This window comes from Geotrypetes seraphini, chromosome 2, assembly GCF_902459505.1.
Source record: "Geotrypetes seraphini chromosome 2, aGeoSer1.1, whole genome shotgun sequence".
Taxonomy (NCBI): domain Eukaryota; kingdom Metazoa; phylum Chordata; class Amphibia; order Gymnophiona; family Dermophiidae; genus Geotrypetes; species Geotrypetes seraphini.
In genome coordinates this window covers 484,465,011-484,537,099 of record NC_047085.1, presented here as the reverse complement: position 1 = coordinate 484,537,099, position 72,089 = coordinate 484,465,011, and the positions used below count along the sequence as shown (strand labels likewise).

Below are 72,089 nucleotides of genomic sequence, written 5' to 3'. Positions count from 1 at the left end.
GCGTCAGAGGGAACATGCTACCGAGTTGGAGAGCGGCCTGCGAGGTTCGTTACAGCGGCCGCGAACCTCAGCAGGCCACTTTGAACAGGAGCGGTTGCGGGAGGGGGGGGGAGTTTTAACAGGAGGAGTCGCCGAAAAAAAACCTTCAGCCGCAGCAGGCCAGCACACGGGAAGGGAAGGGGGAGGGGCCGAACGGAGCAGGGCAGCTCAAGGTAAGAAGGGAATGGGGGGTGGGGGAAAATGTTTCTACTACTCAGCAGGGACCTGGAGGGGAAGGGAAAACCGCTGCTGCTTCTGCAAAGGAAAGTGGTGGTAGGGGAGAGAAGGGAATGGGGGGTGGGTGGGGGAAAATGCTGCTACTACTTCTCAGAGATCTGGAGGGGAAGGGAAATATCACAGCTGCTTCTGCAAAATAAAGTGGGGGGGGGAGAGAAGGGAATGGGGGGTGGGGAGACACAGAAAGAAATACAGACAGACAAAGGAGGCTAGGGAGAGAGACAGACAGAAATAAAGACAGACAGGGGACCAGAGAGACACAGAAATAAAGACAGACAGGCAAAGGGTGCCAGGGAGAGAGAGAAAAAAATTGCAGGAGGGAGAAAGACAGAAAGAAAGAAAGACAGACAGCCATATATTCTAGCACCCGTTAATGTAACGGGCTTAAACACTAGTTTAGAATAAACTACTTATTATTAATTTCATAAAAGCGGTTAATAAATCTCAATAAATAAATAATTTTGGCTAAACAATGATTTATATGTTTAAATTTATCTGTTCAAGTGGCCCAAATAAAAGCAAATAAAAATAAAAAAAGAAGAGGACTTATTGCAGTCAGTACTGCCCCTTCCCACGTAAATGCGTTTTAACTATTGTGAGATTTGTGTCCATGGGGAAAGTGCTTTGTACTTCTGGGCCAAAATGCATGCCAGGATGGCGCAAGCCTCTCTTCTCTTGGCAATTCCATGACTTATGTTCTGGTTTTGAAGCAATCTCTTTCCTGACAAGCAAAAGGGCACCTTGTACACAGTTTTTAACTATTCGGCTGATTTAGTCATTAAAGAAGAATGACTATGTAGCTGAATATTATTTACAACTACATTGGTTACCTGTTCTCTTAGGCAGGATTAACCAATAGGCCAAGTAGGCACGTGCCTAGGGTCCAAAATGTTACTACGTTTCCAATAAACAGGGACAATGTAGGGTCCAAAATGGTCAGGGGGGGCCCGATGAAGGAGGGCATCAACATTGTTTTTTTTCAAACGACGATGGGCCCCTCCAGCATCGATTGGCAATGCCGGCCCCCCCCCCCCAATCGTCAACGCAGCCCCCCTCCCCCCATCGACGGAAAGTAAGACAAGCAAGCAACGCGGGTATGAAATGCAACGGGAACTGTAATTGTGCAAGCGGTGCTGCTTGCCCAAAGCTTTCCCTCTGACGCAGCTTCCTGTTTCCGCCTGGGCGCATGGTGAGGTGGGGCGGAGCAGGGGGCCCAGTGTACTTGTGTGCCTAGGGGCCCTCGACGAATTAATCCTGTCCTGGTCGTTTCTACTTACCCCAGATGTGGCGCAACCTGGACAACAGCTCTATTTGAGCTAGAGTACTGTTTAAATTTGCTTGTGTGCTCTTGAAGGTTTTTCATGGGTTAGCCCCATCTTATTTGGTTGAGCGATTTATACTAGTGTATCATTAATGGGTTACTCTTAACACTGATCACTTTTGTTTTTCCGTCTATTTGTGGCTGACCAAATGACCGATATATTGAGAAGCTGTTGGCATTTCAAGTTGGGCAGTTTTGGAGGGAAATATTGGATCACTGTTTCTGTGCTGAACCTTATTTATCTTTTAGGCATCAGGTAAAAATATATTTGTATAAAAAATGGTAATTATAGTTAGCGTTGATATAAATATTTCTTTTTAATGTTATTTGAGAATGTATATTCCCGATGGTATATTGGTGTGCTCTTATTGTAAACAGCTCTGAACTTATTGTTTGCTGCAGTATATAAGAATTGCCATACTGAAGGTTTATCAAGCCCAATCTATCCTGAGAGCTGCTGAATTATACATCTGAGAAGTCACCACCTAAACATCTGGACCTAGGTATGTGCATTGTTTGCCTCGCCTTAATCCTGCCCTGCCGCTACCGCATCCATCATCAGCTTGCTTTAAGCAAACATATTGAGGAAGTGCTGTGAAGTGCTGCCTCTCTTACCTTCCTTCATGTTAAGCATCGGGTGCGATTTTTTATTATAACAGTTACTTTAAAAAAAAAAAAAAAACAACCCAAAAATCTATCTCACTAAATTCTATATTTTCAGCACTTCTGGAAAAAAAAAAGGAGGCTGAAAGGAAGAATGAGACAGGAGCACAGGAAGCAGACACAGGAAGCAGCTGGGCCTCTACATCCTACCTGCCCTACTGCTACTGATCATGAGGCTGGCAAAGATACCAGCCTGGACCGCAGTGAGAATTGTTTGCCTCCACTACACATGCATATATATACTTATAGCAGAAAGCAGGCAGAGGACACTTTAGGACCCTGCTTACTAAGGGCTCCTTTTACTAAGTTTTTATCATGCGCTAAGGATTAGCGTTCGCTAGCCATGCGCTAAACAAAAAATACTAACGCAAGCTCTGTGGAGGCATTAGCGTTTAGCGCGTGCGGTATTGTAGCGGGCGCTAAGTGGGCGCTAAAACTGTTAGCGGACCTTTGTAAAAGGAGCCCTAAGTTTTTATTATCCATTACGCTGCACCACGCATGTGCATGCCTTCTTGCCCACTAGAGGGCGCATCCCCACCTCTTGGTCCTCAGTTCCATAACCAGCAAAGAAGCCATCCCCGGGGAGGAGGGCGGGTTGTGAGAATATATGCCTGCTGTCCCTGGATAACACCTGTTACGGTAAGTAACTGTGCTTTATCCCAGGACAAGCAGGCATGATATTCTCACATGTGGGTGACCTCCAAGCCAACCAAAAAAGGGCAGGTGGGAGGATGGCAATTTAGGAAAACAGGTTACGTAACACCGACTGGCCAAACCGGCCGTCGCTTCTGGACAACGTGTCCAGACAGTAGTGGGAGGTGAACGTATGAACCGAAGACCAAGTGGCAGCTTTACAAATGTTCTCCACAGGAGTAGACCGGAGGAAAGCAACAGAAGCTGCCATAGCCCGGACCTTATGCCCCGTGACTCGACCATGGAGCGTGAGACCAGCCTGAGCGTAGCAAAAAGAAATACAAGCAGCTAGCCAGTTGGACAAGGTGCGCTTGGAAACAGGATGTCCCAACCGATTAGGATCAAAGGACAAAAACAATTGAGGAACCTTCCGATGAGACTTGGTACGTTGAAGATAAAAGGCCAACGCCCTCTTACAGTCAAGCGTGTGAAGCGCCGCCTCACCAGGATGAGAGTGGGGCTTCGGGAAGAACACCGGAAGAACAATAGACTGATTGAGGTGGAAATCAGACACAACCTTAGGCAAAAATTTAGGATGGGTGCGAAGAACCAACTTGTCATGATGAAACACAGTAAAAGGTGGATCCGCAACCAAAGCCTGCAGCTCACTAATCCGACGAGCGGACGTGAGCGCAAGCAAAAAGACCACCTTCCAAGTGAGAAACTTAAGGTGAGATTTGTCGACAGGCTCAAAGGGAGGCTTCATGAGTTGAGCTAAGACCACATTAAGATCCCAAACTACAGGAGGAGGTTTCAGAGGAGGGTGAACATTCACGAGACCCCTCATGAAACGAGTCACCAGAGGATGAAGAGAGAGAGATCGACCCTCGAGATGCCGATGGAATGCCGCAATGGCACTGAGATACACCCGAATGGAAGTCGTCTTCAGTCCAGACTTAGACAGATGCAGCAAATATTCCAACACCGAAGACACTGGAACTGAACTCGGGTCCAGATGGTTAGAGGAACACCAGGATGAAAATCTGGTCCACTTCTGGGAATAACAAAGCCTAGTCGAGACTTTGCGCGAGGCTTCCAAAATCTCCCTCACCGACTGAGAAACAGGAATCGAAGTCAAGGGGAAAGGAACCAAGCGGTCAGATGCAAAGACTGCAGATTGGGATGCAACAGCGAACCCCGACTCTGAGACAGCAGAGAGGGAAAAACAGGCAGAAGCAGAGGATCCCTGACACTGAGTTGAAGGAGCAAGGAGAACCAGTGCTGTCTGGGCCAACGAGGCGCAATGAGAATCATAGTGGCTCTGGTCGATTTGAGATGCACCAACGTTCTCAAGATTAGAGGAAAAGGAGGGAACGCATAAAGGAACTTCCCTCCCCAGTCGAGAAGAAAGGCGTCGGCCTCGAGGCGATCAGGGGAGTACATCCGAGAACAAAAGAGGGGCAGTTTGCGAGTCTCCGGGGAGGCAAACAGATCCACCTGAGGAGTCCCCCAGCGGTCGAAGACTTCGCGCAGAACCCGGGAGTTCAACGACCACTGCGGCTGGAGAAGACGACTGAGTTTGTCTGCCAGACAGTTCCTCTCTCCCTGAATATAAACCGCCCGTAGGAAGATGTTCTGGGAGACCGCCCATTCCCAAAGGCACAGGGCTTCCTGGCACAGGGCCCAAGAACCCGTTCCTCCTTGCTTGTTCACATAATACATTGCCACCTGGTTGTCCGTCCGCACGAGGACGACCCACCCGCTGTCGAAGAGCCCGAGGATGGCTTCTTCGTCGATCCTGGGGCTGTCCCGAGGCCGAGGTCAAGGCCGGGGCCGAAGCCTAGGCCGACGTTGAGGCCTTCCCCGCTGCGGAGTCGACCGCGAAAAGCTCCGCCATCCTGGCACGGCGTCGGCGGAGCGCTCTGGCCTGGAAGGTCGAGCACCTCTCACAAGAGTCTGTCGGATGCTCGGGCCCTAAACAGAGCAAGCACCACCGGTGAGGATCGGTAATAGAAAGCAACCGATCACACCGGGTGCACTTCTTAAAACCCGTCAAGGGCCGGGACATGAAAGCCGAAAAGGCCGGAAACCAACAACGGCCCGCGGCCGCGGCTCACGGGGGCCCCCGGAGCCGAACCGAAGAAATAAAAGTTTTTTGTTTTTTTTTTGAAACAAAAACTGACTGACGAAAGTAAATAAAGCACAGCGACCGAGCGATATCACCCAGACGCGGTGACAGAAGGCAAAGCTATCAGAGCTCAATTTCCACAGGGCTTCTGGCTCCGCGGAAAAAAATGAACTGAGGACCACGAGGTGGGGATGCACCCTCTAGTGGGCAAGAAGGCATGCACATGCGTGGTGCAGTGTAGGAAACTTGAAATTTCAATCAAGTTTGCTTGAAAAGCTGTCCGCGCTGGGGCTCCGTAGTTGACGTCACACACATGTGAGAATATATGTCTGCTGTCTCTGGATAACACCTGTTACGGTAAGTAACTGTGCTTTAATGGATAATGATATTCATTAATTGTCAATAAAATAGCTTAATGCAGGAAGGGAAACAGGGAAAATGCTAGAAGGATAGGGACAGAGTGAAGGGAGAGGCAGGATGCAAGGAAGAAGAGAAAAGCGAACCGTTTTGCAATCTTATTACAGTTTGATCTATCAGCAGCTTTTGATGTAGTACATTTTTTTAGAAACAGTCAAATATTTAGAAAAAAGATAGGTCTTCAATTGTTTTCTAAAATGGCCATAGGAATGGGTAGTAAGCAACAATATTCGGAATTCGTTGTCAAGAAGAGCTGCCTGAGATGCCAAAGTATGATTCAGAAATTTCTTACTCCTGCAACCCTGGACAGATGGAAAATTAAACAAAGGATGAGTTCTTCTACTATGTCTATAAGATGCTAAAGAAAATCTATTGACTAAGTAAAAAGGAGCTGTACTATATTCCTGTTCAATTAGTGTCTCAATTTGGTTTAGAGGAAAAAGTCTTCAATGGGTTTAAAGGATTTTTGTCACTGCGATTATACATGGTAAATTTTAATGGTGCAACATCTACTGTGTGGTTTCCAGTCTGTGGCGTTTCTCAGGGTTCACCATTGTCCCCTATTCTTTTTAATATCTATATGACCGCATTAAACTTTTTTTTCCATTAAAGTTCTATTGAAACTCTATTTACTTGTGCTGATGATATTTTTATTCTGCGGGAAGTGGATCTGAATTTGAGCAAGTTCTCTGCTAATATAAATTCTTGTATTTCTAGATTACACCATTGGTCACTTCAGGTTCAAATGAAACTAAATATGAAAAAAACCCCAATTGCTTTGGTTTGGTCCTGAACTTGCAGACATTTCAGCCCCGATTCTGCAAAGCGCGTCTAAAGTTAGGCGCGGTTTGGACATCCAAGATAGGTGTCCTTTGTAGAATCATGCTTAGCGACACTCAGCACTGTTTAGACATACAAATTTTGAGATGTCCTTTAGAGAATCGGGTTTTAGGCTAGAGTTAGACATCCAAACAATGTCCTTAATGCTATAATTTTTTATTATTATGACATTGTTAGAATGGCGATTTTATGGTGTTTTTCATTATAATTGTGATACTGGGAGTTGGATCTGTTTAATGCTTTTACTTATTTCTCTTCCATCAGAGAGAGTGACTGGGATTCGAACCAGCAACATTAGGGTAGAAGGCTGTAGGTTTAACCAGTGTGCTATACAATGAGCTAGCAAGTTGCATAGCAATTGTAAAATTAGGTCCTATAGGCATTGTAAAGGAGATCTACTTTTGAGCATAGTTTGGACTTCAGATAGAAGTGAGTTCTATGGACAGTTTGGATGTCCTTAATGTGATCTGCTAAATAGTTTTCTGGGTTTTTATTTTTGCTTTATTAAGCTCAAAATACCTTTAATAAGGCACCACATAAACAGTGCACATCAAAACAGGTATATTGCATGCAAAACCTTCTATTTTTGTGGACAAACAGCAATGTTATTTGCTAATTAGAGAAAATCATCCATTAACTGAAGCAAAGCATATGAAAAAAACACAGCTTTAGGTTTCTTGCTAAAAAGCTACCCTTTTTTCCTGACTAAATAGTGCTCCAATCAGCTGATTACTGCAAGCAAGGAAAGCACATGAAAAAAATATATAGATTGCATACATAACTTCATTTGCAAAAGCTTAAAAACTGGGAAAAAAACCCCAGATACAGACTCTACCATGACTTCTAATTCATTGCAAATGGAGGTGTGCAGCTGCACAATGCCGACCTCATTGTGAGATCAACAAGGTGCACCTGCAAAGTAGAATGCCACAATTAAAATATGTGCTGGGATTTGAACCCATGACCTCAGGAAGATGAGCACAGGGCTTTTTACCCATTGAGCCACATTAGTTTCCACTAATGTCTTTCTTCCTCACATCTGATACGAGAGCTTAGGGATCTGCTAAGCTATGATTTTCTCAGGTATTTTCACCTTTGCATGGCTAGGATCATTTTATTTTTCTATTCACTTTGGTCCCAGTATCTTTTCTTTTCTTTTCTGTTTTTTCATATTTTGCAGAGTCTCCTGATTGATATTTTTCCTCTCTCCATATCTACCATCCATCTTCTATCTGCATCCCTATCCATCTTCTAAAGCATGTTCCCTCTGTGTCCCTTTCCCTATCCTCCTTGCCCTGCATTTCCCCCCCCCACTGTGTCCTTATCCCTCCCCCTGTGATTAGCATTGCTCCTCTGTGTCCCCATCCCTCCCCTCCAGGTACAGCATTGCCTTGCCACCATCCAGCATGGCCCCCATGTATCCCTGTCCCCATCTCCATGCTCCCTCTCTACCCAATATGTCTCCTTGTCCCTCCCTCCCACATTTGCCCAGTGCTGCTCCTTGAGACCCTGGGCAAATCACTTAACACTCCATTGCCCCATTGCTCCATTGCCATTAGTCAGAATGTGAGCCCACCAGGACAGACAGGGGAAAATACTTGAGTACCTGAATGTAAAATGCTTAGGCCATAAGTGGTGTATAAATATTAAATTAAATGAAATACATATCTCTCCCTTTATCTTCCAACCCGGCCTAACAATTTAATATCTCTCCCACCCCCTTCCCATTTCTCAGATCAGTTTCTCTTTCCTTTTCCTCCCCCACTGATACAGCATTTGTCCCTCTTCCTTCCCCTCCAAAGTCCAGCACCTCTTACTGTCTATGCCTCCCTCCCCCTCCCATCCAGCAGAGGAGTATTTCTCATTCCTGGGTCCAACATACTTCTTTTTTTTTTTCTCCCTCCTTCCCTGTTCCAGCAAAGGAAAATTCTCATTCCCTGGGTCTAGCACCCTCCTCTTTCCCACAGGTATAGGCTTTCACCTTCTCCCTCCCTAAGGTCCTTCAACCTTAGGCCTTGCCTTGATCGCATAATGCCAGAGCGATTACACCAGAGCTGACTCGGGGTCTCAGTCTTCCCTGGGACATATCCCGCCCTCACGGAAACAGAAAATGAAATCAGAGGAGGGCATGTCCCAGAGAAGAATGAAGCCCTGAGTCAGCTCTGGTGTAATCACTCCATGTCACACGATCAAGGCAAGGAGGGAGGAGAGATTTCTGCAGTATGGGAAAAATATTGGGGATGCTCAAGCACCTACATCACCCACAGAGCTGGCACCTATGGTCCCATGTGATTGCTCTGTGAATCCTCATTTACTGAGAAAAGCAATATGAGACCAAGAAAAAGTGACAGAAAATATATAAATATTGCCTATTGTTTTGGATGACACATTTATTTAATTCAATTTCTATCTCAGTAGCTCAAAATGGGTTACAAGCAAACATTCACAGTGGAATACATTTGGACAGTACAAAGACTATACAGCAACTTAAATACAGGTCAGGAATGGCGGGGAGGGTACAGAAAGGAGGGGGGAATATAAGGGGTTCAAGGGATGATTGCAGTTGGAATTTCAGTTGAAGAGGAGGGTCTTTACCGCTTTTCAGAAGGTCATCAAGGAGTTCTGTAGTCTGATTTGCGGGGGGAGTTGGTTCCAGAGATGGGGGGATGAAATGGCTATAGGAGTGCTTGGGGGCGGTTTCTGACAGGAGGGACCTTGATTAAAACAGGTGGCCTATGTTTTATCTCATGAACTCTAGAGGGAAGCTCTATTCGGCATTACGCAAGTATTAGTTGAGTGTTGGTAGCAGTTATGAGAGACTAAGATCATACTCCACATACCTTGGCTTAAGAGTGAATTTCATTACTGTCATGGTATGTGCAAAACTAACCTATATGGAGACACTGCCCCTGAAAGACGACTCACAGCTTGAGTAATAGGAGAAGCTGGTAGAAAAAAGAACTAGCTTTGATGCTGAAATTAGCCTTGTTTCGCTACAAGGCATAAGGCAGGGACCATCTGTGAGACTAGAGGCTACATATTGATTTCATTCTAGAAGGTTAACCCTTTCAGGACCATAAGGATCGTAGGCCAATTTTTGTGGTTTTGACGACATTTTTATGGTAAAAAGGGCTTGCAGATGCCAAAAAATTGATTTTTTTTGTGAAATATCATTATTTTTTTTTAAAAAAAATCAAACTTCTGGCTTATGGACAGTGTGGCAAGTGAATCTTCTTGTCAATCTGGCAACGACGCTAATGAATGAATGTCGGAACCAGTTTGTTTACATAAAGGCAGTATCATATGGAATCCGTACATATCAAATTTAGAACTGTAGACTATCCCAATCAAAATTTATAGGATTTTAAAGTTATGGGACAAATATGTCCCTTGGTCCTGAAAGCCCTCACTCTTTCTAATTAATTAGGCCTATCTCCCTCCTTCCCTTCCTCTCCAAAATCTTCAAATGTGCTAATCCATAGTCATTTCTCTGTATTTTATGAACAAAAGAATTGCCACTGCAGGGTCAGACCAGTGGTCCATCGTGCCCAGCAGTCCGCTCCCGCGGCTGCACCTAGGTCAAAGATCAGTGTCCTAACTGAAATCAGCCCTACCTGCATTCCATTTGTTAGATCACCTGCACACCGCCAAGCTCCCTTCCTAATCCTAACTGATCACCCAAATGCCATTCCCTATACCAGTGTACTTCAACCACCGGTCCATGGACCAGTGCCGGTCCACAGAAATTTCCTGCCGGTCCACAGGGTCAGCACGTGCATCAGGCCCAAAATAGTGTTTTTCAACCGCCGGTCCACGGTGCGATCGATGCGGCGTTATCTTCAAGCCAGCTCCCTCTTCCTAACTGATTCAGTGCACAAAGCCACGGGCAGTGGCTCCTACAGGCATCCTGCGCCTGAACCGGAAGCCTTCTCTCTGACGTTGCAATGTCAGAGGGAAGGCTTCCAGATGAGGCACGGGACGTGCAAGGTGCAATTAGTACTATTATGGGGGCGGGGTCTGGGGTGGAGATTGGGTAGAGATGGGCGGGGTCTGGCCCACGACTTAGCCCCTTGTTCTTCAACCGCCAGTCCACAGATCGATTCTTTTATTTCTGCCGGTCCATAGGTATAAAAAGGTTGAAAAACACTGCCTTATACAATGTTTGTTCCGCATTTCTGGAGTGTGGTTCACAACTGATTTTCTTCCTTGTTTCAATGACTGCTTCTGTGAGGTTCCGGCTGGCAGATGCCATCTGTTCTCTTCCTCACTGGATCAATGAGACCTGTATCTGAATGGACAAGAATTTGTGGGCAAGAGTTTCGAAACAGCAGACATTAAAGCAGTACCATTCCTTTCCTGGCCCAATAACTGCTCAAGCTGAGGGGGGTTTTCTGGCTGAGTATTTGTGTTTTAGATGGTTGCTATTCAGTTCTCATCTTCCCACAAAGCATACCCTTGAGACATAAAAAAAAAAAAGATTTTGGATCATTCAAGACTTCAATATTTTCTCAACGTTTTTTAATAAGCTGTGTCAACGATCCATTGTGTATTGTCCCTTAAAATGTTCAAAACAGTTTTTCATTTGCACTAACACCCAATCTTCAGTACAGTAATTATATTTTTCCAAATCAAAGTTAAAATTCCTCCTGAAGTAGAAACACTAAAAAATGTATGACCTGCCAAAACTGTGCGTAATCCAGGGTCAGGTTAGTTAAGCCAAGAGACCACTCCCTGAAGACTTATCAAACTGGGGAAACACTGCAGCTGCATCCTCTCCGCCCTCCAGTACACACCTCCCCTGATGGAACAGATACGTGCAACATACACTCAATCGAGGGGAAAACAAATCTTGTTTAGATCTTTCATGACTGCTTGCTTTTTTTCTTTTAAAAGTGGCATTGATTTTTTTTCCTATGAACTGCGCAGAGGGTTTAACAGCGGTTGAGTGCTCTATAGGGCATTCATTCACCTCAGAGGCCTAGAAGAGAGGCAAATATTAATCACTATATATTTCAGCGAGGGTCAGTTCTTTCACATGGAGTCATAAGAACATAAGAATTGCCGCTGCTGGGTCAGACCAGTGGTCTGGTTTTCCCCTATGACAGACTCCGGAAGAGCGTTCCAGTTCTCCACCACTCTCTGGGTGAAGAAGAACTTCCTTATGTTTGTACGGAATCTATCCCCTTTTAACTTTAGAGAGTGCCCTCTAGTTCTCTCTACCTTGGAGAGGATGAACAACCTGTAAGAACATAAGGATTGCCGCTGCTGAGTCAGACCAGTGGTCCATCATGCCCAGAAGTCTGCTCACGCGGCAGCCCCCAGGCCCTAACTGAGACTAGCCTTACCTGCGTACGTTCCGGTTCAGCAGGAACTTGTCTAACTTTGTCTTGAATCCCTGGAGGGTGTTTTCCCCTATAACAGCCTCCGGAAGAGCGTTCCAGTTTTCTACCACTCTCTGGGTGAAGAAGAACTTCCTTAAGTTTGTACGGAATCTAACCCCTTTGGAATCTAACCCTTCTGGTTCAGCAGGAACTTGTCTAACTTTGTCTTGAATCCCTAGAGGGTGTTTTCCCCTATGTCAGACTCCGGAAGAGCATTCCAGTTTTCTACCACTCTCTGGGTGAAGAAGAACTTCCTTACGCTTGTACGGAATCTATCCCCTATTTTGATCATGCACATACAGTAGATGCCAACACAAGGACATGCAACTTGGATTTTGACTTAGTTCACACCTTTTTAGTGATTTGAGACACCTACTACTGCTACCGATCATTTCTATAGCGCTATTAGACAGACATACAGCGCACTGTGCACATTATATGCAGATACTTTCTCTGTCCTAGTGGGCTAAAAATCTAACTTCCCCCCTTTTACAAAGCTACGCAGCTATGGCACCGAAGCCCATTAATTCCTAATGGGCTTTGGTGTAATTACCATAGGCCATCACGTAGTAGCGTAGCAAGGGATGATGGCACCACGACCCCCCCCGCACTCTCCTCTCCCCCCCTGCTCTTTCCAGACTAACACCCCCATGCACTCCTCTCCCTCCACTCGTTCCGCACCCACACTTATGCCCTCCCTTCCCACCCCGTACCTCTTTAAAGTGTGACCTGCTCGCATTGGCTTTTCCCCAATGTCACTTTTTGGCCCCATACATCGCCGGCAGGATGGATGCCCTAGAAGTGATTTCAGATGGAGCCAGGCCTATGTGAGCAGCAGGCTAGGGTAGATGCTTGCAGTGGTGAAGATTTTAAAGAGGTATGGGTAGGGGTGCGGGGGGGGGGGGGTGTCTAGAGGTGCTGGAACCCCCACTGAGATGATGCCTGGGGCATTCCTTCCCCCTATACTACACTATTGCCATTGCGGTAATTAGCTTTGTAAAAGAGGGCCTAAGTTTTGTACCTGGGGCAATAAAGAGTTGGGCGACTTGCCCAAGGTCACAAGAAGCCGCAGTGAGAATCAAACCCGGCTCACCAGGATTAAAGCCCATTGGAGTAACCATTCAGCTATTCCTCCAGACTGCAAACCCAAAGCAAGTTACATTCACCTCTGCCCTCCAGTATGTTCCCAAATACTACGAAAGTCATTCTGTAAGGGGGCACATCCATTTAGAAGCCCTAACGCCATGCAGTGAAAGCTTTATAACGGCACCCCAGTTCTATTATAGAACATTAGCGCAACTCATTGTCAGAGCTCCTAGAATCTAGGTACCCCGTAGTAACACCAGCCATAGGTCTAATATAACTATGGGCACCTAAATGTAGCAAGGGCATGTGTAATTTATAGCGTTTTGTAATGCATACACATTATTGCCCATGCACCTCCCATGCTCCATCCCCCTTGCATCTACACACTCTACCGATTACGTGGAGCCAAGGTCAGCATTAGGGGATGGCAGACAGGGTAACTACCTTGGTCCACCATACAACAGGGGGGCCCCCAAGTCTGTCTCAAGCTTTTCGGTCCCCTTCTCGGTTTCTGCCTTGAGCTCCTATAACACCAGCCCAGCAAGCACTATTCCAGGCTAGTGCTTACTTAGCTACTTTGCTGCCACTTTCGTAAGTATATCCTTACCCGTGAAACCGTAGGCATTTCTGTATATTTTTGTGCACTAAAGGTGTGTAAATGCAGATGCCCAGTTATAGAATTGCCCTTTAAGAACCCCTTTTGCTAAGCTGCATTACATTTTTGCACACTGATGGGCAAAATTAATGTGCTGTAACCATACTAACTAGGGCCAGGATTCACTAAACCTCCAAACCGTGTGCGATCCGTTTCCATTTGCATGCCGGCCGACCAATTCAGTAAAGGCCGGCATGCAAATGGGGACGATCGTTAATACACCCCCCTACCCACGGCCAGAGCGATCCACGCTCGTGCGCACACCCTGACAGTAGTGACAGGAGAAGCAGCCTCCTATCACTGCTGTCAGGGCTCAACCCAGCCCAGATCGCTCTCGCCTGCTCCTGGACTCTCCTGCTCTCTGCCGCCGTTCCCCGCAGTGCAAGAACGTGGTTTTAAAGCGGGCCTGCACTGCGGGGAACGGCGGCAGAGAGCAGGAGAGTCCGGCGAGCAGGGAAGAGAGATCTGCCCGACTCCCCTGCCCAGACCCCGATCTCTCCTGTCTGCCCTGCTCTGCTCTGCCGTACTCCCCCCAGAGAAAAATGCAGGAGGGATATCAACTCCCTCTGCCATCAACGTTAAAAAAAAAAAAATCCTGCATGCATGCAGCACAGCCCTCGCCCTCCCCCCCACCGACCGGCACGGCCCACCCCGGCAGTAAAAAGTTGTGAGCAGGAGGAGTGCTCAGTCCCTCCTGCTCTTAGGCCTCCCACCCCCGGTCCATCCTTGGTCAGCCCAGATGGTCGGGCTCAGCCCGGCCCACCTGCCCACCCTGGTACCTTTAAAATGTTGGGAACAGAAGGGGTGCCCGGTCCCTCCTGCTCCTTGGATGCTCCGAACATCTTCAGGAGCAGGAGTGGTGCCCAGACCATCCTCCTGCTCCTATGCCGCTCCAAAATCTTTGGGAGTAGGAGGAAACTCCTCCTGTTCATTCTCTGCTGCCGGTTGCCACCCAATAGCAGCCTTAGGCCTCGCCCTGGCGCATCATCTGATGCACAGGGAGAGGCCTAAGGCACTGATTGGCTGAGGCGCCTCAGACTCCTCCCTTTGGAGGGGCCTGGGGCACCTCAGCCAATCACGGACTTCCTTAGGGAGGAGTGCATATTCATTGGGGAACTCCTAAAAACCCGGCTGGATTGCAGCCCTCGAGGACTGGTTTTGACACCCCTGATTTAAGGCATATACATATAGGGTCTCACAGCATACCCTGAAGAAATCCACAGCATATTGGCTAAAACATTGGTTCTACCCAGATGCAGCGAGACCTGGAAAAGTGCAACTATCATGACGCCAGCCGCGGAAGCCTAAGAGAACATATACTAATTAACTGTACGATGGCCTTCTAGCCACTCAAGCAGCAAAACTAGACTACCAACTTTCCAATTTACTGAGAACAACTTCAGACTACAAATCATTTAGAAAATAAATAAAAACCATCCTTTTCAAGACACCGTAGGACTCATCCCAGTTCTCTGTAGCATCTCGCTCTACTCTTCAATTCCTCTAGAAATGGCCAGATAACTTCTTTTGTAATCCGCCTTGAACTGCAAGGTGTTGGCGGAATAGAAATCACTAATGTAATGTAACACCAATTAAGCTAATTATCACATTAAAGTATTTTATAATTTGGGGCATGCAGCTAACCCCTAGATTCTACATACAGTGCCCAAATTTGGGCACACTCCTGAGATGTGTACACAACCTAATTGGCTAATGAGCTGTGACACAGGAGATTAAAGAAATAAAATACAAATAAAGGCCACAGAACAGGATCTCCCTGTTCATTTTGATGTTCTTCCAAGAAAAGCTAAGATTTACAAGCCACAGCAAAGTGCTGTTGTTACTGAAAGGCTGTGTTATTTATGGTTTCAAATATGTAATTTACACTTTCCACCGGGTCGATTGGGTGCATAAAGCCAAGGGTCATGATCATTTATTAAACTCTTGGTTGCATCTCTGAGGGCCGTGAGTTATAGCAAGATATAAATCGAAAACTAATAGAAGGCATTCAAGGGAGGTCTATAGTACCACCCCCACTTATGGTTCATAATCTATCCTTCTATTATCTATGAGTCAAGTCTACTTTACAGTATATTATATACTGACATGCTCAAAATTTCATGCTCTATCACCCTGCACTTTTTAAATTGAGTTAGGACTTCAGATTTAAGACTTGTAACGCATAAACTGCAGAATGTTGAAAAATGTCGATATTTCGTAAATGGATTACATTAGCTATTTCAATACATACTAAGTTTATTTGTATTTTAACCGTTACCCCCTTCAAGAGGATATAGCCCTGAAAAGGGCTGGTTGTTTTCTGCTATTCTAATAACGTATGGGCCAGCCTTTGTTCTTGATAACAAGCTTGCAGCATTGAGGCATGGAGTGAACCAATTTTCGAAGTTCATCTGGCTGTATAACACGATGCCAAGCGTTAATCAGTGCTTCAATCAACTCGACCTTTGTTTTGGATGTTTTCTGGACACCTTGACAGCAAGATTATTCCACAAATTCTCAATTGGATTGAGATCTGGTGACTGCCCTGGCCATTCCAGTCGCCGAATATGGCTCGATGTCATCCACTTTGTCACCATCTTTGCCCGATGACAGGGTGCATTGTCATCCTGGAAATGGAAGTCGCCCTGGAAGAGACTCCTTGCAGACGGAACCATTACGTTTTGCAAAGTGGAGAGATACTTGGCACTGTTCATCATGCCGTCAATCGCCTGAAAGCGTCCAATGCCATTGGCTGACATACATCGGATGCTTTACCGTCAAGTGCAGGCACTGTGGTTTGAAAGCCTCATTCTTAAATTGTCTTACAAACGTCTTGCACTGGCCTCCTACCACACAGAAAGTACTCTCATCGCTGGAGAGAACGTTTTCCCACACCTCTGGAGTCCACATGCTGTACTTTCTGGCCCACTCAACCCGTTGCTTTCTTTGCATCGCCATTACCAACAGCTTCTTTCTTGCTCTACAGCCACGTAGACCAAACTTCAGGCACCATCGACGTACTGGTGAGGCAGATACGTTCACTGAATACATTTCCTGCCACTTGGCTGACAATTCTGGTGTTGTGAGTTTGCGATCTGCCACTGAGATCCGGCGAACAACCCTGTCCTCTCGAACAGTTGATTTGCGTGTTCTTCCACTTCGAGCCCTGTCAGTCACATTTCCTGTCTATTTTTTCTTACTGAGTAAGCGTATGACTACTTTGATTGCACTTTACCCTGGCTGCAATTTGCTGGCTTGAATAGCCTTCTTCATTAAGTACAAACACCGTCACATGTTCTTCTTTTGAAAGATTTCTAACTTTTCCCATGTTGCGATTATGAAACTGATTTTCCTCCTTCACCATATATGCGTGTTGAATTCCGCACTGTGATTGGTTCCTCAAAACAAACTCCATTAGTTAAAAACGGAGTGATCTGATTGGACTGTTTCGATCCAGTTTTGATGCAAAATATTGACATTTTTGACATTCTGCAGTTTATGCGTTACATGTCTTAAATCTGAAGTCCTAAATCAATTTAAAATGCACAGGGTGATAGAGTATAAAATTCTGAACACGTCAGCAGTAGGCATCAGAAATATTGCTGTGATCCAGCAAGAAAGATGGTATTACTCGAAGGTGATGCAAAACTTTTCACGGCTCTGTATATCTGGCCAAGGATACAAGAAGGTTTGAATCAGGCCAGAGGAAGGTGACGGAAATGGTAGGGAGTCTGCACTAAAAGAAGTATGAGAAGAGACTGGAAGAATGAATATGTTTACGCTGGAAGGATAGGTGAAATATGATACAGATGTTTAAAATACAGTGGTACCTCAGTTTACGTGTGCACCGGTTTGCGAGTGTTTTGCAAGACGAGCAAAACATTCGCAAAATCGGCGCCTCGGAAACCAAGCGCGCCTCAATTTACGAGCACCCTCCTCCCCCCCCGGCGATCTGGCACCCTCCCCCCCGCGGTCCGGCAACCCCCACTGCAACCTTTGAAGTCCCCCAGACCCACCCGAACCCGCTTCTTACTTTCATCTCGGCCTCGGTACCGGCACCGGCATGCCCTGTGCGTTGGTGCCGGTGCCCAAAGATCGGCCTCCTCTTCTGTGCTGGGCCTTGAGCATCTGCGCATGCTCAAGGCCTGCGAGTTCATGTTCTCTCTGAGATCTCCGAGAATCTCAGAAAGAGCGTGAACTTGCAGGCCTTGAGCATGCGCAGATGCTCAAGGCCCAGCACAGAAGAGGAGGCCGATCTTCGGGCACGGCACCAACGCACAGGGCATTCCGGTGCCGGTGCTGAGTCCGAGATGAAAGTAAGAAGCAGGTTCGGGTGGGTCTTTGGGACTTCAGGTCGCAGCGGGGGAGGAGGCGGATCGTGGGGGGGAGGGTGCCGGATTGTGTGTGTGGGGTCTTCGGGGGGAGCATTGCCGGTTCTCGTGGGGGGGGGGGGGATAGAGCAGCGCCGCTGGCCTCGGAGGGTGGGAACGTATCAAAGCGAGTTTCCATTATTTCCTATTGGGAAACTCGTTTGATATACGAGTATTTTGGTTTACGAGCATGCTTCTGGAGTGAATTATGCTTGTAAACCACGGTACCACTGTACTTGAAAGGCACTGACTTGAACGGTATTAATATAGGACCAAATCTTTTCCAGAGAAGGGAAAATGGTAAAACTAGAGGGCATAAATTGAGGCTGCGGGGAGGAAAACGTAGGAGTAATGTTAGGAAATTATTTTACATGGAGAGGGTGGTAGGACCCTGGAATGCCCTCCCAAGGAATTCAAAAAGCATGGGATAAACACAGAAGATCTCTAATTACATAGAAACATGATGGAATATAAAGGCCAAATGGACCATCCAGTCTGTCCAACCACAGCATCCACTATCTCCTCCTCTACCTATTGACTAAGGCTCTTTACACCTCCATTGTGATGTCAGAGAGCTTTATGGTTATAGAAACACAGAAACATGATGGCAGATAAAGGCCAAATGGCCCATCCGCAATAACCATTATTTCTTTCTCTCTCTAAGAGATCCCACGTGCCTTTCCCAGGCTTTCTTGAAATCAGAAGAGCTAAGGCTGATACTGGACAGACTTGCTACGGTTTTATAAAAGGGGGGGATGTATGTTTTTTTCACTAATAGTGAGCTATAGCAATGCAAAAACATGCAAAGCAGTTCACTACGTATTTATGAATTTTTAAAAAACGGGTATAATTTTTTTTTCTGTGGGGCCCTGTAGGTAATTTTAATGAACAGTTTTTCTACAAAGCTCATTTGAATGCATATAAAACCTATAGCTAAGAAGCTTTTTTGGTTTTTAACACATGAAATTCCAGTTGTCTGGGTCTCGCCACATCTGAGTACTGTATGCGGAACCCTGAATAAAAGCTACAGCCCTGAATAAAAGCTACAGCATGATGGCTGAAACATTGGTTCCACTTACGCAACAATCATGAGTCCAGTTGTGGAAACCCAAGAGAACACATGAAATTCCATTTTACAAAAGTTTCCACAAAGTTGCTGCTTTGGAGTAGTAAACCTCTGTAACCCCCCTCCCCCCCCCAAAAAAAAAACCCAACCCAAAACAAAACCCCAACCAATCACATAAAACAGCTCATTAGTTGTAAATTTTACAAAAACAGGCAGAGAATAAAGGTTTTTCAGAAGGTTTACCTCAATCTCATCTGTTTTTGTCTATTCTGGGAACAAAGATTCATGCACAATTTTCTATCCTGCTCATTTGTATGAGAAGTTGTCCATGAAAGATGCTACTAATCTGTGGGAAAAGCAAAATAGCCTCCGCACACACACATTTCACCTAATGAAAACTGAAACTAAAAAAGTCATGGTGCTTTTCAGTGGATGACTTTGTGCACCACTCGGAGTGACAGCTGACATCGAAACTCCAGAGAGGCTAATTCCTTAGGAGCTCAACAGCACAGACTTACTGGCTTAAATTCCAGCTATAACTTTGCATCAAAAGCATTTTAACTGGAACGCTCTTTTTACCCTCTTGTTACATATACAAGTGAAAGATTTTTGTTATTTGTATTTGAGCCTAAGTGTGCTGAAAAACTTAATGGGCTTTGGTGCATTTTCTATGTGGGCCCTAAAGTAGGTTTCAAATAAAGGGTGGGGTTATTTTTTTCACAGCATTGTGCAAGATCTTAACTGCATTTCTACAATAGCAGTACAAAAAAAATAAATACTGTATAATGTATATGTAAAGAGCAGCCCCCCCCCCCCCCGGATTAACGTACAATCCATGGTTGTCTAATGGTGTAGTAGTCAGGATGGGGGTGATGCTCAAGTCATGGCCACCATTTTGAGAGCAAAGCCAGAAGGGGCAGGAGTAACTGGGGATTGCTCCTGTCCCAACTACACCACTAGACCACCAGGGATTGTAAAATAGGCCCAGTGGGACCTACAGGTCGAGAGGGAGGAGGGCAGGAAGGGACAACTCCTTATCATGAGAGGAGCGGGAGGGTAAGAAATAGGACAAAGCACAAATTATCGGCTTCCACTGAAAACACATGAGGGCAAATTCTATAAGAAGCGCCCAAAAGTTAGGCCCCAATATAGGCACTGTTCAGCACGATTCAAGTAAAATCGGGTGCTGTTTAATGAATCACGCTGAGCGGCACCTATTTTGGAGGCGCCCAAGAAATAGGCCGGCTCTAGGCGCCCATGTGAGTGCTTAAGTACGCTTAAGAGCAATGATTCTGTAACAAGGTGCCTAACACATAGCCACACCCACACCTAATGTGCATAGCGCCTGTTTTTTTTGAAGGCCGCCTACATTTTTAGAGGCGCCTTGTTGCAGAATCGCGCTTTCTAGATAGGCGCCTAGGTTTCAGTTATCGCCGATTAAAAAGCTTAACTGAGCTTGTTAATCAATTTAGATAGGCGCCTATCTAGTTGGCGCCTCCAAAACAGGGCAGAAAAGGGATTTGGGATGGTTTCACCTCTACAAACATAGCCATCAAAAAGGGTTGTTCTCATTCAGGCGGGGTTCCCTGACTGGAAAAACCTTAATAATCAATATAGTATGGCGTTCTTAGGCTTTCAGGCGGACTTCTTGGGTCACCAGGCTGCCCAGTGGTATAAATTGCTGAGTGGATTTATTAAAAAGAAACCAAACACTGGTCTGAGAGACATTTGGAGCATTGAGATCAAGCATCAAATTACAACGTCTCAATGGCCACGAATTTGGACTTGGAGGATGAAATGTACAGTGTCAGCATCTATGAGACAAACTTGGTTTTTTCTGTTACATAGAGCGTTATGGACCCCTGTTCGGTTACAAAAATTGGATAGTTCTAAGTCTAAAAGATGTTGGCACTGTCATCTCGAAGCAGGGACTTTAGATCATTTATTATTCTATTGTCCATTTATTATGAATTTCTGGAAATCAATTTGGGACCAAATTAATTGTTTATTAGATAACCCAGTGGCATTATCATATGATACTGTGCTATTTGGTATGGCAATGAGAGCAAAAAGTCAGATTTGTACAAATAATAACAAATTATTACTTATAATGGCTGGGGTTGCCATTCAACAAATTACGTATAATTGGAAAAATTGGAGTAGATTAAATTATAATTTCTGGTGGAATTTCTTATGTCATGTTTATAAAATGGAAAGATTTATTGCAATACAGTGCGGTTTTTTCAGGAAATTTCACGATGTGTGAGAGCCATTTACAAAGTATTGTACCGATTAGATGACATTTTATTTTATTTTTTTTTTCCCCCCCTTAAATTTACAAGTTTGATTGTGAGGGGGGGGAGGGTAAATTTATTGTTACATATTGTATAAGGTATTGATTATATGATAAGAAAGGGTGGGAAGGGTGGGAGATAAGAGCATATTATTTGTACCATTGATGATTATTAAGTGTTATATTTATTGTTAATTTGTTTGGATATATTGTTACACTTATTGTAAATTTGAAAATGAATAAAGAATTAAAAAAAAAAGAAAAAAAAAGAATTAGCATGTAGCCATTTCAAAATATTGCAGCAAGAGCACATAGGGCTAAGGCACCGCTTCTAGAATCACACATAGCAGCGCCCAAGTGGGCTTAGGCGTCGCTAGGCGCTGGTACATCAGGCCAGGTTTTACTGGGCCTAATTTACCAGCACCTATCTTGCATGCCTAGCGATGCCTAGCTACCAGGCTTATTCCCTGCCACTAGCCATGCCTACTCTTCAGGCAGGCATTGGAGGGCGCCTCGATTTAGGCATCACTAGGCGTCGCTCTGAGCGCCGCATGGAACTCTTCATTCATTTTTTAAAAAATTTATGTCAATTAACTGCCAATTACCATGCCATTTAAGCTAATTAACGTAATTTGGGTTGCGTGTGGATTTTAGGCCCCCTTTAACTAAGCCGCGGCCCAAGGCACTAAATGCTCCGACGCGGCTCTGACGCTCCTAGGAATTCTAAGAGCGTCGGAGCATTTAGCACTCCAGGCCGCAGTAGAAACCTCTACCGCGGCTTAGTAAAAGGGGGGTTAGTTAGGCATTGCTAGGCATCTGCAAACAGGGGGTCTAGCAACATCTTATGTAGATGCCACTTATAGAATCTGGCCCTTACTGCCTCTAATTTAGAAGACACTAAGGGCTCCTTTTACTGAGGTGCGCTAGCGTTTTCAGCGCATGCAGATTAGCGTGCGCTAACTCTGTGCTACGTGGCTGGAACTTACGCCAGCTCAATGATGGCGTTAGTGTCTAGCGTGCGCAGCATCGTAGCGCGCACTATTCCGTGCGTTAAAGCCCTAATACAGCTTAGTAAAAGGAGCCCTAAGGGATCCCACATTATGAATGGACTAAGCAGTTAACATGGTGGTAATGTCAGCACATTCTCCACCCCCTAACACGCCCCCTCCAAAAAGTTCAGAAATAAATAATTAGTGAGTGATTTGTGCACACAGATGCCAAAACTAACATGTAACCCTTCAGTGTAACTCACATTCGACCATTTTTGCTGTGTCAGGCGCGCACAAGTGCCCAACCCCCCCCCCCCCCCCGGCATTTGGCTTTTTTATTGTCGGCCATGGCGGTAAAAGTTCCGACTCTCATAGAATTCCTATGAGCCTAATACCTCCGCGGTCAGAAATAATAAAAGCCTAACGTGGCTTCGTAAAAGGGCCCCTAAATCGTCACCTAACAGCGAACCCAGAATTACTGAGATTGTGGCAAATAAAGTACAATGTATTTCCTAAGGTAACTAGTCTGGGCATAAAGAAAAAAAAAAAAAAAAAGCATTTATTCATCAACTGCAGAAACCAAGGATACGACAAAATAATTCTTCCTCAAGAAGAACTCTGTTAGTGTATGAACAGGTTCCCGGCTTAACTGCACAAAACATATCACTTATTCTTAACAGCAAAGCATCAAATAGTTAAGACAGCATTGTTCAGTGCCCTCTTGCCAAGCCATTGCATTAAGTGATGCAGGTAGATCTAAAGATTGATATCAGTGACTCTACGTAACCAGGTTTAGAGCAATGCACTAGTACTTTTAAATCACTGGGGCTAAAAATGACTATTTCCATCTATAGCCCCTTTTAAACGGCTCGGCTCAGGTAGTCTTGCTTTTCAGGGGCATTCCTAATTTAGTTGCATGCTCCTAGTTTGTAAAACAGCACAGTCACCCGCTGCAAAGACAATACACTCCCACTTTTTCCAGATAATGCACATGCACGTCTAAATCTCTGCAGCCAACCCCCCCCCCCACATTTAACATTACCACTAAAGTTGAAGCACAAATAATACTTACTGACAGTCCTGTTTGCATTAGAGCTGTGTGCAGTCTGCTCTGCAGTGTATGAGCCTATGAGAGGACTTTTAAGGAGATTCCCCCCCTTGCCCTGGCTTCAGTCCTTCGCACAACCTCTCTCCCTCCCCTGCGCTGTTTGTGTTGGATCTCAGACGACTGTCACAGGGCCGGATTGCATCAGGCACAATTGCTTTTTGATCTGTGCGAAATTTTCAGCTCCCTAATGGACGATGGCCACTAAGCCGGTCAAAACTTTTTTTTGGTTGCTGTTGCTAAAGCCATGCGTTATTTCCTCTCCCTCGCCTGTGACTAACCTTACAGGTCTACAGGTGAGGAAAACCACCAGATGGAGAAGGTGGGTAGTTTGTAGCAAGAATCTTTATCAAGGATAACTACAAGAGGGAAACGAGTATTGGGTAGCTCACACATCCTTTTTAAATGCACATTGTAGAGCTCTTAACATCTTTTACCCACTACAGCTTTTTGCAGTCATCAAAGACCAAGGTGGGATGGATCAATATTTACCAAAGTTTGCAGAAATAAAATAAGAACATAAGAACATAAGTATTGCCTCTGCCGGGTCAGGCCAGGGGTCCACCGTGCCCAGCAGCCCGCTCCCACGGTGGACCTGGGGGGCCGCCACGGGAGCGGGCCGCTGGGCACGATGGACCCCTGGTCTGACCCGGCAGAGGCAATACTTATGTTCTTATGTTATGTATTATAATAATTTTATTTATTAAACTTGTTTTCTCTATTTGCATAATTTTAGGACTGGCTCAGAACTCTGATACATTCCTCTCTGAAGTGCTTAATTTATAAAATGCAGCCTCATCTCCCTTCACACGTGAAAGAAAGGGGCACTGAAATGTCCGGGAAGTGCGGAACATGGTAAAAAACCAGGATTTCCAGGATCTCCAGGATTCTCGTTGACTTGTATTGAGATCCTGATAAAAAAAAGCAGGATTTGCAGGATTTTCCAGGATCCTGGACCACCTTAACAGCAGACCTCCTCTTTTTTTTGATTGCCACAGCTGCTGCTATGCATTTACTGGAGTCCTCTTCTCCTTCTCTGCCGGTCCCGCCCCTTATGACGTCCTCTTCTGTTCCTGTGTGGGTGGACCAGCAGAGAAGGAGAAGACGTCAGCGCGGGGACTCCTGCAGAATGACAACCAGAGGGGCAGTAAAAATAAGCTATAGCTTATCACGCAGAGGAAAAAAAAGAACAGCAATGCTTTGGATTTAGAATTTTAGTAACCTGGTCAATCTTATTGAAACTAATTATTCAGATTTATTTATCCAATTTTTTATACTGTTCACCCTGGGGAGCTCTGAATGGTTTACATGAATTTATTCAGGTACTTAAGCATTTTTTTCTGCATGTCCTGGTAGGGCTCACAATCAATCTAATGTACCTGGGGCAATGGGGGGGCAGTGGAGTACCAAAGGGGGGGGGGGGAAGTCCGCCCCGGGTGCACACTCCAAGGGGGTGCACAGCCGGCTGGATCCGGAACCTCCCGCGCTGCTCCAGACGGCACCTCAGTGCGACTGCCGTACGTAGAGCCAAGTCGGCAGCCGCGCTGAAGTGAACGATGGTCCCGCGATGACTGCGCCATCTGCCGCCTCTGTTCCAGAAGAGGTAAGTGACGTCGGGGGGGGGGGTGGGGGTGGGAGGGGTGGACCGGCAGCCGCAGTCATTGTTGCGGGATCTTACCCAGCTCCCTACGACGTCACTTACCTCTTCCATCCGGAGCAGAAGCAGTCATTGCGGGACCTTTGGGATGGAGAAAGAACGGGGCATAGTAGGGTGAGAAAGGGAGTCAGGGTGGTATGGAATCATGGTGAAGGGTGACAAAGGGGAGTCAGGGTGGTATGGAATCATGGTGAAGGGTGACAAAAGGGGGTCAGGGTGGTATGGAATCATGGTGAAGGGTGACAAAGGGGGGTCAGGGTGGTATGGAATCATGGTGAAGGGTGACAAAGGAGGGTCAGGGTGGTATGGAATCATGGTGAAGGGTGACAAAGGGGGGTCAGGGTGGTATGGAATCATGGTAAATGGTGACAAAGGGGGGGTCAGGGTGGTATGGAATCATGGTGAAGGGTGACAAAGGGGGTCAGGGTGGTATGGAAGGGTATGGAGGGTGACAAAGGGGGATCAGGGTGGTATGGAATCATGGTGAAGGGTGAGAATGGGGGTCAGGATGGTATGGAACCGTGGTGGAGGGAGAGAAAGGGGCAGATACTGATGGAATTGCAGGGAAAGAGACATAAGGGGGAAGAATACTGCATGGAATTGAGGGAGAGAAAGGGGGCAGATGCTGATGGAAGTGGGGGGAAGGGAGAGGAGAGAGTGAAATGCCAGACCATGTGGGTGTGGGAGAGGGAAGGGAAGAAGAGGAGAGGAGAGATGCCAGACCATTGGTGGAGGGAAGGGAGAAAGATGGATGCCAGACTCATGGGGGTGAAGGGAGAAATGGAAGGGGGATGCATAAAGTTTCTAGAACGGGAATAGAAAGAGAGAAGATGCCATATAGAAGGGGCAGAGAGAGGGTAGACAGTGGATGAAAGGAAGAGAGTGACAAAAAGATGAGGAAAGCAGAAACCAGAGAAGACAAGGTAGAAAAAAAATTATATTTATTTATTTATTTATTTATTTTTTGCTTTAGGCGAGATGCATCGCTGTTTTTGTGATGTTGCATTGTATGCAGAGTCCAGCTTCTTGGTGCTTCAGTTTAACCTTTGTCTACGTATTTTTATTCTATCTCCCCTTTTACAAAACTGTAGAGCATTTTTTACCGTTGGCATCTGAGCTGTTACCACTGTGGCTAAAAACCACACTACAGTTTTGTAAAAGGGGGAGGGATTAGTTTGTGATTCCATACTAGGCGAAGGTGTTTTCTGTGTTCTGTGTGTTCGAAAAGACATGGTTTTCTGTTAGGATTGACGGTGTAGGATTGATCTGTACTAGTCTGGCTTGTTTAGTTTTACAATGGGTTTATTGATGTACTGCTCACTGCAGTATGAAAGATGCTGCCTTTTCCTAGATATTCATGTGTGACGTGTGGATTGTTACTAAAAATCATGTTTTTCATACAGATGGGGTGTGTGTGTCAAAAAATGATGGGCCCCCGGGTGTCACATATGGTAGGTACGCTACTGTGTGTGGGGGGGAGGGGTGTTAAGAGACTAGCCCATGGTCACAAGGAGCAGCCTGGGTTTACACCCACAACCTCAGTGTGCTGAGGCTGTAGCTTTAACCACAGTGCCACACTCTCCCCTAGGCAAGTTAATGTTACTGTCTTTTAAACAGTGCAGCAGGATGTAGCTCCTCTTCCTTCCATTAATATTTCTAAAGCAGCAGTTGTATCGGGCGGTGGTGCATCCGCATCTGGAGTACTGCGTCCAATATTGGTCGCCGTACCTTAAGAAAGATATGGCGTTACTCGAGAGGGTTCAGAGAAGAGCGACACATCTGATAAAAGGGATAGAAAACCTTTCATACACTGAGAGATTAGAAAAACTGGGACTCTTTTCCCTGGAGAAGAGGAGACTTAGATCATGAAAGGCATAGAGAGAGTAGAGAGGGACAGATTCTTCAAACTTTCGAATAATAAAAGAACAAGAGGACATTCGGAAAAGTTGAAAGGGGACAGATTCAAAACGAATGCTAGGAAGTTCTTCTTTACCCAATGTGTGGTGGTCACCTGGAATGCGCTTCCAGAGGACGTAATAGGGCAGAGTACGGAACTGGGGTTCAAGAAAGGATTGGACAATTTCCTGCTGGAAAAGGGGATAGAGGGGTATAGATGGATTACTGTACAGATCCTGGACCTGTTGGGCCACCGCGTTTGCGGACTGCTGGGCACGATGGACCTCTGGTGTGACCCAGCGGAGGCACTGCTTATGTTCTTATGTTCTTCTCTGCCAATCCCACCCACAGAAGAAAAGTACTGCACCATAGGAGGCGGGACTTTACAGACGGGTGAAAGAGCATGGAGATTCCCTACTGAAAGTCAGCCTGCTGCTGTCATAAAAGAGCATTCCATTCTTAAGGTGGTCTGCCCTAGATCCTGGAGATCCTGAGAATCCTGGAAATCCTGATTTTACCCAGACCTGGAAGTGCTGCTGAAGGAGCCTGCAGGAAAGTCCAGTTATAGCTAGATAGTGGCACAGGTTGTTTGCATGTCCAATCTAATTCCACACCTAACTGTACCTAACGAAGCATTTTCCCCTGCAAGGACACTGGTAGTATAACACGCGGAGCTAATTAGAACTTGAAATATTGCAAGGGACCATAGAGAAATTACAACCTGCTAGCTAGGCTGCTACAGTAATTGCATCCAGCAGCCCTTGTGCCTGCTCGCGCCATTTGGAACGCAGGGTCCTGGCTCCAATGAACATTTGGAGGTGCGGGGTAATTCTCATGCTTCAGTAACTGTTCATAAAGGTTCTGGACCGCCGCTGGGCACTGAGGCTTGGCTGGAGTAGTACCAGGGAGGTTTGAAAAGTCTGTTAAAAAAAAAGCCAGTTAAATAATGTGGTCTCCGTTGAGGGCTATTCACAGTCCAGCAAGTTTCCAGTTTTTTTTTCGTATTGTAGGAAAAATAGGTTTTGTCAAACTCTGTAAAATGCTCAGTGAGGACATCCTTGACTTTAATGGGCTGTGGCGCCATCTCATGGAGATTTATCAAACTCTTCAAACCACCCTCTTTATACAGCTTGGAAGCATAACCTTTTTCACAGTCTTTCAAGAAAGGAAAACTAGAGGTGTTTCATGAGTCGTTGGTTTATGGCTTTTTGAAAGGTTATAGTGTTGGGGATGTGCTAACAAGATGTTTTGTTATTTCTAAGAAGATCTGAATCAATGACGCTTGTTTAGAGCAGTGCTTCTTAACCCAACCTGAACTTAAGAGGTCTTTTTCGGCAAACATGGCCTTAGTGTGCCGCTTATGTTTCAAGTTTCAAGTTTAATGGAGATTTGATTAATCGCTTATTTGTTTATTTATTTATTTAATGCTATCAGCTAAATGTTTTCAAATAAGGTGATGTACAGGGCAGGGTTTATTTAGACCCTTGGATCTGGTGCTAGTCACCTATGAACACCTGCTCGGGGCTTTTGGTCATTCGCAGGGATAATTGAGCCCGTACTGAAATCCCCTTATTCAATTTCAAAAAAAAAATTTCAAAGTTTAGTTTTATATTGCAGGTGTCATCCTTGTGCTGGGTACAAAAGGGATCTTTTACCAATTTTTCAATCAGACATAAACATCTCACCAGAACTCCCTTATAGGTTATGGTGAGCCTCCCCCCCCAAACTCCCCTCCCCCACTATACCCACCTGTCTACAACCCCAATAGCCCTTATGGCTGCAAGTGCCACCTATATGGCAGTAGAGTAGGGTTTGGGGGGCTTTTGGTGAGCACACATGTAGTGGTTAGAATGGCTTATGGACCTGGGTCCTCCTCTCTATGGCTCACTAGCCCACCTCCCAGGCTACTTAACAGACCTGTGTGCAGCTCTACTAGGCTTTCCTATACTACATTGTAACATAGTAAATGACGGCAGATAAAGACATGAACGGTCCATCCAGTCTGCCCATTAGTTATATCCATTACAAATACAAGATTAAATTAACTTGTCCCTTCTTTTATATTTCTGGGTCATAGACTGTAAAGTCCACCTGGTATTGTCCTAGGTTCCAAATGCTGAAGTTGCCATCTAATCAAGCCATTGTGACATCACTGCTGAGGTTGGCTCTTAGGCACTGGTGGAATGAGGCATTATGACATCACAATCTCAGCTCTAGAATGTTGCTACTCTTTGGGTTTCTGCCAGGTAACATATTAACATAGTAAATGACGGCAGATAGAAACCTGAACGATCCATCCAGTCTGCCCATTACAAATACATGATGAAATTAACTTGTCTCTTCTTTGATATTTCTGGGTCATAGACTGTAAAGTCCACCTGATATTGTCCTAGGTTCCAAATGCTGAAGTAGCCATCCAAGCTCACATGTAAATGGTAAATTAGCTTTCATATTCATTGTTTAAGCAACATCTGATAACAATTCTTAGCCATACTTATTTCTCCCCTTTTATGGAGCCACGTTAGGGTTTTTGTTAATCGCAGGCTGCAGTGGTAAAAGCTCCAACACTCATAGGAATTCTATGAGCGTTGGAGCTTTTACCATCGTGGCCGGTGATTAATAAAACCCTATGGCGGCTTCATAAAAGGAGGGGGGGGGATAGTTTTCTTTCACTCAGTGGTTGGTTGGTTATTTTTTTGCAACAAATAAATACAAATATTTAAATGTTTAACCTCTGTTGGTGTGAATTGAAGGGAAACCTATTGAACCATCTAACAGTGATTATAATATCTCGTATATTAAATTGTAACAATTAGATTGTAATGTAATTGCATCACACCACCACTAGGGAGTTTTACAGGAGGATTATTTCCATCACAGTTGATGGGAGGTTGATCAGGATGGGTTTTTATTTATTTATTTTAATATATATATACCACTTATAGCCTGTGATTTATATTCAGGTCCTGAAGTATTTTTCCCCGATCTGTCCCAGTGGTGGTGGTGGGGGGGGGGGGGGAGAGACAAAATTTGGGCACAAATGTCTTGTGTAGGTCCCAACTGATATTCAGCATAAGCTGCATAAGCTCTTGTAGCCATGGCACTGTAAATTAGCCCTGGATATTCAGTGCTGGTAACCGGACATGGCCTGGCATTGAATTTCTGGGACTAAATTAGCCAGCGGCAGTCAGCATTTAAAAAAAAAATGCTGGCTGAATTTAAGTTGGATCGTTTATACAGACTATGAACACTTGGGACCAGTTGCCATGTACTCGTTACCTCTACTCTATGCTTATCACTTGACTTACTCCCACTCTACTTGTAACCGCCCTTCTCCAATTGTACTTGACAACGTCTTTGTAATTTCTTTTCGCTGATTGTCCAGCTCTTCTTGTTGTAAACCGCCTCGAATTACCATGGCTTTGACGGTATATAAGAATAAAAATTATTATTACTAGTTTTGCATATTTCTAGACATGATGTAAGGAACAGTCCTGTAGTTGGACCTAGTCACAACAAAAGGCCAGCTTGTCACCTGACAGGAACTATCATGATGTGAAGAACATTACTAATAACAAACAATATAAATATGGACATGCAAAATATCAGCAGACAGAATGAGAGAGAGAAAGAGGAGACGAGAAATATCATTGGCATCATCATCATAATTGAATCCTCTAACGGCGACACGCTCAGAGGAGGAGCTAAGCAGGAGGAACAGGAAGTGAGCTCTCAGCCTGATGCTACATATTGCTTCAACCTTTATACTTCAGCATAATACTCTGAAGGACCTGACTGCACACCACCACATAGAATTGAATAAGGTCATTGTGGTCTGTAAGAAAACATATTGTAATATAAATAAGATATCTGAAGGCGATACTGTAGAACTCTGTAGCCAGTGACGATGGACAGACTAGATAATATATATGATCTTTATCTACCATTAAAGTAGAAAAGTAATCAAATGCTGTTAGTGTATAAATAGCATGACCACAAGTTTTAAGCTAAGTATTTAAACTATTTATACACTAAGGTGGAAAAAAGTATTTATAAATTTAATAGCAAAGAATGGAAGATCAGGTGAGGAAGTAGTACATAAAGCCTGACACAATGAATTTGTATGAGTGCTAGGTGGTACGTCTGAGGATCTATAAAGAGAGTTAGGATGGGTAAGAGAATATACACCCTTATAATTTGAAGTTTGGGCTATACTCTAACAGAAAATTTAACTTGAACTATTGTGCTGTTTGGTCAATTGAATATTAGTGTGTGGTCATTAATTGGGATCATGAAAAATCGGCCATTTTCCAGTTGCAGTAAAAATGGCCTTTGTGCGTGGAAAACACCCATGTAAGTGCATGCTAAAGCAAACTTTTACTGAACTTTTGTAAAACCATGCCATACCATACAGTTTCTTATATCCTACAAATTTCAACAAGGATTCAATGCAGTTTACAATAAGATTCTTAAACAATATGGTCAACAGTTGATAGGATTAAATACAAAAGAGATATATCTTTAACATTTTCCTGAATTGGTAATGTGAGTCCTGTTGACATAAACACAGTGGTAGATTCATGTATCTTTTTCTGGCAAACATGTAAAGGTCAACTTAAAATGTGCTGATCTGGAGCAATAAAAGGAGCATGTAATTGTGATCTTAGAGACTAGTCCATTAGCATTTTTAATGAGTAGCCAATGTAACTCCATCAAATTGCAGTAGTTGTAATCTCTTATACTCTTTTTCTGTTATGCCATAGTTTCAAGTTTCAAGTTTATTAGGTATCTTGATGAATCGCTTAATCAAATTTCAAAGCGATGTACACATTAAAATTTACATTTGTTAGGTAACAGTACAATACATACGAATATTTTTTTAAAAAAAAACTAAATAACACTGTTTAACATACTCTTAATATTAGGTAAGGAGGGGTGAAATACAATTCATTAGAGTAAAGAAGAGACATTCAGGGAAAATACACAAGGGTAGTAGTTAAAAAAATGTAATAAAGTAAAATGGAGTGATAACATAATAAAATCAGTTTGCAAAGGCATCTTTAAAAAGAAAAGTTTTTAAGTTACTTTTAAATTTTCCGAATTCCTTCTCCTCCCTTAAAAAAATAGGGAGGGCATTCCAAGTCTGAGGTGCAGTACATGAAAAAATAAATTGCCTTCTCGTATTTATACTTTTTAATGAAGGAATAGACAGTAAGTTTTGTTCGTTGGATCTTAGAATTCTCCTTGCAGAATATGGAATTAATAATTTAAATAAAAAAGCGGGGGTCATATTATATAGAGTTTTGAAGATGATTATACAAAGTTTAAAAGTTATTCTGTGAATAACTGGAAGCCAGTGAGCATTTTTAAGAAGCGGTGTTACATAAGAACATAAGAATTGCCGCTGCTGGGTCAGACCAGTGGTCCATCATAGCCAGCAGTCTGCTCACACGGCAGCCCTCTGGTCAAAGGCCATCCCCCTAACCGAGACTAGCCCTACCAGCGCACGTTCTTGTTCAGCAGGAACTTGTCTAACTTTGTCTTGAATCCCTGGAGGGTGTTTTCCCCTATGACAGATTCCGGAAGAGCGTTCCAGTTTTCTACCACTCTCTGGGTGAAGAAGAAGTTCCTTACGTTTGTACGGAATCTATCCCCTTTCAACTTTAGAGAGTGCCCTCTCGTTCTCCCTACCTTGGAGAATTGCAGTAATCCAACTGCTTGCACAACTGTCCTGAAACTAGCCCGTCTTAAAACTTTTTTTTTTTTTTTTCCTTAAAACTGATTTTATCACCAAGGAATTATCTGGTCAGCAAAGCTAAAGTCAGAGTCTATAATAAGCCTAAAACGTTCGACGTTCTCTCGATTTCAAGTTTTTCTCCTGTTGTCGGCACCAATTCAATATGTGGCAGTGAGTTGTAGCTATCAAACCAGAGCACCTTTGTCTTAAATTTTCTTAAGCTTGAGAACATTTTTTTTGTGTCCACATTCTCAGGCCATCCATGATCTTCCTTATATATTGTATGGTATCCTCAAAGGAGTCATTAGTTGGGACAGTGTAGAAAAATATCTGCATAAGAGAACAATTGTATCTGGGAAGGAGAAAATAGATTGATCAAGGCTCTTAGCTATACATTAACAAGGATGGAAATAGTGGAGAGTCTTGCTGCACACCGCAGAACGCTCTCCAGGCTTGAGACTTGCTGCTACCCTTCCTTTTAACCCAGGTATCTTTCCAGCGAAACTTGCTTTGAGCTGCTTCTGAAAAGGCTTGAGTTTAATTTTGTGGAGAAAATGGCTGCATCATTTAAAAAAAAAAATTTCTCTGTTATTTACTTCAATTGTTTATTTTCAATTCCTGATCAAGTGAACACAATTGTACAGATGATACTCCAAAATTATAATCAAGGATTGCAAAATTTTTTACCCATCTGTAATGATTATAAATGTCATTTTATTTTGTTTGCTATTGCTGTAATTTCTCTGAAATACTGAAATAGCAACCCTGTAGGACTCTCAATCCTCAGGACATACCCAGCCAGTCAAGTTTTTCAGGATATCCACGATGAATATGCAAAAGATAAATTTGCACTCACTATCTCCACTGTATGCAAGTCCATCTCATGTATGACTGGCTGGGGGTATGCTGAGGACTGGGTTGAGAACCACTGTTACAGGGAAACACTTTTAAAACCAATAGGAGGAAATTTTTTTTCACTCAGAGAATAGTTAAGCTCTGGAACGCATTGTCGGATGTTGTAGTAAGAGCGGATAGCATAGCTGGTTTTAAGAAAGATTTTGACAATTTCCTGGAGGAAAAGTCCATAGTCTGTTACTGAGGAAGACATGGGGGAAGCCACTGCTTGCCCTGGATCGGTAGCATGGAATGTTGCTACTCTTTGCGGTTCTGGAATCTTTTGTTACTCTTTGGGATTCCAGAATCTTGCTATTCTTTAGGATTCTGAATGGAATGTTGCTCCTCCATGGGTTTTGGCCAGGTACTAGGGACCTGGAATGGCTACCGTGAGAAAGGGCTACTGGGCTTGATGGACCATTCTTATGTTTTAGGATGATATTACAACCCCATTCACTGTTAGTTACCTGCCACAGATGAAAAACAAGTGCCAGAGCTTCTTGCTGAAAATGTATTATTTCCACTAGATGGTGACAACAGACCAGGCTATATTGAACTTAAGCTGGCCATTTTATTATTTAATTTGTTTTCTAACCCGTTGTCCCCAAAGAGCTAAGAATAGGTTACAGGTTAAACATACATAAGAAGAACATAAGAAATGCCGCTGCTGGGTCAGACCAGTGGTCCATCATGCCCAGCAATCTGCTCACGCGGCGGCCCTTTGGTCAAAGGCCAACGCCCTAACTGAGACTAGCCTTACCAGCGTACGTCCTAGTTCAGCAGGAACTTGTCTAACTTTGTCTTGAATCCCTGGAGGGTGTTTTCCCCTATGACAGACTTCGGAAGAGCGTTTCAGTTTTCTACCACTCTCTGGGTGAAGAAGAACTTCCTTACGTTCTTACGGAATCTATCCCCTTTCCAACTTTAGAGAGTGCCCACTCGTTTTCCCTACCTTGGAAAGGGTGAACAACCTGTCCTTATCTACTAAGTCTATCCCCTTCAGTACCTTGAATGTTTCGATCATGTCCCATCTCAATCTCCTCTGTTCGAGGGAGAAGAGGCCCAGTTTCTCTAATCTTTCGCTGTAATGCAGTTCTTCCAACCCCTTAAACATCTTAGTCGCTCTTCTCTGGACCCTTTCGAGTAGTAACAGGTTATGATTTGCACTGGATGTGTCATAATTTCGGTTCAAGTATGCAGTGCAAGTTTTTATCCTAACTTTACATACTAGGGGTCATTTACCCAGGGGCTGATGCAGAAAGCTACTGCAGTCATCAGCAGCATGCGGTTTAACGAGTGATGTATGTGAATGTTAGAGGGCAAATGATGCAGAAATGGGTTTGGCGCAGGAGAACTCAATATTCCTGGAGTGATATGATTTTTTTTTTTTTTTTTTTAAATTCCTTTAGCTGTTGGCAATTTCACAACTTTTTGTTTCCATTATTTTTCAGCCTGGGTTTATCACATTCACCCCATCTGTGCTGGTCACTCTAGACACATTTCTCAGCTGGTTGCTTGCATTTTTTTCCAGCTTTGACTTCACTTAGCTTAAACCAACACTAGTTAAGGGCTCCTTTTATGAAGGCGCGTTAGGGCCTTAACGCGCAGAATAGCGTGCGCTAAAATTCTGCGCATGCTAGCCGCTACCGCCTCCTCTTGAGCAGGCGGTAGTTTTTCAGCTAGCGCGCGCTAATCCGGCGAGTGCGCAAAAAATGCTAACGCACCTTCGTAAAAGGAGTCCTAAGTTTTTACATAAATAGAGCTCTTTCTGTCAGGATTTCTCCTAGCAGACCTATATTAAAGTAAGGGAAGTCTGATTTATAGGGGAATGGCACTCACTATTTTTATCTCTCCTCTAATTAAGTTGACGTTACTCTTTTTTTGCCAACCAATCAAACTGCATCAAACAAAAAAGCATGGCTGTAGGGCTGGGAATTCACTGAGTCCCTCCAAAGGCCCTGATGGTACTACTCTGAATTTTATTGGTTGAGCAGGCAGAAGCTACAGTACCTCCAGCCTGCTCAATGAATCAAATTGCATTAATCAAAAGAGACCTTTGGGGGGAGTCATTTAATCCCCAGCGGCTCAAGAAATTATGATCCTACCCCCACTCCATCCACGTCCTGCCCCTAGCCAGTTCCCTCCTCCCTCCTCTGACACAAGGGAGAGGCAATGGGGCATGGAGGGGAGGGGCCCAGCCACCCATTTGTAAATTCAGCCCAAAGCCTGAAACTTCTCTTTTCTCCTATCCTGACTGACCACCACAGTTGCTACCTCTGTCTTCCTTCCCCCTTCCCTACAGTGTTCCGTTCTTGTGCCCAGCAGCAATTACCTGAACCGGCATTTAGCCAGCATTGGGACCTTTCCTCTAAAGTATACAGATTGTGATCTTTAAGTCTGTCCCCATATGCCTTATGAAGAGGACCATACACCATTTTAGTAGCCTTCCTCTGGACTGACTCCATCCTTTTTATATCTTTTTGATGATGTGGTCTCCATAATTGTACACAATATTGTAGATGAGGTCTCACCAGAGTCTTATACAGGGGCATCAATACCTCCTATTTTCTACTAGTCATACTACTAATTTATTATTGCAATCAGTAGTAGTTCTTGATTTTAATACTTGACCCTTCCCTGGAACATGCCATGCCCCCCCATCCCGTTAAACTTAAGTGCTGATTATTGTATCATTTGTTCATATGTTCTATTGCACTTTATGTTTGTTTTTGAAACTAATAAAGATTTAAATAATATATTTTTTAACATTTAAATATTTAATTGGAAAAAAATCAGAGCAAAGTAGAAATGTCTCATACTAACAAGAAAAACACAGTAGAGGATTTACATAGGCAGAATTTTTCTTTGTGAATTATTTAAATAAGACTTGTGGCAGGGGCGCTTGGGCTAGGCCGGTGTGACCTACCTGGAGCCCCATGCTACAAGAAATAGAGATTGTTTGTGACCCGGATCCTGCCAGTGGCTCCCAGGCCCACTGGTGTACCACCAACCAAGCTTTTCCATTTAGCACCAGAAAGAAATAAGCCACATTGAGTTTTCCGAAAACACAGCCAGTGCTGGAGTTAATTGATAATGATAATTGTATTCATAGTCAGGTCAGATGACATAATTGAGCGTTTGTACAAAACAGTTGGTGCCTCCAGGTTAAACTCAGTCCATAATCAAAAACCCAATATTTAAAGCTGTGGTACTTCTTATAACTTCACCAAATTAGAACAAGAACAAAAATAACTTTCAACTTCAAAACTTCGTTTGTCCTCAGAGCTGTGCTGGAAGAGCAGCCCCACCCTACTCCAACTGGCCAGGCTGTTTCTCCCAGAAGAAAACGTTAGGCTGAGTAAAGAAACTTTCCTTCCAATCCTGGAGGTCTCAGGGCTACAGTCTTTTCTAAACAATTCAGCAAGCTAGGCAATATTGAGGTAAACAGTTCTCAACCTTAGAAAACAAACAGCAAAAGAAAAAGGTTTTTTTCTTTCCCCGGAGCCCTCCCCAAGGTTCTCCTTTTCCACAGGGCTCTTAGTTTAAAAAGTCCAGTACGGGTTTTGTAACCCCTTTTTTAGGTCACACACTTTCCCCGCAGAGGAAACATAGAAAGAAACAAAAGGCAAAAATATAACCTAGAATGCCAGAACTCTTCCACCTGTAGTGCAAGCTACATTTCCATGGGATCCTCAGCTGCCAGCTCTGAAGATGAGCTGCTATCCCACTGCAGGGAATCCTCTATGGGAGTTTCTTCCTCACGGCTCCCTGCCTCTGAGCTAGCCGCTTCCATTTCCCAGTCTCCCAGCTGGGGTTGGAAAGCATGAGGACTATTTTCCTCCTTGCCTCGTCGGCTTGGCTTTTCTTTCAGCTGTTTCTCATCGGCCCCCCTCCAATGGCCCAGCTGTGCTGGAGGATAAGGGCTCACACCTGTCAGGCCTTTCCCCCTAATTACTAACAGTGAGCACATCAGAGGCTTCCTGGCTTGAAGCCAAGGTCATTTTCTGTCTCTTCTTAAAGGGACAGGATTAAAAGGTGCAGCACAAGTCTGTTTAACTTTCCCCAGCTGCACTGCTCTAGGCTTGAGAATAGACACAGGGAAAAACTTAAAGACACCATCCCCCTCTAACAAAAGTTCCTCCCTGCTCTTTCCTCTTGGCACAGGAAGAAAACTAGAGGCTCTTTGGAAGTGTAGTTTTCTGTACTGCAATGTTTCTGGTTTAAACCTAGGTTCTGTGGAGGGAATAGGGACCTGCCGAGTGCTTGGCACAGGCTTTCTATCACCCTGCCCGGGCTCCCTGCCACAGACTATCACGGTCCTGAAAGAGATCTTTAACAATATAGAAAGTCAAAATAGTTAAAACATTTCCCCCCCACACACACTTTTTACAAAAACGTGGCACAGTTTTTTAGCACTAACTGCGGTGGTAACAGCATAGAATTCCTATGAGCATCAGAACTGTTTCTGCCATGGCTGGCGCTTAAAAAACCCCTATGCTTTTGTAAAAGGGGGGATTTTAATTGGTATATTTTACACATTGAGAAAGTGTACAGATCCTCTAAGAAATGTTCACATTTTCAAGTTAGAAACATAACCGATACCTAAACTGGATGTCATGAGTTGGATGCAGGATTCCAAAGCCTCATCTGCTCTGATTAATTTGCGGGATGTCCTCTTCTTCATTTACTAACTCAAAGTCAAAATAAATGAGCATCATGAATACAGTTTCATTTCATTCATAGCTAAGAAACGACCAGTGCACAATGATGTTCTTCCTCCCATGGCATGATGAAATATTTCACCTTCTTGCCATTTTTATTCTAGAAGCGTGCCACACGGTGTAGCGCGCAGTAATTTCATGCGTACGCTAAAAACACTAGCGCACCTTAGTAAAAGGAGTCCCTAGATTGGCCATTGCGAAGATGGGCTTCTGGGCTAGATGGACCATTAGTCTGACCTAGTAAGGCTATTCATATGCTCTTATGTTTCCTCAGCCATGCACACTCTTTCCATAAACAACATGGTGCTCATTCATCAGCTGTTGTCAGTGTTGGAAAATTGTTGGGATGTGCACTCCTGTATTTTATTTTATATCTGTCCTACATGAAAATTTGGGGCAGAACATGTCAGCTAGTGCAGGCATACGACAGACTGAAGTCTCTTTGGTGAACAAGTTTGTGTTTGAAGTGCTTGAGAATTTTACGATCTAGCGAACAAAATCTGCTATCGATTCCATCATTAAAAATTATTAATACGAGGAGACAATTTATTTTTTCTTGTACGGCACCGCAAACATGGAACGCCCTCCCTATTACTTTACGGGAGGAGAAAGACCTTGGAAAATTTAAAACTGAGCTAAAAACTTTCCTTTTTAAAGATGCCTTTTCAACATAATTTTATGCTTTATGAATTATATTTTATTTGGTTAGACCTGTTTTAACTATATCCCTTTTGTATTTTCCCTCAATGTTTCTTCTTTACTTTAAAAATTGTATTTCATCCCTCCATTCCTTATGTTTAACAATGTTAAATTTAGAGTATTTTAGCTATTATTTAAAAATTGTATGTACTGTAATGTATTACATTGTTATTGTTTTTCGTTTTTTAAATTGTAAATTTTAAATGTACATCGCTTAGAATATCCGATTAAGCGATTTATCAAGTCTCCTAATAAACTTGAAACTTGAAAACTTAAATGTTTGCCTTATTTTGAAATAAAAGGTTTGGTGGCAATTTTATGGTCTTATGTTATGTCTTTTTCTGATTTAACATTACCATTCCGAAAACCGAAAATTTGGACAATTTCCTGGATGAAAAAATCCATAATCTGTTATTGAGAAAGACATGGGGTAAGCCACTGCCTGCCCCGGGTCGGTAGCATGGAATACTGCTACTCTTTGGGTTTTGGCCAGATACTAGGGATCTGGATTGGCCACTGTGAGAATGGGCTACCGGACTTGATGGACCATTGGTCTGGCCCAGTAAAGCTATTCTCATGTTCTTATATTCCAAAAACTGAAATATGCCTAGTCTCAAGGATTTCAGATAAAGGATCGTGTACCTGCACTTCACTCATGTCTGCAACTTACAATATTATTGTGGAGCATGTGAAAATCTGCTAGGGGAGGCAGAAGGGGTTTTATTCTCAACTAATGTGTGGACAAATCCAACAAACACCTGCTTACTTGCTAAGTGTCTGCCATGCTTCTGGATCCTTGTTTCAAATATACATACCTTACTAGGCAGGAAGCAGCGACTGATAAAGTGGAAATGATGGAATTTCTGCAACACCAACATCCCATGAATTGTCCATAGAGAAGAACATGCCTTACTGGGTCAGATCGATGGTCCATCTAGCCCTGTTTTCACGGAGGCCAATCCAAGTCACAAGTACCTGACAGAAACCCAAAGAGTAGCAGCATTCCATGCCAACTGATCCAGGGCAAGCAGTGGCTTCCTCCATGTCTGTCCAAACCTTTTCTAAAACCAGCTACATTAATCGCTCTTACCACATGTAAACATTGTGAGACATGAGACATCAGCTGCTCAGAAGTCTGAGTCTGCATCAGCATCAACAGGTCTGTGGGATACACATGACAGCAGGGACTAAACAGAAAACACTGTCTGAAAGACAACAGCATTTAAAAAAAAAAAATAATAATTTATTATTTTCCAATACGAGCATTGCAACATCTGAAACATATCAAACCATTACAAAGCACTTTTGAGGTACAGAAATTAAAAGACATCATTACCCCCAACCCTGTATATCTCAGAAATGTAAACATACATCAAATATATATGTGGTGTTCCCGCTAAGCTGCGCTGGGGTGCGCTCACGCACAAAATATTACCTCGCAGCGCACAAGTTTCTCGTCACAGCGCACACAGTGTAGAGCACAGTTCTTCAACCGCCGGTCCGCAAACAAAATCTTGCCGGTCCGCGAAGGATTCGGTCCCCGCCGCAACGAAAGGCCGGCGTCAGCTGACTTGCAACTTCCTGTTGCAGTCGCTGTGCCGGGACTCCTGCCTTCGCCGGGACTCCTGCCTTCCACCGCGTTTGCCTCCTGCCTTGTCTCCGCACCTCCAGACCAGCAGCGGCAGCTGTGTATGCTTTTAACTTCGGCACAGAGCTGCCCCTAATCAATAGTTTAGCGCGGTTTCATAAGGCAGCCTCGGGGCCTTTGCTAGGCCGGCCCACATCGCATCATCGAAGCGGGCCGGCTATCAAAGGCCCCGAGGCTGCCTCATGAAACCGCGCTAAACTATTGATTAGGGGCAGCTCTGTGCCGAAGTTAAAAGCATACAGAGCTGCCGCTGCTGGTCTGAACTCTTGGGCCGCTGAAGGAGGGCAAAAAGCAGCTGTCCTGGAGGTTTCCCTTCCTCTCGCCTTTACAGGTTCCTTTTTTCCACCTTTTTTTTTTTTCCTTCAAACGGCAACGGGCCCCAGCATCGACATCAATCAAGTAAGTTCCACTGTCAATCAAGCGGTTCTGCTCGGCCAAAGTTTCCCCTGTGACATGAGCCACCCTCAGGGGAAAGAAAGTGACCCACAAAGGTGAGGGGAAGGGGGGCAGATGATGGAAGTTGGGGGGGGGAGGAGAGAGAGAGAGAGAGAGAAGGGGCAGATGATGGAATGGAGGAGATGAGAGAGAGAGAGAAGGGGACAGATGATGGAAGTGAGAAGAAGGGAGAGAGAGCAGAAGGCAGATGGATGTCAGTTGAGAAGGGAGAGCAGATGCTGAATGGAAGTGGGGAAAGAACACATACTGGATGGAAGGAGGAGATAAATAAAGGGGGAAGAAAATAGTAAGATAATGGAGGGGTGAGGGAAAGGGGGTGACAAGCTGTGTGTAGACACAGAGAAAAGAGGGAAACGGGACTAAATAGTAAGAAAGAATTTAATTTAGATGGAGGCAGAAAATAGAGAAGGAAGACCAGAGAAGAAAAGGGAAGAGAGAGCAGAGAATGATCAGATCTGAGTGGAGGAAATGAGAAGAGAGATATGCTAAAAACCACAGGGGGGAGGGAAGGATAGAGATGCCAGACCATGAGGGGAACAGAAGGAAGATGATGGATGCTAGACCAAATTGGGGGGTGGGGGGGGCAGGAAGAGAGATGGCAGGGAAAGACAGACAGTGAATGGAAGGGGCAGATGCTGGACTGAAGAGACAGAGAAGGTTATCATGCTGCTGTACCGGGCCATGGTACGCCCTCACCTGGAGTACTGCGTCCAGCACTGGTACTTTAAGAAGGACACGGTACTACTCGAAAGGATCCAGAGAAGAGCAACTAAAATGGTTAAGGGGCTGGAGGAGTTGCCGTACAGCGAAAGATTAGAGAAACTGGGCCTCTTCTCCCTTGAGCAGAGGAGATTGAGAGGGGACATGATAGAAACATTCAAGGTACTGAAGGGAATAGACTTAGTAGCTAAGGCAGGGAGAACGAGAGGGCACTCTCTAAAGTTGAAAGGGGATAGATTCCATACAAACGTAAGGAAGTTCTGTGGTAGAAAGCAACATATTTATTTGGCTCATAACTTGCTGGCGCCCGATATTTTTAGCTCACAGTGAAAAAAGTTTGCTCACAACACCCGCCCGCTTAGAGGGAACACTGGTGGTATCCCCCCTCCACTCCCCCGGATGTGTATGGGAATGAAACCTAATTTAAAAGAGATATAAGACATAAATATATAACTACATATCTTAAATAGATGCAACAAAAGCTGCTAACGGGCCCCACACTAACTTAAATACCTTATTATTCCCCAAAAATTCTGCATTCATTTTTTCATATTTGTACCGGTCAAATGGGGGGTTTAACATTTAATAAGGTACCACATATAACCATCTCATATGACAATGGAATTGCAGAATCAAGTATTACAATTTCCAGAAGCTGAGTATCAGAGGACAAAAAAGCAGCAGATGATCTAATGTCCCAATATCTCTATGACAATGCCAGCATCTATTAGATCTGGAACTATCTATTTTTTGTAAACGCACAGGAGTCCAAAAGCTTCTATGTAAGAGAAAAAAAACAGGTTTGTCTCATAGATGCTGGCATTGTACATTTCATCCTCCAAGTCCAAATTCATGGCCATTGAGTTGCAGAAATATGCTGCTTGATCTCAATACTCCAAATGTCTTTAAGACTCGTCTTTGGTTTTTTATTCAATAAGTCAGATATTAAATTATACCACCGGCAGGCCTGATGCCCCAGGGAATCTGTCTGAAAACATATGGGACACACCTGACAGCAGGGACTAAACAGAAACCACTGTCTGAAAGACAGCAGCATATTTAAAAGAACCATGTGTGCCCCATTTCATCAATATTTTGGGCTACAGGCATTGTAGTTATGATTTTATTGAAGTAATTTTTAACCTCCCTTTCCTTATGTATCTCCCTTATATGTCTCTTTAACTTTCAAATAATTTGTAGTTCTTATTCCTCTCTTCCCTTATGTTCTTAGTTTTGTTAAGTTTGTCAATAGTCTTGTTAGACCTGGTTTTTGTTTTTTTTGTTACTCATTGTATTGTTCCCCATATTTTGTAATTTTATTATTATGTACATCGCTTAGAATTATGATTAAGTGATTAATCAAATCTCTATTAAACTTGAAACTTGATAGAACTAGCTGCCAACAAGAGCCTGTCTGCTCCATTAACGACTGTAACAAGCAAGCAACTGTTTAGTTCAGTAGGTAAGTTGTATGTCGATCAACACAGTAGCTTCTTTAGGGAGAACATTGGAAAACGATTATTTGTGGCTTGCTTGACTTTAATTATTATTGATCCCATTGAAGTATGTATGGAAATTGTAAATAGTCTCTAGTATTGTTCAATAAATTTGTTCACATCTCCATAACACAGGCTTTTTTTGTTTGTTTGTTTCAGTTGTGGTTTTAGCTTTGGTTTCGGTTTTGGCCAAAACCAGGCATCTAGTTTTGGCCATATTATTGGTTTTGGCTGAAAATGGATAAATAGCTTCAGTGGTAGTTTTGGCTTCAGTCAGTTGGCCTCTATTACACACAAAGAATATAAACACACACCTGTATTTGCATTTGCCTTGGAGAAGGTGTAAATCTATGTCAGAACACTTGGTGTTACTGGGAGTCTATTTTAAACAGGTGCATAGTCTATCATGCCTTTTACAAAATAGACATATAGGGGGGGAAATTCTGTATACGACGCCAGTTTCTGCAGCCGCCTAAGAAGCGGCTGAAAATCACATACTGGTGTCCTATACAGAATTGCATCTGCCCTAAGGGACAGACACCTAACCCCGCCTAACCACCGCGATTCTCTAACCGGCATCCATGTCACAGGTGCCAGTTAGAAAATCGCGTTGCCGCTGAGCTGATCATAGCAAGGGAATCTCTCTACTGCAATCAACTGAGTAGCAGCGATAGCAACCCGCTCCAACACTGTCCGCAGTAGGAGGGATGCCCAATCCCTCCCGCTGCCAACCTCAAACCCCCCTCAAAGTCAACTGGCAGGAAGTATACCCACTCCCTCCTGCCAGAACCGCCAAAACATCCCTCCGCACCATGATAGGCAGGAGGGATGCACACGCCCTCCTGCCAGCAAGCCTAAGACTCTGATTGGCTACAGGATTGGCCTTTGGTATCTGGCCAATCAGAGTCTTAGGCCACTTCCAGTGCATCCCAGAATGCACTGGGAAGAAGGCCTTAGACTCCGGTTGGCCCAGCAGCCTAAGGCTCCTCCTATGGGAAGGGCTTTAGGCACCTAGGCTAATCAGGGACTTAGGCCCCTCCCTGGTGCATCTCAGGATACATTTTGAAGAGGCTGGCCTGCCGGCTGGAGGGAATAGCCACTTCCAGCCTTGGGTGAGCTTAAGTGTCCTGATGTGTCTCCCTAGACCCGTGAAAACTCAGGTTTTTTCTAAAAACGTGCATCCCAATTGGCTGGTTAGAAAGTGGTAGGATGCCTACCGCTGCCTAAAATTGGGATATTTATTGAATTTGACCCTGCATAAGTGCTTTTTTGGAATTTTTTATAGGTGTCTTGTTATAAAATTACCCACATATATGTCTAATGTGACTGAATTATTAGACTATAGGAGGTATATAGGATTTATCACATGTAAATTCTTTTTTACAGGTGTAAAAGGCCTTTGTTTAAATTACTCCAGGAGTCACGTGGATAAAATATATTCAGTGCCAGGAAGGTGCGGGCTTTTTTGTAACAAACAAGTAGCCGTCTTCAGGAGTAGAGCACAGGCAAAGTTGCAATTTACATAGATTTATAAAATATGCACAGATACACTTACTTTACATGTGAACATTTCACCTGCTCCTGCGCAGATATCACATCTAGATTGAAGTCAAGATCACTTTGCCTTACTATTTTATAAAGACACATAGGTAAGTATTAAAAATTAGGAATGGGCTGTTGTTTTCGGATTAGAGCGTGTACTATGCAAACATAGGGCTAACTAGAATGCTGCTTAGGTCCAGATTCTACAAAAGACACCTAAAGTTAGGAGCCTAGATCATTTCACCTAGCCGATCTAGCCACCTAACTTAACTATTTAAAAAGCTTAATCAGCACTGATAATGAGCAATTAGCACGTCGTAATTGACTTAAATTACAGTTAATCGGATGGTAGGTGTTTAACTTGGTAGGCGCCTACCACTTTCAGGTAGGCGCCTAGTTGAGAGTACCTACCAGAAAGTAGGTGTAGTAGGGGTGACTCGTGTAGGCGTCGGTTTTGGACTTAGGTGCACTCATTTAGACCAAGAAAACCCATAAAGTGTGTCTAAAGTTAAGATGCCTCCCAGTGTCTTAAGTCCAGTTTAGGCACTGCTAGGCCTGATTCTATAAATGGTCCCTAACAAATGCTTTGCACCATGCTCCTTGGTGCTTCTGTTGTAGGAGCTGATTATAGAATCAGGGCCTTAGCATGATTCCACAAGATGCGTGTACCTTTTATAGAATCGTGCATAGCGCCAGTGGAAATCAGATTTAAATGCCTGAGCCTCAGTTGTGCATCAGGCATATTCTATAACAATGCACATGGAGGGGCATAATAAAAAAAAAACGTCCAAGTCCCCTTTTGGCCTAAGGCCTTAAATGTTGAAAGTAGAAGCAGGGAAAATGTCCATTATCAAAAAAAACGTCCAAAAGGAGGTTTTTTTTGATAATGGCCTGTCTCTACATTCAGCTGTTTAAATGCCCAGACCACAACTACGTCGCGGCAGTTCGGGTAGAGGGGTGATTGCATCGTGGTAGGGGAGATGAGACATTCTCCTGCAGCGATGGCTGTAGTAGAGGGGTGGGTGGGTAGGTTGCCGGGCCGCTGAACTGATCACGCCAGCCGCCATCAGCTCAGCGACCCCCTTTTCGGCACTTATACCTGTTTTGACTAGGTCTAAGTCAAACGTATAAGTGCCGACTAGGCAACCTGTCAAAATCTTTGGTTATACATGTTGTATGCCTAGGTGTAGGTCGGCCCACCTCCTGCCCACCGCCCGCCCTTTCCCCGCCTCTAAAAACGCCTCTTTTCTCTCTGAGCATTTAGAGGCAGGGGAAAGGCTTTTTGATCGTCCAAGTACCCATTTAAGCCACTTTTTAGACGTTTTTTTTTTTTATTATGAGCCCCATATCTTTTAGGAATGCCCACAATCCACCCACGATTTGCCCCTGGCCAAGTTCCATTTTCAAATTTGCACACTACAACTGGCGCATATTTTCAAGTTGTGCACGTAACTTTTAATTCATTCCATTTAGCATCAATTACAAGGTGCTAATTGCCAATTGTTGGCAATGAATAGGCCAGTTAATCAATTAAGTTGTGCATGCACATAGGCACTATAAACAGAATTTGGGGGATATTATATGCTTTTCTGGCACAGAGTGCATGCTCCTCTCTGCCTCTCAGGAAATAAAGTGCACTGTATGTAAATACAGTCGTACACCTGCTTTAAGAGCATGCACTCTGTGCACAGACTTAGGGCTCCTTTTACAAAGGTGTGCTAGGATTTTTATCGCATGCACAAAATTACCACACGCTATAGCGCGCGTTAGCCGAAAATCTACCACCTCCTAAAAAGGAGGTGGTAGTGGCTAGCGCGCTCGGGAATTTAATGCGCGCTATTGCGCGCGTTAAGGCCCTAGCGCACCTTTGTAAAAGGTGCCCTTAACGACATTCAATTAAGAAAACAAAGGAAAATGAAAAAGAATTCTGGGTGCTCATCCCTATTAAATATATTTTATAAAAATGTATAGGTACCTATGTGGGTTGTTTTGGTTTTTTTACTAGATTTAAAATAGGCTTTTATTTGACATTCACCTGCATACTGATTCCTTTGTTGCTACTGGTATGACAATTTATTAAATCCTTAATTTCAACAATTAAAAAAAAAAGAAAATAGAATTTTAGAATATGTTTTTTACATTTCAATATTTAATTGGAAAAAAATCAGAGCAAAGTAGACATGCATCATGCTAACAAGAAAAACATGGTGGAGGATTTACATAGGCAGAATTTTTCTTTGTTTATTATTTAAATAAGACTTTCACACTCATTGAATAACAATATAGAAAATCAAAATAGTTAATCATTTATATCTAACTATCTATCTATATATATATATATATAAAATCGGATATAGGTATATATGTTCCACCAAACTCTGAAACGCATGGACAGATTTCAACCAAACTTGGTATACATATCAAGTACTATCTGGGAACAAACACAGTGGGGGTGGGAAGGGGGTGACATGTAAAGAATCATTCAAAAAGAAGATATTGCTTTGACCAATTATCTTTGAACGTACAATCATAAACTATATGGAGTATATCAATAAAAATTTCCTGAGATTTTATATTAGTTCAATGTTGGATTGCACTCAGGCTCTATAAATTATATTAAAAAAAACACTATATGTAGTTTATAATAGATAATGAATAAGCAATCCTTTATCAGGGGTGTCCAACCCGCGGCCCACAGGCCGCATGCAGCCCAACAAGGAGTTTTGTGCGGCCCAGCTTCTCCCTTCCTCCATCCCTTCTGTGCCTCCCGCTCCGGCAAGTAATTTTCTGGCTGGTTCCTTTGCTGCAGTTGTCCGTAGGCGGCGGCGGCTCCTCGTGTGTGATCTGCGGCTGTGTCAGAAGCGTTCCCTCTGACATCACGACGTCAGAGTGAAGGCTTCCGAATAAGCCGTGAATTGCATGCGAGGAGCCGATGCCGCCCACGGACAACTGCAGCAACGGAGCCGGCCAGAAAACTACCCGCCGGAGAACTAACAAAACGACCGCCACAGCTCCCTTCAGGCAGACGCGCCATTTCCAGTTCTGTAGTTGCACTATTGCGTATGCTCTGTGCTGGTGTCTTCTAGGAAAAAAAAGGGCGGGGTTTGGGGTTTTTTTTTTTTTGGGGGAGGGTTATGTTCAGAGAAGGATTATAGTAGGCTAGAATGACGGTTGGAGGTTAACTTCTGTAAAATGAGATTTTTTTTTTTGCCTCCATCTCTCTTATGCTGCAGATTGTATGTTCATGGGCACTACGGGTGGTGGGTTTAGGAAATAAACGGGAGAACCAGGTAGGTTAGTGATTAGTTTCCACACAGCACATGGGAATCCGTCTTTTATTCAGACCCCTATTCAGATCGCCAACGGCCATAAAATAAATACTTCCAGCACAGCCATGGATCGCGTGAGAAGCCAGCCACCACCGCCCGCAGCTTTCACCAGAAAAACAATTGCAGCATGGGAGCCGGCCAGAAGGGAAGGAGAAGGTTGGGATGCCAGAGGGAGGGAGCACAAACTTTAGACAAATGATGAAAGAAGGAGGGAGGGCACATGAGCCATATGATTGAAGGGAGTGAGGGGGAGGGAATGAGGAGGAGGGAACAGTAAGGGAGAATTGGATGTCTGAGAGAGGTTTCAGGTTTAAATTCCTCCCCCATGGCTGATTTATAATCTTAATGCCACTGGTTCAGTGCAAGATAAGGGGTATTTTTCAGATTCAAAAGAACTCATCTCAAATCTTTGCCACTCAGATTGTCAGCAGATGATGTTTGAGTCAGTTTTTCCTGACAATTTAGATCCGGTATCAAAATGAGGCTTGAATTTGAGACGGTGAGACGATAAGGCATTGTAAAGCAGCATCCCCTTTGACTTCCGGTCATTCAGCCACTTCCCGAGGCAGGAGCCTATATTCCGTGAGGTTAGTTTATACAGCTTATTGTAAAGTTTAGAAAATAATATTGAATATTTTTAGATATTTATGAATGTTCACTATATTATTACTTTGTTTATGATAGATGTAAATATAGATGTTTAGATATCAGCATATGAAGTAAGAGTTATTAGTAATTTTAGGTGTTTTTTTTTTTGTAGTTTACTCCTTCCTGATGACATGTGGAGCGAAACTCGAGTTGAGGGATCAGGTTTAGGCACCTTCAGGTGTGCACTGTTGATTTTGTAGTGTTCTTCAGCAAAGGATATTCATCAGAGAAATGTTGCATCGCTCCCAGATAAGTACATCTTTTTATCTGGATTTTATAAGCTATATATGATGCACTACTGTGGTTAAGATGATCCCAGCTAGCAAACTCTGCTCTAGATATCACATTGATTTCAGTTTGAGCACTGAGGTATGCGGGATCTGAACACAGTCTTTAACACACATGATTATTTGGTTATGTAAAGGATTGCTTATTCATTATCTATTATACACTATATATAGTGGGTTTTTAATATAATTTATAGAGTCTGAGTGCAATCCAACTTTGACCGATTGTGTCAAGCTTGGGGGATGATGTCATAATCTTCTGTGCTGTCATTGCTATAACAATGCCTTCAAGGAAACATAAGGCAAGTTTCCAACAGCTACATCTAGAGCTTCAGCAATCCATAGTTTTCAGGCTCGCTGAGACACTCTCGATGCCGTGTAAGTCCAAGTTCAGCCCCATAGAGAGGGCCATTCTTGCTGCTGAGATTGGGATATCCGGGACTGGGATTGGGATATCCGGGCGCCAGGGTTCAGCTAGTTTTGGTATATTTTACAGACTGAGGTGTACAGATCCTTTAAGAAACGTTCACATTTTCAAGTTAGAAACGTAACCGATACCTAAACTGGATGTCATGAGTTGGATGAAGGATGCCAAAGCCCCATCTGCTCTGATTAATTTGTGGGATGTCCTCTTCTTCATTTACTAACTCAAAGTCAAAATAAATGAGCATCAGGAATACAAACAGTTTCATTTCATTCATAGCTAAGAAACGACCAGTGCACATTGATGTTCCTCCCCCCCATGGCATGATGAAATATTTCACCTTCTTGCCATTTTTATAAAAATCTCTTTTTTTCGTACCATCTGGGTTCAAGAAACGATCATACTTAAATCGGTGGTGGTTCTGGATGGAATCTCTGGATCCAAGTGCAGAACATTATATGGAAAAACAGCAACTCGGTCTCCTTTGCGAAGAGCATATTTTCTGCCATCTGCCATCTTGAAATCCATATCTTGCATTACTACTCTGATCAGACCTAGAGCAGTGGTTAAACGTAAAGTCTCCTCTATTGCACTGTCGAGAATAGGTGTATTCATTAACATATCCCTAGTGAGGTTTATCAGAGGTCCACCAGGCTTCACTTCTTGGTTAGTCTCTTTAAGGACTTTCTCCATTTCTTTTTTGATTGCCTTCATGGCTTCTGGGTGTTTCATTAGGAAAAGGAGAAGCCGATGACTTGCTAGAGTGCAGTGTTTCCTTGGGATGCCCACAGAAGAAAGAACATGTACCTATCCTGCATGTATTCTGCCATTCCTTGTTCTTGCCTAAACTGATAATGGTTAAGGATCCACTTACTAATGTTATCCTTCTGTATGTTGTTCTTAAAAGACATCATGTTCCATAAACGTTTTTTCAGACTCTCGGCCTCTGGCTTATCTTTCGCAGGAAGCGTGGCATAGGCCAGCTTTGGAACCAGAGAATCAAACTTTCTGTATTCATTGAACAGCTCTTCAGAATGAACACGATCAAACTCCTCAGCTTTTTCTTTGCTTCCCATTCTCTTAATTGTTTCATTGCCAAATAAAGCAATGTAACCTGCTCGGAACAACATTTTGTTACTGAAGTAGAAAAGTCCATCCTGTTGCCATTCCTTCTGACCTTCTTCTATTCCAATGCTATGAAGCATCAGATTTTGCAAGTTTTCCTTTATTGCCTGTGTCATGACCTCTAAGCCATCCCCCATGAGGTACTTATTAACCGCTTCTTCAATCTCATGTTCATTTTCTAAATGATGATAGCCAAAAGTCTTTGCAACAAATTGTTTTGTATTAAGTTTGACATCAAGTTTTGATTTTGCTTCATTCACTAGTGATCCAAAGGAGAGAGGGTCCATTAAAAAAGTGAAATTAGTTGCCTCCCATCTGAACCGTGAATATGTTCCCATATTTTTCTATGCATTTTCTGCAAAAATTCTGCTGTGTTGCTACAGAAGTCCATCGCGTATCCCAGCCATGGAATATGACCCTTATCCAAAGGAGGTTCGTTGGGCCTTCTTCTACGAAACACTCCAAGTAGATAAAGACCACCAAGGACTGAGATCAACAAAGCTAAAAGGGCAGCCAGCCAAAGATCCATCGTAGCATGGGCAGCAGATTGGAAGTTTCAGGCAAACTGAAAAAAAAAAAGGATGTTTGTTATTATTTCCATTCAGCAAAGAAAAAAAACAACTTTAAACTGATCTAACTGGCTTGTCAACTAAGGGTGATGCCCCTGTGCTAGTTTAACACTTTCTTTAAAGAAGGCTAACACCACTGATAAAAACTGTGATGTTAAAACTGTTGTGTTTTAAACATCAAATTTGTATTTTTCCATATTTTGGCTGGATGATTGGGAGAAGGTGTATATGTGTATGCAGGTGTGTTGAGAGGGAGAGGTTGGGCAGATGGGAAATGGCAGGAAAGAAGTATACACTAAAGAATAGGTGAATTTTAGAGCAGTGTTCTTCAACCTTTTTACACCTATGGACCGGCAGAAATAAATAGAATTATTTTGTGGTCCGGCATCGGTCTGCAGACCGGCGATTGAAGAACACTGAGCTAAGTCGTGGGCCATCTGGAACCCTTCCCCCTGATGTTGCGACATCAGAGAGAAGGCTTCCAGTTCAGGCGCAGGACGTGCGTAGAAGCCACTGCCCGCGGCTTTGTGCAGTCAGTGAGGAAGAGGGAGCCGGGCCGAAAATAACGCTGCATCAGTCGCACCGCCAACCGGCGACTGAAGAACACTGTTTTGGGCCTGATGCACATGCCGGCCCTGTGGACCGGCAGGAAATTTCTGTGGACCGGCACTGGTCCATGAACCGGTGGTTGAAGAACACTGTTTTAGAGTATAGATATTTTCTCAGGTTTGGTATTTTGCTTTCCTAGCTCACCCAGATCTTCATCCGGGTACCAGTGATGAATGGGTACATATTAAATTCAGCCTATGTGGAAAACTAGCAACTTTAGTATTGGTGGCGTCTTGGACAGGGCACAAACCTGCGCACACAGCATATCGAATACTGTGAGTCACATACACATTCTGGCAACCAGGTGTGAGCCTTTACGTGAATTCTATGCTTGGCATAAGTGCTCATGTCTAGCTGATTACGCATATATATACACAATTATGCTAACATTCTGTAAAGTGGATACTACTTTACTTAAAGAATTAGTGCACTCTCGGGTGAGGGGGAGGCATTTCTATAAATGTTAGGCACAATTGCATACCCAAAAACATCCTCCAAGTGCCCAAAACGCAGGAAATGCACTAAGTGCTATGTTATAAATTAGGAATACAACAATTTATATCCTCCAGTTCAAACGCTGAAGCTAGAGCTCAAAGCTTAACTATTTTGTATCTAAAGCATACAGTTGAAGCACAAATGCAGGGGAATTTGCCTCAGAAGCTACCGGGCAGTCATTGCCCCAGAGCTAAGAAGGAGAACCCGAATTCCTCATTGGTTAACCTTCAATATTCTATCATAGGCAACCCCACTGTGCCAACTACAACGGTAAGGTGATTAAATCTTAATCTAACAAAGTGCAAGCCACACTTATCTGTCGCTTCACGGCAGACAGGCTTGATAATGAGCCTTTTTAATGACGCTGCAGCATCATTTTTTTTCCACTATGTGAGACTCTCAGCAATAGTAAACTGCAAGTTTGGGAAGCTTTAATTCTGATGATGATATAGGACATTGTTTTTGAAACTTGTGCTCTTAGGATTCTGTTTTTGTGTTTCCTTAGAGGCCCATGAAGAAATGATTTGCATCGGCTGTTTGGAGAGGAAGTTTTCACTAGTGCCTGTACCACATTATCAAGCCTGTCTGCCGTGAAGCGACAGATAAGTGTGGCTTGCACTTGTTAGATTAAGATTTAATCACCTTACCATTGTAGTTGGCACAGTGGGGTTGCCTATGATAGAATATTGAAGGTTAACCAATGAGGAATTCGGGTTCTCCTTCCTAGCTCTGACTGCCCGGTAACTTCTGAGGCAAATTCCCCTGCATTTGTGCTTCAACTGTATGCTTTAGATACAAAATAGTTAAGCTTTGAGCTCTAGCTTCAGCGTTTGAACTGGAGGATATAAGTGTTGTGCTTGTGGATTTTTGCTCCGGTTCCTCTTTATTTTTCTTTTTGATAAATTAGGAACATGCACAAGTATAGACACCATGATACATAAAAGAATGTTTGGGGCACAGAATGGGTGTGGCCTGGGCAAGAATGGAAAGTACATGCACATAAAATATTCAATAAAGGTCTGGTGTAAATATAAGCAAAAAAAAGTGTACCCAGAGGTATGCATGCTATAAATAGCAATTAGAACAGGAGGAAGATGAATTATTGACCTGGAGTGCTATTTACTGCATTGTGCTGCCGTTCGTGATTGTAGTGCATATAATCGGGCCTCATTCGTCCTCTAACTACTTGAATTGTTAACATGGAATGTCACTACTTTTTCAACTTCTGATAATAAGTTTTTAGAATCAGCATCTTGTCAGACTCAATGGAACATTTGAGCAATAATGTAGCTATAGTCAAAATAATATCTTGTGAGTCTTCCAAGAAGCCAGTAAGATCAAATTCAGTGGGGGCAAGTTTATCTAATCCCATTTCAGAAATGATTTTCTTTTTTTTTTTTGTAGAAATTTACATAGCCCATTTCAAAGTAGGAAATGTCAGGCAAAAGGCCATGAAGCAATTTCAGGAAGCATTGTATGTGAGGTCCCTGCAACTTAATCTTCAATTTAGCATTTCAAGCCTGGGCCACCTTAGCATAATCTAAAGGAGAAAATTCCAACAGTGAATGGCAAAAATATTTAAGGGGTACCATCAGCAGGGCATCTAACCAATAAACATCTGACAGGCTTTCATATACTGTAGCAAGCAGTGCCCCGAGGAAGGCAAAGAAGTCACATAGTGCCTGAGCTGGAGGTAAGAAAATACATCCAATCTACTCCAACCATAAGCAGTGCACAACTTGGGAAAATATTGGTAGAATACCTTCATCAGTAAGGATCTGATACAAATAAGAAATGTTACCCTCCTATCTGCCAGAAATCCAGCAGCTGTCATACCTGGTAGAAAGAAGCCATTTTCACAAATGGGCAAGAGAGGTGTAATCTGGAAATTAATTTCAACTGGGCACACGCTTGTCGCCAGGTAGATCTCATGGAGCGAGAAAAAAAATAATAGGGGCTCTCCAGGACAGCAGCCACAACTTGAGGGGTATGCAAGAGATAACTGAAATGATAGAGTTTCCAAAGTTATAATTCTACCAGAGTCCAAGAGAAGTAAGACATATAGAGAAACCAGTCATGGATATGCCATATGTGACAGGCCTCTACAAATCTCTGCAAAGGCAACAATCCCAATCCGCCCCCATCTATTGGCAAAGCCACCAGGTGCATAGGAAGGTATGGGCGGCCGCCCAACCACAGAAACCCACGTAGCAATTTTTCCAATTGACGCTCCACACTCCTTGAGAAGGTCAGGGGCAGCATTTGGTAAACATAGAACCATTGAGCAAGTATCAACTTATTATAAAGAGCAATGCTTCCCATTTATGAAATGGGAAAATGCCGCCAAGTCAGCAAGGCTGCTGACCTGAGGAAGACCTGTCTAGGGAAGGATCAAGCACTTGATTCAAATCCCCCGCCAAGATCAGGGGGCCTGCATCTGATCCCAAAGCAGTCTTAACCAGGGATTGAAAGAAGGTATGCTCATAGGTAGTGGGAGCATACACTACTAGGACATTAAAACTGAATGCACTCAAAGTCAGCTGCAGGAGCACAAAGCGGCCATAAGTATCTTTGGCAAGCAGTTTAGTTAGGGACTTTAGACGTTTGCTAATAAGTACTGCCACCCCACCTTTCTTGCAAGTAGTAGAGGAACAGTAAACCTATCCAGTTTCATATGTTTTACATCAGACAATTTGGTTTCTTGTAAACAAGTAATATCCACCTCTTGTTGGCGTAGGTAAGATAGTAATTTAGCCCATTTAAGAGGAGAATTCACACCGGACATAAATCAATTAGGGGACACCTGAGTGCCCAGCCTTCACCAGGGGTATTTGGCAGTTCAGCGACCAAGCCTGAAAAGTGTGACATAATACAAATCATATTGTCCCTCACATTCCCACCCTACCCCCATCCCCAACATCGAAACAACCCCATTCTAAAACCCTTCCACCCCCCTACCAACCCCCCCAATCTTTTCCAATGGCTCCAAAGTACTGTAGGAAAAAATGGAGAAACCATATGAGAATAGCCAAAGAGAGACCCCCCAGATCTCCGCCCACACTGTGTCTGCAAAATAGTAACGCAAAATTAACCCAATTGGAAGTCCAACTCAGTCAGGATCACTAGTCAAAGAGGCTGCCTCAAAGCGGGTACTCAAAACGCACAATCAGTGCGACTAGAAAGTGCAAAGCACCTGAAATCAACCCCATATTAACGAAGCAGCCAAAACAACAGTCAAGTAGGAAATCCAATCAGAAATGACAGTATCAGAATCCAGCCCAGATATGAGGGGCTACGACAAAGAAGCAAGCCAGGTGTGCGCCTCTTCCACAGAATGAAAAACTCGCCAGCTGCCCTCAATGTTCACCTTCGGTTGGGCTGGATAGAGAAGCATGAAGCGCATCTTATGTTCCACCAAACTGGTGCAAATTTCAAGATAGGCCATCGATGATCAAGTAATCCTGAGAGTAATCCTGGAAGATCTGAATGGACAAATTTTCTTAATAAAGATCCGTACATTTCATCTTAGAACAATGTAAAATCTCAGCTTTTTGCTTGTAACTGTGAAATTTCTCAATAACTGGTCGAGGCCTAACTCCTTCACGCTTCCGACCCAAGCGATGTGCACATTCAATACGATATGGTCTACCATCCATGGGTGGCGCAAATTGCTCAGCTAACCAGTCCTCAGAAGCTGGGCATCAGAAAAAGTCTCTGGAAAACCCACAGAGCGAAAATTCTCACCTCAATCTATTTTCCAGATCATCAATTTTTTCCATTGCATCCTGCCTTGTTTCTGCAGCTGGGCAACCTCCGGAATGAGAAGTTTGAGAGAAGTCCTCCAGGTCAGAGACCAACACCTCCAGCTCACCAGTGCACTTGGCAATATCAGAACACACTCCATGGAGAGAAATGAGTTGTTCCGTAAATGATTAAAAGTAGGAGCCCAATGCACCCACAACTGCAGCGGTAATTTCATCTTTTAAAGTAGATGAAGCACTGTCCAGTTTTTGACAGGAGTTAGGCGCCATCTTATCTTCTGCGACCTTTATGTGCTCAGACATGTCCTTTTTAGAGATTCTAGACGCCATCAATTCCGGAGATTTGATAATATATCTGTCCATAGGTTCAAGACTCACACTGCTAGGGTGTTGAAAAACTCCAAAATTTTAAAGGATGAAGGATGATTGGGGATTCTGTGGGTCCTCTAGGCAGTGCCGGGACAGACACGTCCTCCTCCGCTCAATGCTTCACGTGTTCCCTGGATTTCAGTTTTTAAAACTCAGGTACAAGGCGACAGTTGATTTGGAGGGGGCACTAGGTACCAGGGATTCTTTTTCAAGTCTGGGGGGGATTTTTATTTTTTAATTATGGGGCCTTTTCATTGGGTTAGGCTAACAAAAAGGAGGAGGTCACTGGACTATCAGGGCTTTTGAGTTTTAGGAGGGTCATGTCATGGTTTTAAAGGGGAGGAAGGGGAAAAAGCAGGGGGGTACATGGTAAAAGGGAGGGAGCTAAAAAGGAAGTAGGGAAAGAAAAGAGGGTATATCTTTCTAATGGAGGTTTATCTAACAACAATGTCCCACAGATTACCACCTCATAGGACAACGGAATCGAAGACTCCAGCATCAAATTAATTTGTCCTTGTATTGATTTCCAAAAGTTGAGTATCAAGGTACTCTTTCCTTTTAAAATTGTATTTCTCCCCCACTTTCCTGTTGTTTACATGTAAGCAAAGTTGTGTTTTAAGTCCGTTGATTTTATTGTCAACGCGTGATGTATTTATGATTAGCATTTTATCAAATTTTAATAGAACTTGAAATTTGATAATAGAACAACAAATGATCCAGTATCCCTATTTCAAGATGACAGTGCCAGCATCTATTAGACCTTGAACTGTCAAACTTTTGCAAACAAACTGGGGGTCCAAAAAACTCTAAGTAACAGAAAAAAAACAAGTTTGTCTCATAGATGCTGACACTACATCTCATCCTCCAAGCCCAAATCTGGGCCATTGAGTAGCAGAAATTTGCTGCTTTATCTCAATGCTCCAAATGTCTTTTAGACTAGTTTTAGGTTTCTTATTCAGATAATAATTTATAGCCACTTGGCAGCCTGATGTCCTAGCAAATCTGATCTGGAAACACAGGCCCGGCAAGCTATACTGATTTTTTAAAATTTTGCCAATGGCCTGTTTCAACTGAAACCATTTTAAATGCTTGGAACTATGAGATGCTGAATGATTGTTGCAGTTGTAATAGATTTAGCATCTTCCCATTTGAGGTCACAATCATCTAACTTACATATTGGAAGTAAGCTACAGGCCATTGATAAAAGGGGTTGCATGAAAAGGAAGCTGGCATCAAGATTAAGAAATTGAAGTTTTTGTTATGAACTTTAAAAGACAAGCCACAGGCAGCCATTTTGTTGGGATCTTGGGAGGGGAATCTTTCCAAGCTGATCCATAGAAGGAAAACTATTTGGAAAGGATCCCATCCTTAAGAACATAAGAATTGCCGCTGTTGGGTCAGACCAGTGGTCCATCGTGCCCAGCAGCCCGCTCATGCGGCGGCCCTTGGTCAAAGACCAGCGCCCTAACTGAGACTAGCTCTACCTGTGTATGTTAATGGTTCATTATGAACTTGTCTAAACTTTGTCTTGAAATCCCTGGAGGGTGTTTTCCCCCACGACAGACTCCGGAAGAGCGTTCCAGTTTTCCACCACTCTCTGAGTGAAGAAGAACTTCCTTACATTAGTACGGAATCTATCCCCTTTCAATTTTAGAGAGTGCCCTCTCGTTCTCCCTACCTTGGAGAGGGTGAATAACCTGTCCTTATCCACCAAGTCTATTCCCTTCAGTACCTTGAATGTTTCGATCATGTGCCCTCTCAATCTCCTCTGTTCCAAGGGAGTTTTGCCTGGCAGATGAAAGCATTCATTTTGTTGAAATAAGGCTTTTATGTTTTGGCATATTTTTGGCTTAAACTGCAATTGTTTTGGCTGGTTTGTGAATGCTGGATTTAAAACCTGAGAATTATTTTTGAAGTCTGTTCATGAAGATACAAACCTGAGAAACCACTTAGTGAAGTTATGTTTGTGGTGTATGAACAATAAATCGTACAAAGAAATTGTACCATTAATTTTGAACTCTTTATTAAAGTAGTACCAAGCTACCAAACAACCTCGCAAACTGCTCGGCCGAGGTTTGTGCGCGCTGGGTTAGGTCACTTGCTGAGCCCAGCTTAGCCGCACCCAGTCACATTATCCTGTCCTCCCATCCAGCGTTCCCCTCTCTCTCTCCTCCCCACATCCATCCAGCGTCTGCTCCCATCTCTCTCTCCACTTCCATTCAGCGTTCCCTCTCTCTCTCTCCCTCCCCACTTCCATTCAGCATCTTGCTCCCATCTCTCCACGTTCATTCAGCGTCTGCTCCCATCTCTCCACGTCCATCCAGCGTCTGCTCCCATCTCTCTCACCCCCTGTTTCACCACATAATAAACTTAAAGTGCCAATCAACCTTTTCCCCTTTTTGGGCTATCTCTCTCCTTTCCCCTCACCTTCGCAGTGCTTTTCAAAATCTCAGTTTTCTCTCTGAGGGGCCATGACGCGACAGCCATTCTCCCAAGTTAGCACGCAACTACCCCAAAGCTTCTCCTTTAATCCAACTTCCTGTTTCTACCTGGGTGGATCACATCAGAGGAGAAGCTTCGGAGCCGCATCATGGCCTCTCAGAGAGAAAACAGATTTTGAAAAGCACCACAAAGGTGAGGGGAAGGGAGGGAGATGACCTGACAAGGGGAAGAGATGCCAAGACCACAGGGCCTCCTGGAGCTGTGAGGCCCAGGGCAGCTGCCCTGTTTGCCCTCCTCTAATGCTGGCCTTTTCCTCTTCTCTCTGGATCTGGAGTGTATATCTTTACTCTGACTGCTGTGTTTTCCTTTTTCCTGTACTGATTCTCCAAGACCTTCCTACCTGTTCCTGTCTTACCTTGATCCTCTATGCCTTCTGCTTTGTTCTTCCTCTGTTGCTGAATTATTTTCTCCATCTCTCCCTGCTCTGAACACTCCTTACCTTATTCGAAGCACTTCCTTCTTGCAATATGAGACACGAAGAGCAATATGCTGTGTGAAGGGGCAGAGTGACAGTGATCTGGGCGTCTGAGGAATAAAAGTCCTCGGCTCCTAAGTATCCAAACAACATACAGTATATGACTGGCTTTTACTGGTTAGGGGAGAGTGGGAACCCTGCTGCAGTGGGTCCTTCGGCACTGTCCTATTGGTAAACTGGTCAGTCTGCCTCCTGGCCATATGCATATTTTTCATTTATAAACTGAGCGACTGCCTTATGAAGAAATCTTGTATCCTAGGAATGGAGCAACAGAAAAAAGGGGGAAGAATATAGAATAATCATATTGCCTATGTGCACTCTTCTATCTTCCCTTCCTCCCACCCTGTCTCTCAGATACAATAAGAGAACTCTGTCATTAGTAACCAGTTCTTCATTTACAATAGGACACTGCCTTCTATCCTATGACTTTCTAATTTCTTCCAGGGTCACAGGAATCGTTCATGAGGAACTTTTTAAAATACTTTCTGAAATCCAGATAAGAACATAAGAATATCCTTACAGGGTCAGACCAATGGTCCATCAAGCCCAGTAGCCCGTTCTCATGGTGGCCAATCCAGGTCACCAGTGCCTGGCTAAAACCCAAGGAGTAGCAACATTCCATATTACCGATCCAGGGAAAACAGTGTCTTTCTCAATAACAGACTATGGGAAATAAAAACATGTATAATAATATTGTTTAAGAATGCCAAGTGTGTTATGTAAATTATTGTAATAATACTATACACTTGTTGAAAGAAATAAAAAGGAATAAAGATTAAAAAATAAAAAATAAAAAATAACAGACTATGAACTTTTCCTCCAGGAAATTGTCCAAACCTTTCTTAAAACCAGCTACGCTATCCGCTCTTACCACATCTTCTGGCAATGTGCTCCAGAGCTTAAACTATTCTCTGAGTGAAAAAGTTTTCCTCCTATTGGTTTGAAAAGTATTTCCCTGTAACTTCATCGAGTGTCCCCTAGTCCTTTGTCATTTTTGACGGAGTGAAAAAATCGATCCGCTAGTACCCCGTTCTACTCCACTCAGGATCTTGTAGACTTCAATCATATCTCCCCTCAGCCGTCTCTTTTCTAAGCTGAAGAGCCCTAAACCATTTTAGTCTTTCCTCATACGAGAGGAGTTCCATCCCTTTTACCATGCACCAAAATCAATCAGTTCACCTTTAGCCATAGGTTTATTCATCCTTTCCAAAAAATGTAGCAGGTAGGTGAGTTAAAATTTCCCTAGGCTAAATCCATGTTGTCTTTCTCACAGTTATTCATGCCTATGTATATGCTCAGTAAACTTCCATGGGGATAACTGAGGACAGTAAGTACTAAGAGTCTGTCAAGACTGCAAAACAAAAAGTCAAATCTACCTGGAAAAAGTAACTGCAAAGTGTATATCCTCCCCCCCCCCCCCCCCACACACACACTATCCAAGAGCCAAGTTCAAAAATAACACAAGAAATTCTGGCTTATCTTTTAACATTTTAAGTATTTTATAAAAGAAGGAGCAGGCAGAAATCTCAGGAAATAAATATCTTGCTTTTACTCACAAGCTGTGGTAGAGATCACCTTGATAGTTCCAGGGCTAGACCGGATGAAGCAGGAATGCTGCAGTTTGAATTATGTCAAACAGCATAGAGCCAGAGGATTTATAGTACATTGGCAGAGTATTAAAATTAGATAGGTGTGTCACCATATTTGGTTATAGGGGGCTAGACAAACCAATCTTTGGCTCCACCTCGAAGCTCTCTAGTTGCTGTTGATGCTCTGTATCAGTTTCTTCATGGCCCAGTGTCCCATCCTACTCCTCAGTCTTTGGAGTAAGAGAAGTGTTCCTAAACTATTAAGAATTGATTGCAGAAATCAGGCATTCAGGTTCCATGTATGTCTCTACTATGGGCCAGATTCACAAAGCAAACCGGTCACGTACCGATCGGTTTGCGAGCCCTTTGCAACCCGATTTCCCTCTGACCCGATTCACTAATCTGTGTATGCAAATGAGGGGAATCAGCATGCAAAGCAGGAAGGAAGTGATTCACTAAAATAAAAAAGCAACACCGACTGGGCTGGCCGATCCAAAGCAAGCGACTGCTGAGGACAAGACGCTGAGGTCTTTCCGACTGCCTTCTTCCGCCCTACTTCTCTGCCCCAATCTGCTCTCTGGCCCATCTCAGCTCTCATCTCTTGCCCTTCCCCGCACTGCGAGCCCGTGGTTTTAACCCACGGGTTTAAAGCAGGTTAAAACCACGGGCTCGCTGGGCTGTTTTTTGTCTATTTTGTGTATTTCGTATATATATTTCACAGGTCGGTAGTAGGGGTGGGTGGGGGGGTTGGGGGTGATTTGGATCTGGTTTTCTATGGTGTATTCTAATGTATGTTATAGTATTGGGGTGCTACGATATGTCCTGGGGGGGTTTTCCGAGGGTTTTACATGGAAAATTGTATTGAGCACCTCTTGTTCCTGAGACATCTGATCTTGGTTGTGTTTATGACCTTTGCTCTCTGTATGCCCGGTAGGGCGGTTTTTTCTGGATTGATGGATGTCCCTTTACTCTGTTATGTTATGTGTGTACTGGTTTGCTCAATAAAAAAATATTATATAAAAAAAAAAAAAAAAAAAAGAGACGCGGGTCTTAGATAGTCTGTGCATGCGTCGGGATCACTCTCTAGCAATCGTGTCAACAATCATCACCATTTGCATGCAGGCCTTGTGAATTCGTCAGCCTGCGTGCAGTCAGGCACAGATCGGACACGGAATCAGGGGTTAGTGAATCTAGCCCTATGTCAGTTCTGTTCAGTTCTCCAATTGCAATAATGTTGCTTCCCAGTGGCAGACTATTTAGCTTTGTCTTTTGATTTTCATAGCCCTGCTTATAACACCATTAGGACAACTGTCAGTTTGAGATGACATAATGGAGAGAACACTGATTGAGATTCCATCTTCAATAGTAGCGAAAGAGAGAGCGATAAGGATTGTACCCCTCCATGAACCTGGAACTTATGAGACAGGCAAAAATCATTAGTCCAACCAGCACATACTGACTTAAGGACTTTACGCTGTGCAGAGACCCTTAACTGCACCGAGAATACAAAATGATGAAAATTTCCACTTATCCAGAAAAATAGCATATAGGGGCAAATTCTATGTAGGCACTCAAACTCCCTCCAGTTCTTTGGGATCTGAATGGAGTTCTCACCATTCTGATGAAGCCTCCATTTGAACCTCTTGCAACTAATCATCTGAAGTATCTCACTTGGAAAGTATTCTTCATGATCTGTGTCACCTCAGCTCAATGAATGAGTGAACTTCAAGCACTGGTTTGTGACCCACCTTATATAGTATTTCATCATGACAAGGCTGGCACCGATTCATCCTCCGAGGCCATGGTTGCTTCAAAAAGCTTCTCCTGCTGAAGGTGGCACGCCTTAAGAGAGCATTTTTTTTTTTAGCATAAGACAGCGGTTACAAAAGTTCACTCGATGCTTCAGCCCAAGCCACATAAGAACATAACATAAGAACATAAGCAATGCCTCTGCTAGGTCAGACCTGAGGTCCATCGTGCTCAGCAGTCCGCTCACGCGGCAGCCCAACAGGTCCAGGACCTGTGCAGTAATCCTCTATCTATACCCCTTTTCCAGCAGGAAATTGTCCAATCCTTTCTTGAACCCCAGTACCGTACTCTGCCCTATTACGCTCTCTGGAAGCGCATTCCAGGTATCCACCACACGTTGGGTAAAGAAGAACTTCCTAGCATTCGTTTTGAATCTGTCCCCTTTCAACTTTTCTGAATGCCCTCTTGTTCTTTTATTATTCAAAAGTTTGAAGAATCTGTCCCTCTCTACTCTCTCTATGCCCTTCATGATCTTGTAAGTCTCTATCATATCCCCTCTAAGTCTCCTCTTCTCCAGGGAAAAGAGACCTAGTTTCTCCAATCTCTCAGCGTATGAAAGGTTTCTCTTTCTCTCTCTATATCTCTCTCTATTTCTCATTCTCTCTCTCTTCCTTTATCTTTCTCTCTCTTTCTCTTATCCCTCCTGCTTCTCTGTCTTCTTCTATTCCTTTTCTAAGCAGTTCCAGATACTCTGGATCCTTCTCATTAATCTAGTTTTATTCAAATGATTGTAGATACGAATATTTGATACATGATTTTTATTATGATCTATATGTTTGAACTGCTTTCTGTTTATAATTCCTATAATATTCAATAAAATCATTGAACTAAAAAAAAAAAAAAAAAAAAAAAAAAGAAAGGTTTTCCATCCCCTTTATCAGACGCGTCGCTCTCCTCTAAACCCTCTCAAGTAACGCCATGTCCTTCTTAAGTAACGGCAACCAATATTGGACGCAGTACTCCAGATGCGAACGCACCATTGCCCGATACAACGGCAGGATAACTTCTTTCATTCTGGTTGTAATACCCTTCTTGATTATACCCAGCATTCTGTTAGCTTTTAGCAGCCGCTGCGCACTGTGCCGTCGGCTTCATTGTCATATCCACCATTACCCCCAAGTCCCTTTCTTGGGTACTCTCATTTAATAACATCCCTCCCATCGTATAGTTGTACCTCGGGTTTCTGTTTCCCACATGTAATACTTTATATTTCTCAACGTTGAACTTCATCTGTCATCTCGTCGCCCATTCCCCTAGTTTGTTCAAGTCCCTTTGCAATTCTTCGCAGTCCTCTTTAGTCCGAGCTCCACTAAATAGTTTGGTGTTGTCCGCAAATTTTATTATCTCACACTTCGTCCCTGTTTCTAGATCATTTATGAATATATTAAATAGCAGCAGCCCGAGCACTGAGCCCTGCGGGACCCCACTCGTGACCCTCCTCCAGTCCGAGCAGTGGCCCTTCACTCCTACCCTCTGTTTCCTACCCGCCAACCAGTTTCTGCATCAGTGACAACGAGAGCACTTCTTGAACCTGCTGGAAGGCCTCAACATCAAAGGGAAAATCTCAGCAGCAAAATCAAAAAAACGCAATGGTTGCAAGTGGCCGCGAGATTACTTGATGGTCAGTGCATGAAGACTGAATGGACGCAAGGTCCAACTAAGGAAATTTTTGGAAGTCGAAAACTCGATGAAAAAATGAGCAAAAAGTAAAGTGAATACTAGAAAAAAATAATAAAGCAAAATAAATAAACGAGCCGAAGGCAATAAAACGGAAAATATCGTTGACGGGGAGGCAACTTGCATGGACAGAGTTTAGCTACAACTTCTTCGCTCTAGGGAAAATGAAGAACGGGATGGACGGAAAGGCATCATACATGTGCGGTGCAGGCAGTCTCGAAGCCTCGCTAAAGCTTAAAGTGATGGTATACTTTAGCACTGTCATGACCAAGTTCCACGGGTAACACTTATTATGGTATATAACCATGCTTTCTTTGCCCTCAGTGTCTTTCTGCGGTTTTTCCAGTTGTCACATTTGCTGCTTGCTGGTCATTATTCTAAGAACATAACATAAGAGTTGCCGCTGCTGGGTCAGACCAGTGGTCTATCGTGCCCAGCAGTCCGCTCACGCGGCGGCCCTTAGATCAAAGGCCAGTGCCCTAACTGAGTCTAGCTTTACCTGCGTACGTTCTGGTTCAGCAGGAACTTGTCTAACTTTGTCTTGAATCCCTGGAGAGTGTTTTCCCCTATAACAGCCTCCAGAAGAGCATTCCAGAATTCTACCACTCTCTGGGTGAAGAAGAACTTCCTTACGTTTGTACGGAATCTATCCCCTTTCAACTTTAGAGAGTGCTCTTTCGTTCTCTCTACCTTGGAGAGGGTGAACAACCTGTCTTTATCTACTAAGTCTATTCCCTTCATTATCTTGAACGTTTCGATCATGTCCCCTCTAAGTCTCCTCTTTTCAAGGGAGAAGAGGCCCAGTTTCTCTAATCTTTCACTGTATGGCAACTCCTCCAGCCCCTTAAGTTTCAAGTTTATTTAAAATATTTTATCCCGCTCAATCAGACTTCTGAGTGATGTACAATAAAAATTAGTTTGTGTCACATAAAATGGGGAAGACAATTAAAATAAACTGTGTAATAAATTAGACAGGACGAAAAAAAACAAATGGGAAAGGGGGGAAGAACTACAATGTTTTTCAAAAGAAAGAGAACAATTAAGGGAAAAAAAATTTTGGATGGGGAAAAAAGGATGCTTTCTGCAGTTGGCATTTTTTTTTTTTTTTGCCCTTACAAGAGCATTTAGGTGTCATATGCATTTTTAAGTTTGTTTTAAAGTGGATCAAAGATTTTTCTTCCCGAATATAGTTGGGAATAGAGTTCCATAATGATGGTGCTCTTCTCTGGACCCTTTCAAGTAGTACTGTGTCCTTCTTCATATACAGCAACCAGTGCTGGACGCAGTATTCCAGGTGAGGGTGTACCATAGCCCGGTACAGCAGCATGATAACCTCCTCCGATCTGTTTGTGATCCCCTTAATTATTCCTAGCATTCTGTTAGCCCTTTTCGCTGCCGTCGAACAAATAAAACCTTCTGAACAAATAAAATTCTCCTCCATAATTCTACACCTCTCCTGCTGAATCTGGAAGATTTACTAACCCAAATAGACAAGTTAAAAGGTGATAAATCACTTGGACCAGATGGTATACATCCCAGGGTCCTAAATGAACTCAAAATATGAAATTGCTGATCTGCTGTTAGTGATCTTGTAATCTGTCACTAAAATCATCTGTAGTACCTGAAGATTGGAGGGTAGCCAATGTTACGTCTATTTTTTAAAAGGGTTCCAGGGAAGATCTGGGAAATTACAGACCAGTAAGCCTGACTTCAGTGCAGGGAAAAATGGTGGAAACAATTTTATAAAAAATAAATTGTGGAAAACGTAGACAAACATGATTTAATGAGACAGAGTCAGCATGGGTTCAGCCGAAGGAGATCTTACCTCACCAAATTGCTTGACTTCTTTGAAGGTGTGAATAAACATGCATATAAAGATGAGCCAGTTGATGTAGGGTATCTAGATTTTCAGAAAGCTTTTGACAAAGATCCTCATGAGAGGCTCCTGAGAAAATTAGAGTCAAAGTTCAGTTGTGGATTAAGAATTGGTTATCGGATAGAAAACAGAGGGTAGGGTTACATGGTCATTCTTCTCAATGGATGAGAGTAAACAGTGGAGTGTCGTGGGGGTCTGTACTGGGACCGGTGCTATTTAACGTATTTATAAATTATCTGGAAATTGGAACGACGAGTGAGGTGATTAAATTTGCAGATGACACTAAACTGTTCAAAGTTGTTAAAACGCATGCAGATTGTGAAAAATTGCAGGCAGGCCTTAGGAAATTGAAAGACTGGGCATCCAAGTGGCAGATGAAATTTAATATGGACAAATTCAAAGTGATACACATTGAGAAGAATAATCCAAATCACAGTTATCGGATGCTAAGGTCCACCTTGAGGGTTAGCGTCCAAGAAAAGGATCTGGGTGTCATTGTAGATAATACAATGAAACCTTCCGTCCAATGTGCGGCGGTGGCCAAGAAAACAAACAAGATGCTAGGAATTATTTAAAAAGGGATGGTTAACAAAACTAAGAATGTTATAATGCTTCTGTATCGCTCCATGGTGCGACCTTACCTAGAATACTGTGCTCGATTCTGGTCTTCTTATCTCAAAAAAGATATAGCAGCACTAGTAAAGGTTCAAAGAAGAGTGACCAGGATGATAAAGGGGATGGAACTCCTCTCATACGAGGAAAGACTAAAATGGTTAGGGCTCTTCAGCTTGGAAAAGAAAAGGCTGAGGGGAGATATGATTGTAGTCTACAAAATCCTGAGTGGTGTAGAACGGATACAAGTGGATTGATTTTTTTCACTCCGTCAAAAATTACAAAGACTAGGGGACACTCGAAGTTACAGGGAAATACTTTTAAAACCAATAGGAGGAAATATTTTTTCACTCAGAGAATAGTTAAGCTCTGGAAAGCATTGCCAGAGGTTGTGGTAAGAGTGGATAGTGTAGCTGATTTTAAGAAAGGTTTGGACAATTCATAAGAATAGTCTTACTGGGTCAGCCCAATGGGCCATCAAGCCTAGTAGCCTGTTCTCAGGGTGGCCAATCCAGGTCACTAGTACCTGGCCAAAACTCAAAGAGTAGCAACATTCCATGCCACTGATCAGGGGCAAGCAGAGGCTTCCCCCATGTCTGGAATAAAAGTCCATAGTTATTGAGAAAGACATGGGGCAAGCCACTGCTTTTTTTTTTTTTTTTTTCCATTTTAAATCTCTTTATTAGTGTTGTAATACAGCAATACAAACAAGGAAAGAAAATACACGTGTGATACAATTCTATAGAAACAATTGTTTCTATAAAATTACAATGCAAGGGTATAGGATGAAGTTAAGAGGTTAAGAGGCTCCGGAGTAATCTAAGGAAATATTTTTTTTACAGAAAGGGTGTTAGATGCATGGAACAGTCTCCCAGAAGAGGTAGTGGAAACAATGACCGTGTCTGAATTCAAAAGGGCCTGGGATAGGAACATGGGAACTCTTGGAGAGAGAACGAGATAATGGTTACTGTGGATGGGCAGACTAGATGGGCCATTTGGCCTTTATCTGCCATCATGTTTCTATGTTTCTATCTCACTTTTAAGTGTCTTTGGACATGCTGCATGAGTAATTGAATGTCCTGAGGGCACTTCATTCACAATATATTTAATTTATAAATAAATAAAAATCTAATTAAAATACAATAATATTAATACTGGTTAGTTGATTCTTTGTTGGTTTTACAAGGGGCCACTGAAAAGTTCTCAGCCCAGCCAAGAAGAGAATATATGGAGCCATGAAACTTACAAATTATTCCATACTTTTCTTGACACTTTTTGTTTCAATGATATGAAATGAAATGAAAAGTTTCAAGAGAAGTGTTGAATGACTTATAAGTTTCATGGCTCCACATCATTCTCTTCTTGGTTGGCTGAGAAATTTTCAATGGCCTTTTGTATTGTGATGTCATAATGACCTCATTCTACCAATGCCTAACAACCTCATTTGTGATGTCACAATAGCTTGGTTTCCCTATACTTGTGCCCATTTGCTAGATGCATTGAAATGAAAAGTGTGAAATAACTTGTAAATTTCATGAATCCACATCATTTTCTTCTTGGTTGTGCTGAGAATTTACATATTACTAGAGTTACAGGGTGTGGTGGTTATATAGCCCGTGCTTGTTTCAGGTGGGCTGAGGCTGCTGGTAGAGAATTCAGAACATGCCTTGCCTGGGGATCTTTTCCCTCCAATTGTTTTGGATTGATTACTTCCTTATTTTGGCAGACATTCTGTATGACTTAATTAGGGCCTTGGCTACGAACAGTATTTCCCAAACCTTTTCGCAATGTGACCAATTTAGGCATTTAAAATTCATGTGGCTCCAAATGATGATAAACAAAACAATTATTACTCAGTTAAGCAGTGCATTCGTTGTATTTCTTAAATATCCCATAACAAGTGTCATAGTGAATGATTTCCCATGAACAAGTAAAGTGAAACACTACATTCGTATCTGTCCAGCTGAAAGTTCCATCAAACAAGAAAGGAATAAGTTAAGATTCCACACAAGGCCTAAGCCATGGAAGGAGCTTTGATAGTCCAGGCTTAAAGCTCGAAAGGTCCCCCTGTTTATTACTCTTTAAACAGACTTGATAGAGCTACAAATTCCCTTCCCCTTTTTTGAATGTTGATTGACTATTCAGAGCCTGACTCTTGAGTTGGATAACCTGGACATACTGAACTACCTAGTGGAGAAATACCTTGTGTATGATGGACATTACAGCCATTTTAACACATATTTTCTCACAGTCTACGCAGCCTTTCTTTACAAGCTAACCAGATGGAACAGCATGTACTTCGCTAATCTATGAAAATGATACTCCTGCTGGCCTAGTTCTTGTCTTCCTAAGGAGGATACTTCTCCAAGGTTCGGTGACCATTGTTCATTTGTACTGAGCTGTTATCAGTGCCGTATGACATATGCAAGGCACCCTGTGAAGCCATAAACCACCCATAACAAGTAACAACCCCTGAAGGATGAAGGGGGAGCAGGGATGTGGGGGCCTGGTGCCTGTCTCTAAAGCAAGCCATGGGATCCAGGCATGGCCAGGATGCTGGAATGTCACCCTTGCATCTTTGTTTCCATTTGCTGCATAAGACTGCTTACAAGGACACCATCCTGAAGACATACAGTGTTGTATAACGAATAAATCAGCCTCAGCAAGGTGATAAGGATTCAAGATATGGACAAAAGAAGTTCCCGAAGTGCCCTCTGTTTCTGGACTGCTAGGGCCCCTCTCGTGGAGGGGGAAGTGAGAGGCGTGGACTGGGGGGGGGGAATAGTTAGGTATACATTTTTTGTATCATTAGGGAGTCATATGACCAGAGTTCGGGGATGAGCCTTTTGAAACAAAGCAAGAATTTATCTGTATAAAAGAACATGCATCACAAGTAGGGTCAGAGAGGTTTACCTGCTCATGCCGGAGGGTGTGCTAGCCCCCTGCTTGGCATATGAGTGTAAATGTTACTCTCCATTGCATATTCTGAACTGACAATATATATTTCTTTCTGTTATGACTCTGCTGCTATAAATTTGTAAGCCATTTTACTAACAATAAAAATATTGTCTGTTTTGGAAAATACAATGCTACAATGTCTTGTAGTCATTCCAATGAGGTCAGCAAAGCAGCCTTTTTATCTCATTGGTGACTGCCCGACGTGATTCCCGCAAGCATGCGTAGGTTCCCTGCGCCTGCGTGATTAACAGACTTTTTATTTTTCAGGTGTTGCTGTGAACTTCAAAGAAAAACCCGTTCAGGGGGTGTATACAGCTGCACTGGACGGAAGGTGCTCCTGGGTGAGGGTAAGCAGGAGTTTTGGGGGCCACCTTGTGGACCATTTTTATTTATTTATTTATTTTTTGTTTGTGTGTGCCATAATTGGACGCCAAGACTCCGAGAAAAAAAAAAAAAAAAAAAGAAGATTTCTAGCCACCCAGAGACCGTACGGAATTAATACTGTACAAACTGTAAGTACAACCTTTTATTTTACCTTTTATATATATTAGCGTTATCAATAGGGAAAGATAGTACAGTGTAGGGAGGTGCGTGTTTGTTTTTTCAAGCAATTGTATATTTGTATATAGAATAAGGACTTGTACAGTTTAGTCTGCATCAAGATGTTACCTCTAGAAGTCATAAAAACAGCCAATCATTCTCAATTAGCTATAAATATAACCCACTTCCATGAAAAATGGATCAAAGTGACAGCTAAAAAACCCAAAAACAGCACAGATAATTGGCAATGGCCGAAGGAAGGTTCCCTACTGTGGGAAGACCTGGTGAAACTTTGGACCAATATTATGCAGCATAAGACTGGAAAATCTCAGAGTGATCATTTAGAAATGTGGACCTTGTGGCGGGAGTTATGTACTAACCCTCCCATTACACAGCAAGTAAAAATAGCTGTCAAAACAAAGCAGAACATGATCCCTGCAGAAGAGTCTAAGCCGCCGCCATATGAGGATAGCCCAGTGCCTGCGGCACCTCAGGCAGTGCCTCTCTATCCTGTGTTACCAGACTTGGACAAGCCTGCTGAAGGGTATTCTCCAGCACCTTTTGACCCTTCCCTGGTAAAAAGTGCTCCAGGGGATGTGGTTCCCACAGTAGTTTCCCCTGCTCATTTTGGAACAGGCAACCCTTTTAGAATCGAGGGAAATGTTACTCTGACCCCTCAGAGTGGATTAAATGTACCTGGCAATCACTTGCCCGCTCAGGACTCTGGATCAGAATCTGAGTTTTCTGATTCATCGTCTGATGCAGCATATGCTCAAGTGCCGGCACAGACCCCTTTCCGAAGGATGGACATCCCGTTACGACCAGAAGAGCTGGCAGTAACCCGGATGAATCCACAGCTTCCACAGCTCACATCCATGCCTCCACCCTTAACACCTTACCACCCTGTGGTCGGTGCTCTTAGGGACCATTTGGCACAACACCAAATCCCAGTGCAGCCACCACAACCCACCTTTGCGCAACCTATAAATGCTTATCAGAGCCCCATTTATGCAGACCCTGTCAGAACCATGTTCCAGTCAGCACTATCTCCCATGGAGATAGTGCTCCAGAACGAAGGATCTCCCACGTATGTATACGTTTGGGTATCCAATTTGGCAGGCTGGACAGAAGGACAGTCTCCACAAATGATTCCCTGCCCCCGAGAGGGGTCGTTTGCAACAGTTCATATGAATACTGCCAGACTGTGCATCAAGCAAGGCACAGGAGACCCCGGCTGGGATCTCAAATACATGAAAAAAGGCTTAAAGGTGTGGGGAAAATACGAGCACATTTACAAGGGAGAAGCAGTTCAATTCCCAGGAACTGCTTTAAGACAAAGTGTGGCTACGCCCAGGCCCATCATGCAAGCCCCCCTTCTCATGAGCACAAAAGAAGGAGGGGGAGTGCAGCGCTCCTACATTCCTTGGAGCTTCACTGACTTTGTGGCAATTAAACGGCAGCTTCCCCCCTTGATGCAGGGAGCTGGCCCATGGATTAAGAAGTTTGAAAAAATTACAGCTCAATGGACCTTAGGGATAGGTGACGTTCGACACCTATTAGTCCAATTGGTAGGCAATACAGCAACTGATATCTTTTTCGATGCTGGCATTCCAGATTAATACCAGCCGCCCGAGGGTCTGGAAAGCCCTGCGGGAAAGATACCCTGACATTAAAGATTTTTCAAAGTTAACCACTAAAAGCTACCCTCTGACAAATGACATTTATGATCAGCCTTGTGGTCATGCG

General features: G+C 43.4%; 1 pseudogene; it reads right to left on the bottom strand.

The window, feature by feature from the left end:
• Positions 1 to 46,816: 46,816 nt before the first annotated feature.
• On the bottom strand, positions 46,817 to 60,913 carry LOC117354379 (annotated as a pseudogene).
• Between the last annotated feature and the right edge of the window lie 11,176 nt (positions 60,914 to 72,089).